This window comes from Anomalospiza imberbis, chromosome 26 (genome assembly GCF_031753505.1).
Source record: "Anomalospiza imberbis isolate Cuckoo-Finch-1a 21T00152 chromosome 26, ASM3175350v1, whole genome shotgun sequence".
In the NCBI taxonomy this organism is placed as follows: Eukaryota; Metazoa; Chordata; class Aves; order Passeriformes; family Viduidae; genus Anomalospiza; species Anomalospiza imberbis.
Window position 1 is genome coordinate 5,114,588 of NC_089706.1, and position 67,431 is coordinate 5,182,018.

Genomic DNA, 67,431 nt, shown 5'->3' on the forward strand with positions numbered 1-67,431 from the left:
GAGAGGGAGGTGAGGAAGAGCAGAGCCAGATCCATTCCAGAAAAAGGGCTGGGGAAGGGGTAGGGCTGATCAGAGTTGGTTCCATTCCAGAAAAAGCTTGGGAATGGGAGAAGGAAGAATAGAGTTGGCTCCATCACAAAAAAAGGGCTAGGGAAGGGGAGGGATATGAAAATGATCAAACCTGGATCCTTCCCATAAAGGGCTGGGAAAGGAGAACAGGGATGAGGAAGAGCAGAGTTGGCTCCATCCCCAAAAAAGGGCTGAGGAACAAGGAAAAGGAGGGGCATGATCAGAAACAACCCCATCCCTAAAAGAAGGGGCTGGGGTAGGGGATAAGGATTTCCAGAACCAGTGCAATCCCCAAAAAAAGGGCTGGGGAAAGGAGAAGGGGATGAAGAAAAGAAGAGCCAGCTCCATTCCCAAAAAAAAAAAAAAAAGGCTGGGGAAGAGGCTGGAGATAAGGATGAGCAGAGTCAGTGCAATCCCAAAAAAAAAAACCAGCTGGGGATGAGGATGAGGATGAACAGAACTGGCTCCATCCCCCCAAAAAGGGCTGGGAGGGGGATAAGGATGATCAGAGCTGGCTCCATCCTGCTTTGCAGGGTCATGGGTTGTAGGTCCCCCTGGTTTTGCCATCAAGTCCTGGAAATCCTAGGAGTGGGGGATGGAAAGATGGACTGGGAGCAGTGGGGAGGGGGAAGTCTGGGGTCCCATTAGCCCAGGGACACAGTCACATCCCTGTGCTGAGCTCCCATGGGATTCAGTCCCATCCCACAGCAGGGTGGCCTCAGACAGACAATTCCCACCCTTGCACTTGGAGTGATGAATACAGATTCCCAAATCCTCCACCTGAGCTAAAGGGAATAATTTTATTTCTCTCCTGTTGCAATCCACCTGCCCAGCCTCACTGGATGGGAATATCCCAAGGCACACTCTGCTGCTCCCAGCCTTTTAGCTCATCCTAAAACTTTATTTAGGGTTTATCACCCTAATTAGGGTTTATCATCCTAAATCTTGCAGTAATTCTGAGCAGCAGCAGGAATTCCATCCTCTCTCCCCACTTTCCAAGCAGCTCCCAGCCACTTGCTCTGGCACTTTGCTTTTCAGGGAACCTCTGGTGCTTCCCTTATCCTTGAATATTAACAAAAAAGCAGGAAAAAGCTACAAAAAGGAACCAAAACAATAAAAAAAAAAAACCCTCAAGCAGGTTCCCTGCAGGCAGGAGGCACCAGAAGGTGACAATTGGAAGGGGGGAGGGAGGGGATGCTCCATCTTCGTCACCACGGAGGAAGGCAAAGGGAGGAGGTGACACATGTCCCTGAACCCCGAGTTTCTCCCGTGTTGCCGTAAAATTGCTCCTCTAAGCCCTTCCCTGGGTGTGTTTAACTCCCTGTTCTCTCTCCCTCCCTCCCAGAAGAAGAAACATTCGCATCTCACCGTTCTGCTGAGCAGAGCCAAAGGAAGAACCACCCCACCACACGTCACTCGCTCCCACTTTTTCTATGACATGCCCAAATCCGCCTCCTTCCAAACCCAAACCTGGAAGGGGCTGAAGCTCAACTTCCTGCTCCCTTTCATGGCCATTTCCTCTTTTTTTCCAAGGAAGAACCCCTGTTCTCAGCGTTTTACAGGAGGTTTGACACCAGAGAGCACAGCAGGAATAGGAATATTGAGGGAATTTGGGAGGTAGATAGACATGGCCCCCTTGCCTGTCCCTCTGCAGCCCATTCCTGCCCTTGGATCGAAGCTGGATTAATCCAGGATGGAATTTCGGGGGAAGGCGGAGGCTGTGTTACCTCCAAGTCACTCCTGGGAACCAACCTCAGCCCTTGGGCAGGACAAATCAGGGGTTTGTGGGGTTGTTTTGGGCCCTAAATGGAGGGAATTTCTCAGACAGAGTGGCTGGGGAAGGGAATCCCAACTCCAGCCCAACAATGGGCTGGATAAAGAGGAAATGGTTACTTGAAAGATTTTCATTCTGCTACTTAAAGCTGCATTTGCTCTGTCTGTTTGTAAATAATCCATAGATGAGCCCTGTATCCATCCTCTCCCTGTTTCCTGCAGAGATCTCCCATCCAGCTTCATTTAACTGTAGGAAAACACAATAAAGGAATACGCATGACGTGGATGTTCTTCCTTTCTCCCGCTTCCACTTTGCTTCATTCCTGTGTCCCAGAGCTTGGATCAAGGGATATTTTACCTGCTTTGCACCCATTCTGGGGGTGTATGGATCTCTGGATCTCACCTGGATCACCCCATGGCCACTGCTGGGCTCCTGGGGGGGTGGGATGGGGGTCACCATGCCAAAAAACTTCCTGGCCAGCGCCTCTGGATAAGATGAAGCTCCTGGATGAGTTTAAAAGATGGGTTATCCCATGGCTGGAAGGGAATTGTCAAGCAGACACAGCTCCAGACAGCCTGGAAAAGATTCCAGAACAGGCAATCTCCCTCAGGGCTTCCCCTGCCAGCATGCACCAGCCTCCCTGAGGAGTTTATCCTGGATTTCTAAGCAAGTGTTCTGAGAACAGTCCCACCTCCATCCCACAGAAATGCCCAGAGCAGAATTCCCATGGGGGTCACAGCAGCCAGTGAGATTTGGGCTACAAATAAGCAGTAATTATCCATCAGCCAATAATCCCACGGGCAATGGGATTCCTGGCATGTTCCAACTGTGCCAGCACGACTCACATCTTTGGGAGCAGCACAACACCACCAGTGGTGGGTGATAAAGCACGAAGAACCTCCCTGTCCAGATAATTCCACCCAATTCCCATCAAAGCTCTTCCTTTCCTTCTCCAGCAAAGCACAAAAAAAAAAAAAAAAATCCTGGAAAAAGGAAGAATAAAGTGGAGAAAAGGCTACAATCTTTACTCACCATTTTAATACTGCCAACAAGTCTAACAGATCCAACTGTACACATGACAAACTGGGAGGAGTATGGGTGCAACCATGGATCAGCAAAGGAATGTAGGACTGGTTAGGGATGGCACTAGAGGGAAACAGGGATTTGGCACCACACAGACAAAGTAAAGGCATGCTCAGGGCTGGGCAGGGAGGGCCATGGGAAAGGCAGCACAGAATAATCCACCGTTTTTATCCCAAGAAATGCACAGGAACCAGTGGTTTGGGAGCTGGGAAGCAGCAGTTTTTCCCCCAGCGAGGGCTCAGCTCCTCTCCCCACCAAGCTAGGATTATGCTGAGCACAAATCCCTTCCCATACTGGCATAAGACTGGGCTCAAGCCCCCAACAGAACCTAAACCCTCCTGCTGCAGGAGCCTTTCCCAAAGCCTGGGGGGAGCAGGATGATAACAAATCACACATGGAAAAAAAGCCGAAGCTCTAAGGATCCCGTAGTAGCTGCAGAAATATTAAATCCTGGCCATAGCAAGTGTTAAAAACAAGGAATTCCTGCTAAGAGGAATATTTTCTGCAGGATCTGCTCACATGTGCATAGTTAAGTGATTTTTTTTTTGTTGCTTTTTTAATTATTATTATTTTTAAAACAAGGTTTGCAAATAAAGTTTAGTAAAGTTATAGTTTTCTCAATGGAAAAAAAAATAACCTTAAAAACAGACTAGTGGTGGCTTGTTAACCAAAGGAAGAGAGAAAGCTACATATCCAAGGTCTGGAATCCAGCTGGAATCCACCGCACATCCCGGAGATCACGCCGTCCAACGATGCCAGGAGGATCTACTCCCACTACGTGGCTTCACTGTGCCCTAATTCCACATCCCACAGCAATAAAAGGTCCCTAAGACAGAAGATTGTGCTAAAGAATTCCAGGATTCCACATGTTCTCTGCTCCTGGGTCATGCTCGTCGCTGTCCCCACGAGGCAGCAAGAGGCTGGGGCTCACCAGGCAGAAACACTGGGAAGGAAACCAGGAATGTAGAAGGGAGCAGAGAGAGCTGTTCCCAGCGGGACAGCCGGAGCTGGATTTACCTCTCAGTAGAGCCCACATTCCTTGAGGTTGTTTTTGATGATGACGTCGGTGACGGCGTCGAAGACGAACTGGACGTTCTTGGTGTCGGTGGCGCAGGTGAAGTGGGTGTAGATCTCCTTGGTGTCCTTCCTCCGGTTCAGATCCTCAAACTGGCACTGGATGTAGGCAGCTGCCTCCTCGTACGTGTTGGAGCCTGGAAAGGAGAAGATCCCTGGCTTTGCCCACCGGCTCACGGGAGCTTTTAAGTCCATATTAAGCTGCTTGCAACCATCTGCCTTATCCAGCTACAAATCCAAATCCACCATTAACTCCTTCTGGGAGACCTGAAGTCTATTCTCTGGGCAGTGACCCTGGACACGGGATCCAGGGATTGCTATGTGCTGGGATAGCCAGGCTTCACAAAGAGTAACAAATCATGGGAGTCATGGGCTGGAAGGGATCTTCAATCCCATCTTGTTCCACCCCCTGCCAGGAATAGGGACACCTTGCACTACACCTGGTTGCTCCAAGCCCTGTCCAGCCTAGCCTCCAGCACTTCCAGGGACAGGGAATCCACAGCTTCTCTGGGAATCACAGAAATCAATAGGTTTGAAAAGATTTGAAGGATTTTTTAAACATGTAAATGCTTTGAGCAGTGTCCAGGTAAAACCCTCCACCTGTGTGGAATCACAGCAGGGATGGGTTCTGGAACAATCCACACTGAACATGGATACTCCAGGGTGGACAGGAGCCAGAACAAGATGTGGTTAAGTTCCACAGCCTCTAAAATTGAATTTCAATGGAATTATTGTCCCAGTTAGGTGTGGAAACGGGGAAGTGACCTTGATTTGTGGGAGTGCAACATTTTATTCCAGCATTTTGGCAAAGGTTGTTCCAAACCACAGCTCTTCCATGAAAACAAGCCAACTGAACAGGCCAGAACTGTCTGGGAGGCACGGGGAAGGAATTGGGGGAAAAGTTTGTAACTGATTCTGGTTGAGCAAGGCTCTGACTCACTCATTGCTGGCCCAGTGACACAGATGATCCCATGATGCCAGTGATCCCAGCCTACCTGTGTACTCTGGGTAGCAGATCGTTAGTGGGCTCTTCTTAATCTTCTCCTCAAACAGGTCTTTCTTGTTCAGGAAGAGGATGATGGAGGTGTCTGTGAACCATTTGTTGTTACAGATGCTGTCAAAGAGTTTCATACTCTCATGCATCCGGTTCTGGAAAAGGAAATCCAACGGGGGAGACGTTAGGGAAGGGTGGGATAGGGGACAGAGGCTCTGCTGCACGGGCCAGACTCAAAATTGAGGTGTCACTGCCACATCCTCACTGCCATTGCCCCAGGAGGAGCACAGGGGGACAAGTCACCTCTTCCTGTTCTTTCCTGGACTCACATGTAGAGAACAAGGCATGACAACAACCCCAGGCACCTCCCAGCAACCAGGAAGGTGAAAACCTCATGGATGGGGTTGCATTTATCACTTTGTGGGGGCAAGATTCCACTGGCTTAGCCAAAGAGTGCTCGTCCTTGCAGGTCTCAGACAATTTAACAGGAGGAGTATGCCGGGAACATTCCAGCATGGTGCAGGATGCAGCTAGGATGCTCCCAGCTCCCTTCCATGCAGCCATAAATCCCACAACACGCACCATCTCCTCGTCCTCAGCCAACACCAGGTCGTAGTCACTCAGGGCCACGCAGAAAATGATGGCTGTCACCCCCTCGAAGCAGTGGATCCACTTCTTCCGCTCCGAGCGCTGCCCTCCCACGTCGAACATCCTGGCAGAGACAGGAGAAGTGGCTCAGGAGCTGGGCACACCCCTCCTGCCTGGCCCCCGTGGTGCTCCCGGGGATGGAGAGGCTGAGCAGGGGTTGGGAACACGCAGGGTTTCAGGAGCTTCCCTCAGGAGAGGGGGTTTTAAAATTCCCTTCTTGGGAGAGGGGATTTTAAATCAGTATTCTCTATTTTCTTTCAAGCTAGGGTGGATCGAGCTTGCAGCAACCTGGGCTAGTGGAAAGTGTCCCTGCCTGTCTGGTTCCAGGTGTCCCTGGATGAGATTTAATATCCCTTCCAAGCCAAACCATTCCATGAGTTTGGTTTTCAGCAGGAAGAACTGGAAGTCACCATCCAGAGCTCTGCTGATTTTGTTCTCTTTCCTACTTCCTTAGCAACAACTCATTTGCTTAACTGGACTGCAAACACTTTCTCACAGCACCTCCACGGAAATGGATTATTGGGAACACACTACCTTTAAGCTCCTGCTGGGATGCAGGAGGAGATTAAGGGGGTTAAGAAATAATTTCCTTTATTAAAAATAATCTGAGGTACTGGAGGTTAAAGGCTGAGCAGTTGCTTATGGAATTTCTGTATAAATTGAATTCATTTCTAATTAAATAGGAATTTGTGCCACAGGTAGTTCCAGCCCCCCTGCTCATCCAAATATTTTGACAAGAGCCCAGGATTGGGATTTAATTAAATCAAGTTAATATCTGAGTTATTAAGTCATAGATATTGATTTTTTTCCCAGAGCAGACAAGGAGCTGTCCCGGGGGGATTTAATGATCCCAAACTAACTCCCATCTTCTATTTAACCCTCTGGTCTAGAAGGAAAGAGGGAAATCTGTGAGAATCCAGGATCTTTCCATGGCTTGGATCATTTGCCATTAGCACAGAGAGATTCATGAAGGAAGAGCATCCCTGATAACTCAGCTCATCCCAATTCCAGTCACTGTGGCTTCCCCATCCCATTATTAATGTCTGAGATGGAATATCACAGCAGAGCTGGCAGCACCAGGATTTCTGATGGATTAATGCTTCCCTTTGTGGAGCAAATCCCTCTGGGACAGCACCTCATGTGTCTGGGGCCCTGCACATGATCAATGGCTCTGGGTGGGATCAGGAAGGAGCGTGGAGATGATTAAAGAACACATTGGAGATGCTAATCCTGATCCATCACCACAGGAAGACAAGTTATTCCCTGGATGGACCAGAAGCTGCATAAATAAATTGATGACGCTGAGTATTTTAGCATTTTTGTTTAAAATGTTCTTGAATTGCACAGCTGGAAGCCAAAATGCTCTTCTCCCAAAAACTGTGCAAAAGTTTCCTTCTCCAGAGGAGACCACGGAGATGCTCCAATGACTGGAGCCCCTCTGCTGCGGATCCAGGAGAGCTGGGAAGGAGAAGGCTCCAGAGAGACCTGAGAGTCCCTTACTGTGCCTAAAGGGGCCCCATGAGAGCTGGGGAGGGATCTGGGACAAGGGCCGGGAGGGACAGAACAAGCTGAATGGCTTCCCACTGCCAGAGGGCAGGAATGGATGAGAAGAAAATCCTTCCCTGTGAGGGTGCTGAGTCCCTGCACAGGGTGCTCAGAGCAGCTGTGGCTGCTCCATCCCTGGAAGTGTCCAAGGCCAGGTTGGATGGGTTGTGGAGCCACCTGGCATAGTTGAAGGTGTCCCTGCCCATGGCAGGGGGGTGGGACTGAATGGGATTTAAGGTCCCATCCAAACCAAACCAATCTGGGATCCTGTTAAAACCCTTGGATTTTAGAAGCACCACTTGGATTTTGCTGCAACTCCATCAAAGCGTTTCACAGCCCATTTGTAAATAAGCAAACACACAATGTTTAGGAAGAGGAGCAGGAAAGAGGCCAAACCATTGGCACAGACAGAGGGAAGGGGGCTGAGCCACAGGCACTGCACTGTCCTACACCCTCCAGCACAGGAATGCTGTGGGGCTCCAGCTGTTTGTCAGGAGCACACGTGGGATCTGAAGCAAGGAATTCCTAAGCAGCAGGAAGGGGAGCTACAGGGATCTGAGGTGAGGCACAAGGGATGCAGCCTCAGCCTACAGAGGCAGCGGGAGCCACTCTGAGGTTAGAGGAAGCTCGTTAGTGACATGTAAAGGGACACTGCCAGGAGCAGGCTGGATCCACAGCCTGGCAGGGACTGGATCAGCAGAGGGGACAGGGAAGTCCCAGCCCCTGCAGTGCCAGGCACAGGCTGGCAATTCCCAGGGGAACACATGGAGCACACCATGCATCCCGGAGCCACAGCCTGGCTACGGACACAGCTTGGTTCCTCTGCTCCGAGGAAAGGGTTAAACTCAAACTCAAACTCCAGTCAGTGTCCTTTTAGTATTATTTTTGGGATTGGATCCTGGAAACGAGCAGTCAGTACCTGTGTCTGCGATTCCAACATAAAAGCAGCTGAAAAGAACAGAAGGCAAATCAAAGTCAAACTGGTCTCTCCAGTGAGCGATGCCAGCGGAGAGGGATAACGGAGGGAAGGAGGACAGTTAAACCAGGAGCAAGTGTGGGATGTGCCCCCAGTGCAGGGCACGGGCAGAGCCCTTCACTCACTTGAAATACAGGTCCTTGAAGGTGAAGTGAGTCTCCACGATTCCTGTAGTTTTCACTCTGGTCCGCAGCACATCCTGCTGAGTCGGAATGTAGGTCGGCTGGGATATTCTATCCAAGTCATTTAGGTAACTAAACCAGAAGAGACAACACAAGAGGCTTTTTTTAGTCGGCTGCCTTACCATGAATCTTTTATAAACTGCAGAACAAAGCGCAGAATTTATTTATCTCCCTCACACAGCACAGCCCTGGAAGCAAACAACCCCCTGGGGCTGTCTTGAGGGATGTTTTGGGGGTTTGGGGATTTTAACCCCTCCCTGGATGACCTTGGAGGTAGTGCTGGTGGAGCTGAGCTGGCTGGGGAGGGTAGGGAGGGAATGCAGAGCCGTGCCAGGGCTGGATCTCCCAGGGCAATCCACAGTCAAGGTCTCTCGCTTCAAAGCACAAGGCAATAAATCCAAGGGTTTCCTGTTAAAGGGCAGGGATGCATCAAAGGAGCTGGGAGGGATGGATGAAGCCTTAAAAACCATCCCAAACCAGGCACATCCAGTCACCTCCTTCTCCAACAAGCTGACTCGGAGAACACAGCCCTGGAAGAAGCCACATCCTTGCAGAAATTCTCCCATCAAGACCTCAACTAATTCCAGCCCATTCCTTTTGGAGTTCAGCTCTCAGGCACATCAGCACAAGGTCCAGATAACTCCCAGCAGGATCAGAAATCCCACTCCAGCCAGCAACACCTCTGAGCTCGTCTTCCCTCCTGCCCTCACAAAGATAAGATGGATCCCACAGCTCTGCTGGGATGGCACAGGCTGTGCTCCTTCTTGGGAGCAGGTTTTAATCACCCCAGCCCTGTGTCACTGGGAGGGTTCAGGGGCACAGGGGCTCTATTGGGTGTAATAAACCCTCCCAAATCACACATTATTATCACAGATCCACTGTCAGCCAGAAATTGCTTCTCCCCATGTGCCTGGAAGCTGTGCTAGGAACCCCAGCAACACATCCCTCCTCCAACAGCTCCAGCATCGCCCTGGCCAGGACTTGCAGAGCCCTGCCCTGTTTCCAAACTCCAGGTTCCAGTGATCTGCCACAACTTGCCCAGTGCCACGGGGCTTTTCCCACAGTGCTAGGATCTGAGAGTGGATTTAGTCCAGGAAGAGCCAGTCCTGTCATCCCTCTCCCAACTCCAGAAGGATGGCAGGTTTGTTAGCTGCTGTGTGACCAGTGCTGGGCCTGGCTTCAATTTCAGTTTAGTACAACATGATTTGGAAAGTATTTACCTTCCTCAGCTTCTACCAAGTAATATTTCTGCTGAGGCACTAACATGCCCAGATTGTTTTTCCTCCTCTCTCTCCTACCAGGGTAAGTTTAGCTGAGACACAATGTATCAGAAGCCAGTGGGGAATGCTAAGAACTGACCCAGCAGCTCCTCAAAGCCTGGCTTTGATACAGGTCACACCACTGGTATGATAAACCATGGAATTGTTTGGGCTGAGAAGTCCCTTAAGATAGACTCCCACTCTTATCCCAGCACTGCCAAGCCCAAGCTGAAGCTGTAAAGCACCTGCTCCCAACAGCCAGTTGGAATTTTGGGTACTGAAAGTGGTACAATTCCTAATTAAAGCTTTGGGAGCAACCAGGGAGGAGGAAACGGAGCTGGCAAACAAACTCAATCGGGGAATAAAGCATATCAGATTCAGTGGTGCTGCCTGAAACAATAAACTGTGCCAGACTAATTCCAGGGAGACCTAAAGGGCAAATCCCATGGAAATATAAGCAGTTGGAAAACCCAACAAAGGGGATTTCTGGGAAACCCTGGCAGTCCTGCCAAGTGTGGGCAGAGGAAGCAGCTGTGCCCTCCCAAAAATCCAGGCTGTGGAGCCCAGCTAGTGCCACTTGTATTTCAGACTAAGTGGAACTTGGAAAGGATACCCCAAAAAGCTGGAAAAACAGAGTCTGAATCTCTTTGTTCCCAGTGGCTCCTGGCCCCAACTGCCACAGTCAGAGACACCCCTCACAAACAGCTTTGAGAGCAAACACTGACCTTGCTGTGTCTCCCCTGATCCCATGCACTTCCAATCCCTTCCCACCACCTCCTTCACCTCCACTAGGCTGAGGCTGCATCCCTCCTTCCCCACCTGGGATCCCTGTGTTTACAGAGCCAACAACTCCTCATCCTTCAACACCACAAGCTTCCAAAAAGCCAACTTGGGTTTGTTTTCCTTCTATTTCCATGCTTAAAATGAGGCCCTAAGTACCAAAAAAGTGCTGCTCAAACCTACAGTGTCACTCGTTTGTCCTGCTGACTCTCCAAGCATTCCTATGACATCCTGTGCCAGGCTGGCACAAGGCCAGCGTGTGCAGAGATCACTGAATTCCAGAATTCCAGGATGGTTTGGGTGGGAAGATGTGGGAAATGGATTTATAGAGAATTCTTAAAGCCTGACAGAAGGCTAACATAGTATGCATCTGTAAGTAAATTTTGAGATAAGAAATGTTAACTTAGAAATGCCATGGAACAAAATAAACATTGTTGAGAGAGAAATGGAACTAGAAATAAGTTTCAAAGGATGGTTTTGTAAATAAGATTTAGATATTTTTGAGAAATAAAATTATAAAAGATACATTGTAGTAGGACTTACAATGGATAATTTTAAATTATTGGTTTTAAGGTATTCACAGTATTTTATGGCTAAAGCTGATAAGCTAAAAATGTGTCTAATGTATTGTAATTAGGAAATAGTTGGTTTCTGATGGTAATGGTGTGAATTGTAACATCTGTATTGTCTCACCCTTCAAATGAGACTGAAAATGGAATAGAAGTTTTTAAAACATCTCTCAGTTGCCCCATCTCTGGGTCAGAAAAGGGCTTAACCCCACAGGAAGAGACCGTAAAGCTCATCTCATCCCACCCCCTGCCATGGCAGGGACACCTTCCACTATCCCAGGTTGCTCCAAGCCCCATCCAACCTGGCCTTGGATGCTCCCAGGGATGGGGCAGCCACAGCTGCTCTGGGCACCTGTGCCAGGGCCTCCCCACCCTCACAGCCAAGAATTCCTTCTCAGTATCCCATGTAACCCTGCCCTCTGGCAGTGGGAAGCCATTCCCCTTGTCCTGTCACTCCAGGCCCTTGTCCAAAGCCCCCTTCCAGCTCTAGGTACTTGAAGGAGATCTAAGGTCTCCTTTAGATCTCTTCTCCAGGCTGTACATTCCCAGCTCTCTGATCACACTGTATTGGGAATTCCAGTGTGATCAGGAAACATGCCAGTCCTTTCTCATCCCACACCCAGACAGCTCCAGGGACAGCAGGACAGGGATGCTGGGAAATGAACAAGAAAGGTAACAGAGCTCCCCTCCTCATCCTGCTCACAGCAGCCTTGCAATGGTGATTTTCCTTCCAATTCACTCCTTTTGGTGCTGAGAAGAAGGATTTCAAAGCCACAAATGGCTCTGAGAGTCCTCAAGGGGGGAGGGAGGAAGAGGAGGATGGGAAAAAGAGGAAAGGAGGAAAAGAGGGGAGTGGAAAAAAGCAGTGGAAGAGGAGGGGAGGAAAAAAAAAGAGGGAGGGGAAAAAAGGAGAGGAGAAAAGGAGGAGAAGGAAAAACCTCACTTAGAAATAATCTAGGTTTTATCCAGCATCATGTCAGGGAATTCAGGCCAGAACTGGCATTTGGGAAGAGGAGATGTGCAGGACTAGAGGAAGGTTGATCAGGAACTGTGCTAATTGCCTATGAGACTGCAGATAATTACCTACAGCTTCCACAGGCTGGGATCTGCCTGAAATCCAGGAGAGGTATGAAAACTAGGAACAAAAACACTTTAAAGCATTATGTGCTTGGTGACATTTCCATGTATCCTAAAAATCTGGAGACGTGTGAAATGGAAATATCCTTCACATTCACTCTGCCACACCCCAAACAGGGGTTTAGAGTGGATATTGGGAAGGAATTCCTATCTGTGAGTGTGGGGAAGCCCTGGAATGGAATGCCCAGAGAAGCTGTGACTGCCCCATCCCTGGAAGTGTCCAAAGCTAGGATGGACCAGGCTTGGAGCAACCTGGGGTAGTGGAAGGTATCCCTGCCCATGGCAGGGGGTGGAAACAAGATGAGCTTTAAAAAGATCCATTAATTCTGGGATTCCATGAGTCTGAAGCCCCTCTGCTCTGGAGCCAGGCTGAGAGAGCTGGGAATGTTCAGCCTGGAGAAGAGAAGGCTCCAGGGATGGAGACCTCAGAGCCCCTTCCAGAGCCTAAAGGAGCTGCAGAAGGACTTTGGACAAAAGCATGGAGGGACAGGACCAGAGGGAATAGCTTCCCACTGCCAGAGGGCAGGGATAGATGGGATATTGGGAAGGAATTGTTCCCTGTGAGGGTGGGGAGGCCCTGGCACAGGGTGCCCAGAGCAGCTGTGGCTGCCTCATCCCTGAAAGTTTCCAAGGCCAGGCTGGACAGGGCTTGGGAAGGTGTGGAAGGTGTCCCTGCCCATGGAATCAGATGGGATTTAAGTTCCCTTCCCCAAGGGTGCACAGAGGTCCCAATGCTTCTTCATAGCCCCAGCTGGAGGCAAGAGCTGGGAGCCACAGATTCCTTGCTCACATCAGAAGGTAAGACAAATAGGAAGTTGCAAAAAGGCAAGTTAAAAAAATAAATGTTTGCAACATTCCACAAAACCCAGGGTAACTGCAGGGGGCTTTAGCAGATGGTGCTGGGAAAAGCACTGAGCATTTCCACATCAACAGCTTGGACCAGGAGCTACTCAAGTAGCTCCTTTTTCTTTAAAAAGAAAAAAAAAGAAAAAAACATGGAAAACACTATGATTCCAGGAGAGATTGCTTGGATTAGTGTTATCCTCCACCTCCTCTCCTCCCATACCATCTCCAGCCTGCCAGGGCAGTGCCCTGACAGGCAGGATCTCTGCCTGCACAAAGGAGAAGTGCTCAGTGATGCAGGAAACAGCAGGAAGGGGAGGTTTTGGAACAATTCCATGCTGAAATGCTCGGCTCTCTGCCACAGCAGCCTTGCTCTTGATGCTACCTGATTTTCATAGGAAGTTACTTGTCTGCTCCTCTCTTCCTCCATTCCATGTGTCTCAGCCCCAGAATCTGATGTGGAGCCAGAACTGGTCTGGAATCACAGCACAAAGCTGGATTTCAGCTGGAAAACCAGCAAATGGGGCACAGATTTAACAGCTGCTCACACTGTGCTGTTTGTAAGAGATAATGAAAGGAACAGGGAAATGAAATTCCCAAGAGAAGTGACACAAAGCCTGTGCCATCTCACCACAAAAAGGGGTGCAGCACATCCATCCTTGGTGATTGGGCACTTGAACAGCTCCCCACGGAATGGTCAGAGCCCCAAGGCTGGCAGAGCTCAAGGAGCATTTGGACAATGCTCTCATCCATGGAAAACAATCCCCCCTAACACAGGGTGGGATTTTGGGATGTCCTGTGCAAGGCCAGGAGTTGGACTTGATGATCCTTGTGGGTTCCTTCCAGCTTAGGATATTCCATGATTCTAAGCATGAACAAGGGAATTAATTGGGGAATACCAGAGATAAGGCAGAGCCATGTGTGGAAGGAGAGGAAAATCCTGGGAATTCTGCAAGTCCTGTGGGAGAACCAGCCCTTTAAAAGGGTGAATTTGTCATGAAGAAATCAACCCACTGCTGGCGTTTCCCAACCGCGGAGCTGCCGAGCTGCAGATGCACCAGAATGTTGGTTTGGTGCAACTTCCTGTGGTTTTGGGACAGGAAGCTGAATTTTCTGGGGCACTTCTCAGGAAATGCCTGGGTGGCTCTTCCCGGTTGTAACATCCCCATCCCAGGCTGTGCCAGCTCCTCACAGCAGCCAGACCTGGACCTGGACGCGGGTGGGTGGCAAATATCCAGGAATTGGAAGAACCCTCCAAAATCCCACCTCTGGAAGGCAGCTGGGTCAAGCAGGTACCACCTACAAAAGCAAGGTAACACCCTCTTTTCCCAGTCTGCTCCATTTCTCCAGCTGCCTTCATCTTCCTCCTCCTCCTCCAAAGCCATCCAGACACACAGCAAGGTTCCTCCTTCAGCTCCATTCTTGCTCTCTGCCCAAGTCCTTAAGCTTTTCTCCTCTTCTTCCCATCTTTCCATTAAATCATTCCTTCCTTTCCCCCTCCTCATCAGTTTCTTTCCTCCCTTGGAACCTGAATTTTCTCCTTTCCTGCTGCAAAGGTATGCACAAATCCAAGAAAACTCCTGTCAGCCCTTCACTTGATCCAAAACCCTGCCAAGGTGCTGCAAATTAAGAAGGATTCTGCCTTATTTTCAAGCTCAAATATGCTCTAAACAGAAAAACCCTGCAGGCAGTGAGCTGTGGTACAGCTAAAACTTCTCCACAAAGTTCTTCCCAACTAATTTTTCCAAGGTTTAAAGCTTAAACTGACAGGAGTTTTCAGCTGGAAATGCTGAAAATCACCTTTCAGAGTGTCAAATATTTGTTGCAGAGAGACCAAGAATTTGAGTTTTAAAAAAAGAGGAAAAAAACAACAACTGTTTTGTTCATCAAAAGAACAGTTTCCCCTTCCTGCACTAACCTGCCCTTGGAAAAAGATGAGGCATTTCATCAAAAATTCCATTAGCAGCCTGTTTATCTACTCAGAACATTCCAGTTGTTCAGCAGCTGTGTTGATTTTAGGACCAGGACAAGAAGATTTTAGAATCAGAACAGTTTAGAGGCAGTGTTGCCTATGAGGTGACAGGCACAGGGACAGGAGAAAAGGGAAAGCTGTAAGGAGAAAATTAGGAATATTGACCTGCCAGGTGAGGGGATCCCATTTTGAAAATTGCTGAATGTCAGGGAAGTGGCAGTTTAAATTTTGAGATTGTTGCTCCCCTTTGCAGGGACAATGGAGGTGACACAGCCAAGCACCTGCCACTTCAACAGAATCCCTGAATCACTGAGCTTGGAAAAGACCTCCAGGATCCAACCCCTGACCTTGTCACCAGGCCAGAACAGAGCACTGAGTGCCACGTCCAGTTGGTCCATGAACACCTCCAGGGATGGGAACTCCACCACATTTCTTGGCAGCCCCTGCCAAGACCTGGCCACGAAGAAATTCCTCCTGATGTCCAACCTGAACCTCCCCTGGCACAGCTTGAGGCTACTTCCCCTCATACTGTCCCTGTTCCCTGAGAGCAGAGCCCGACCCCCCCTGGCTGTCTGTCCCCTCCTGTCAGGAGTTGTGCAGAGCCACAAGGTCCCCCCTGAGCCTCCTTCGCTCCAGGCTGAGCCCCTTTCCCAGCTCCCTCAGCCATTCCTGGTGCTGCAGCCCCTTCCCCAGCTCCATTCCATTCCCTGGACACGCTCCAGCCCCTCAATGTCCTTCTTGTCATGAGAAACTCAAAACTGACCCCAGGGCTGCAGGTGAGGCCTCAGCAGTGCCAAGAACAGAAGGACAATCACTGCCCTGGGCCTGCTGGACACACTGGTCCTGATCCAAGGCAGGTGCCAAAGGTTCTTCCATGAAATGGGCAAATTTGTCAAAAATCACATTTTTCAAAATTAGATTAAATCCCTTGCTGTGAGGGTGGGGAGGCCCTGGCACAGGGTGCCCAGAGGAGCTGTGGCTGCCCCATCCCTGGAAGTGTTTAAGGTCAGATTAGATGGGGCTTGGAGCAGCCTGGGACAGTGGAAGGTGTCCAGGCCCATGGCAGGGGGTGGAATGAGATCTCGAAGGTCCCTTCCAACCCAAACCACTCCAGGATTAAATTCACCAAGCACAAAACAAGGAATGTGGGGTTTTCCCCAATGCTCCACAGAGAGAAGACAAACAGCACTCAATTCCCAGTGTCACCCAGTCAGACCAGTGTAGACAGGACCTTCCCACCCAGTCCTGCCCTGCTCCAGCCACACTGGCCCCTCCTGGACCTCTGTGGCCTCTGGGACAGGAAGCTGAATTTTCTGGGGCCAGGAAAGAGCCCAGGAGCTGGTGTTGGTTCCTTACTAGGATGCAGAATCGTTCAGCTGGTATTCCCTGGATCTGCTGAAGCAGGCCTGCACTCCAGGGTCTCTCCAGAGGCGTTTGATGACTCCAGCCAGCTCAGCCGTCATCATTCCCTCCTCCGCGCTGCCAGCCAGCACGAACAGCTGCCGGGCATCGTCCTGCAGGACAGGAACACATCTCTGGGACATCCACCCACGGACACCTTCCCCACCAACAGCAGCATCTCTGCATTAATTCATCACTGCTCTAATTAATCACAGTCCAGTCCATCCAGCTTTCTCCCAGAAGTCATGGAGTTGTTTACCTCCTGCAGCCAGAAAGGGAATTTCTGGGGAAGAAGCTCCAGGCTGGGAGGTGAGAAGCCCTGATCAGGAATGGCCACAGTGCTTCCATGGGGATCACAGCTCCAAAGGCACTATTCCCACCAAAACCATGGGATTTCAGTAATCTGGTGCAATGTTTCAAGAAAAGGTGGGAATGCTGATGTGCTACTACAGACCAATGAACTGAACTAGAGGTTTTACTTGGAAAACCTCTGTTGGTGTGGCACAGCACTGGGAAAAGGGAAAAAAAGTGAGTTCTGAGAGATGATGGGACCAAAGCTTTGAGGATTTGTCTTTTGCTGCTAGAGCTGTCAGAAGTGAGGGAGACTGATTCCTTAATAAAGCATTTCATCAGGAGATGGGATGGACTGATTGGGATCCGAGCATGAAAAATCCCCCTCAGAAGCCAGAGCAGGATCACACTCTTGTCCAGGTTATCCAGTGGATTAGGACAGGGAACCCCATGCTGCCCTACAGCCCCCTCTGCTTTTATTCCTATCCTGATCAGACCTGTCAGGTCCTTCTGGAACCTGTGAGAGACCTTCCACTATCCCAGCATTCTCCTCCTAACACCAGCTCCTCTTCCCTGGGCCCCAAACCCTGCATGTGCCAAGCTCAGGGTGCTGATCCCAAATCCACCCAATTGAGGTGTTAACAGCCAAATGCAGAGGGACCCCAGTTCTGGATCTCTGTAGGTCACTCCATGGTTCAGCACATTTGGCCTTTTCCTGGGAAAACATGGCAAGGTTTATGCCCTTTGGGATGGTGAAAATACATGGCATTCAGCTCTTGTGAAGCCACCTCAGCATGGGCAAGTAACTGAGAAAGAACCTGGATTCAGCATCTTCCCTGTTCCAGCTTCAAGATCCCAACTCAGCTTCAGCAAGCACCAAGAAAGGTGGAAGAGAATTCTGGGAAGATTTGAAGCAGCAGCTGAATGACAGCCTGGGCGAACATGTGAGTGAAGATGTGCCCTTTGGCCAGGATTTGGAATCATAAATCCAAAATAAATACCATAAATTCAAACTATCTGGGGCTGGATCAATTGCAGCACGAGGCAGAACAGTCACAGTGCAGCCCTGTGCTGACACAATTCCTTTCTCCTGCACATTTGCAGGAGTCCCTAGTTCCCACTCTGTGCCTTTCCCACCACCACAACCATCAAGGCTTCCTGACTTCCAGCTCAAAGTGCTGGACATAAATGCAAGAAACAGGCCAGGGAATGAGAAGAGCTAGAGGGGAGGGAAAAAGCAGGGCCTCAAACCTCCCAAAACTTCAAACTCAAAATTCCCAATAATTCAAATAATTTAGAGAAAGATTTGGGTTTGTTTTTTTTTTTTGAGCATTCAAACTACTAAAGGTTCTTACCCAGAACCTCAGTAAAATACTGATGTTTTGAAATGACAACACACTAAAGTTATGACAGATTTTTTGCTACTTTATCTTGTAAAAAACATATTCTGGCCTGGACTGAAATTCCAGGATTCATTAACAAGTTCATGCTAAGGAAATAAATGCAATACTCACTGCTCTGGCAACTTCCCCAAAGTCTATCTTTAGCCTCCCCATGGCTCTGATGATGGCGATGATGGATTGGATGGTGTTGCTGTACACAACCACTTTATACTGTTTGCATTCCTCCTCTGAGTAGCCATCCTCATGGATAATCCTGGAAGGAAAACAGCTTATTACTCCCACGCCAAACCAGAAGGGCACCACACATTTTTTTATCCCACAAAAACAAAGGTTGCAGCTTGCACTCACTTCATCTGCTTCACAATGGTGCTCTTCCCAGACTCTCCAGCACCTGAAAAGCACAAAAACCATCCAGTTAACCACATGAAACTGAAAGGACAAGCAGGATGTGCTTTTTCCAGTTCCCACAGAGAAGTTGATGGGGTCTGGAGTAGGACATTCCTTGTGCATTACTGCTGGTAGTAGAGTTCCACTGTACTGTCCTGGCACATCCTTCCCAGATTTCATTTCCAGATGCCAACAGTCACCATGAGTTCATTGGCTAAAAAACCCTGGAATTTCTCAATTTCCAGAGGTCACCAAGGGCAGCCAACTGGAAGACAAGTCTGAAGAACTGGGATGAGGATTTATTCAACAGAGCAGCTCCCATCCCTCACCCCAGGCCAAGACAGCCAAAGTGCATCAGCACCATCAGATGCTGCCACTCTTACTGAGCTGGGCAGGAAAAGCCTTGAACAACGAGGTGGGAAGTGACCTCCTGGCACAGGGTGATTCCCAGGTGAAATCTCAGAGTTGCAGGCACATCTGCATCCCAACAGCCTTTCTTCAAGGGATGTCAAGAATACCTGGCTTTCAAACCTCTGCAGAGCTGGGGGGGCAGTTATCCCTGGGGGTGGGTCAGTTACCCCTTGAAGAAGAGGCAGTTATCCCTTGAAGAAAGGGCAATTATCCTGGGGAGATAAATTACTCATTGAAACAGGGTCAGTTATTCCTGACTGCAAAAGCCAGCAGCTTTTTCCTATTTTTTTTTTTTTGTCCCAGATCCCAGAGCACTCCCCAACCGTGTCCATCCTGCATGGCTCAGGGCAGTGGACACCAGGGATTGCAAAGCATCAGTTCTCCTGGTTTATGGAGCTTAGCAGAGCTGCCCCACATGACTGTCCCAGCCAGGAACATGTCAAAGGCAGCACAGTGTTCCAAAGTCAGCAGAACTCCAGGACTTCACCTTGTGTGGCAGCAGGAGCTCAGCTCAGCTGGCTCTGCCATTGCCTGAGGGCTCCTTGGCCTCAAGACTCCCTGAGATGCAGAGCTGGGCTGGCTGTAGGCAAGGAATGGTGTTGGGCCTGCTTGGATTTGGACAGATGACTCAGGTGAGCCCGGATGGAATAAATCACCCACATAAGTCCAGGATGATTTGGGTTGGGAGGGTCCTTAAATCCCATCCTGTTTCATCCCCTGCTACAGACAGGGACACCTTCACTATCTCAGTTTTCTCCAAGCCCCATCCAACCTGGCCTTGGATGCATCCAGGGATGGGGCAGCCACAGCTGCTCTGGGCAAACTGGGCCAGGGCCTCTCCACCCTCACAGGGAAGAATCCCTTCCCAATATCCCATTTAACATTGCCCCTTGTCAGTGGGAAGCCATTCCCTGTGTCCTGTTACTCCAGGCCTTTATCTGAAGTTCTTCTCCAGATTTCCTGATGCCCCTTTAGATCTCAGGTCTCCCTGGATCCTTCCCTTCTCCAGGGCGAACATTCCCAGCTCTCCCAGAGCAGCTCAGTGTTTGTGGTCAGGTGTGAAAACATTAACACTCTGTGGACTCAGCACTTCCACCCTGGGAGGATACAAATCCTTTTTATTTCCCACGCCCACCCCCCACATTCCCAGGATCCAAGTGCTGATTTCAAATCTCCGGTGTCCCCAAACAGCCCCGAATGCAGACTGAGAAGGGACTTTTGACATGACCTGTCTGCTTTTGCCTTCTCAGCATCATTTACTGTTGTTTCCTCAGATTATCCCAAAATAATCTCCCACCACAGCCAAGCTGTTCTACCTGTCACCAACCCCATCAGATCCAACCCTGCCAATACAGCGCTAATTCCAATCAGATTCCTTTAACCCCTTCCCTTCCCCCCTCAACCACAAACACTGCCTGGTAGAGCAGAAATTCCCCTCTCCAAGGTTACTCACACCTTACTTCAGAGGGGGAAAGTAGGAACCCACATCCTCTGAACTGTCTCCTCACCAACACAGTATCCCAGACCGGCTCCTCAGCCATGGCCAAGCAGTGAGCTGTTATTCCTAAAGAAGTTTTTCCTGTTGTTCCAGGTTCCCTCTCTCAGGCAAGAGCCACCCAGACAAGGTACCTCATTAACACTCACTGAAAAACATCTCCCCTGCAGCTCCAGCTCTGGAATGGAAGGCTGGAGCTCCTGCTGGGATGGCCCAGGAGACAGGCAATGCCAGGGGAAAAAAGGGATTAACACTGCCCATCTCTAGCTTGACACAGAGGAACAGCTTCCTGCTGACAAAAAGAGGATTAGATGGGATACTGAGAAGAAACTTCATGAGGGTGGTGAGATCATGGTGGCCCCCTCATCCCTGGAAGCAACCAGGTTTATTGGAAGGCGTCTCTGCCCATGGCAGGGAGTGAGATGAGCTTTAAAGTCCCTTCTCACCCAAACAATCCTGGATTCCATTATTCTGGAGCTCCTCTACTCTGGAGCCAGGCTGGGAGAGCTGGTGGTGTCCAGCCTGGAAAAGAGAAGGCTCTGGGGAGCCCTTAGAGCCCCTTCCAGTGCCTAAAGGGGCTCCAGGAGAGATAGAGAGGAACTTTGGACAAGACCTGGAAGGACAGGATGAGGGGCTATGACTTCCCACTGCCAGAGGGCAGGGTTAGGTGGGATATTGGGAAGAAATTATTCCCTGTGATTGTAGCAAGCCCCTGGCACAGGGTGCCCAGAGCAGCTGTGGTTGCCCCATCCGTGGAAGTGTCCAAGGCCAGGCTGGACAGAGCTTGGAGCAACCTGGGCTGGTAGAAGGTGTCCCTGCCATGGCAGGGGTGTGGAATGCAATCCCTGGAAGGTCCTCTTACTCCACTCCAGACAATCATTCCCATTTTACTCTTCCTTTCTGGACCTAGTTTCAACATCTCTAGGTCTCACTCCTGTCCTTTGATGTTTCTCTAAATACTTGCAGATGTTCACACCAGACAAGCTGCTATTCCTCTTTTCCCAAGCCACTGGAAAGGGTTTGCCTGAAGGGATTCATACTGGACTAACTCAGCAGCTTTCATCCTGCACTCTTCATTCCCACCTCTGGGGACTTCCATGTGGTGTTGATACCCAGCGTGGCTGAATCCTTCAGTAGGGGAATAAGAAATGGGAATCTGAAAGCTCCTAAAACACTTCTTCAACCTACAGCAAACTGATGCTCCACACTAGAAATTCACATCAAGAGTGGATAGAGTTACACTGGAATTCTTACAGATTCCTCAGGCAAAGCCTTCAACTCTGGGACCTTAGGCAGGGACTAGACAGGGAGCCAGGAAGACCTCAAAGATCATGAGATGTGAGAGTGGATTCAAACCCATGGAAATCAGGGTGTTTGTGGGACATTTCTGCCTGTGTAAGGAGAAGCAAATGTTTTTCTTCTGCTCCCATGAGCACAGCCAGACAGGGATCACGTCCTGCCACAAGAAACCAGGGCTGAGCTCAGCGTGAATGTCGTAACCCCATGGAAAAACTGCTTCAGAAGCCTTAACTTCACTTTTCCCAAAATAGCAGCAAGGAACCTCTTCACCCACCCTGGACACAAAGAGCAGCTCATCTGTTACAGGGATTGTCCCACCCCATGGACACATTGGGCAAGAATTCCACAATGTCCCTGTCCTCAATGCATCTTTCCACAAGCGTTCAGCTATTCCCTCTGGAAACCAGATGGAGGCAGGAGGCATAATAGCTTCTGAAAACCCCCACACCTCACCCAGCAACATGCCAGACCACACCTGTGATATCCCAATAACATCCCAAACCGTCCAAGTAATATCCCAAAAACATCCCAGTAACACCACAAGTTCTTAGGGAAAAGCTCAGCATGTAATTGCTGGAATTCCATCTCCAAGGGTGGCAATCCCTGTACCCATTCCTACAGCCAGATTCCTTCTCCCTCTGGAGCAGGAGCAAACTGGAGCAGCTTTCCAGGTCTATCAGCGCTGGCCCTGGGAAAGCAAAGTATACACAGGGGGGAAATTATCATCCAACCACTTCCCCCAAGAAAGCCAGAGGATTTCCTGGAGCAGCAGATGGGAAGCAACTTGGCATAGCCATGTGCTGGAGATTATAGGGAAAAGAGCAACAAAACACAGCTTGGACTGGGAATTCCAAGAGAGGAATTCTACCCAACCCTAGATTTTTGCTTTAAAAATTCTCCAAGGAGGTAGGTCAGACTCCCTACATCTTCCAGATACAATTGTCTAGTTTCCTGTTCCAGAAGGTCCTAAAAATCCTGTTTGCACTGGTATTTTTCCCCAAAGTTGTATCAAAACTGCATTAAATTGTACGTCAGGAAAGGAATTCCACACACATAATTAAGGGGAAAAGCCCTGGATCATCTGCAAGTTTCTGAAGAGAAACCAGGTCACTGCTGAAACAAATCCTTCCAGGGACTGAACAGGGATGCACCAGAAAATCCATTAAAGTACAAGTGAGGAAGATAAAACTGAAGGGCCCGACACAGGCATGTGGCTTGGACCTCCAGCAACAGCCAGTTCAGAAACTCTGCAGGGATTTGGCAGAAACTCCACTAGCCCACTCCTGAAGTGCTGCAGCCCTTGGTGAGCTCCCAGATCCAGGGGTATTTCTCAGTAGTTCCAAGATCTCCTGATAAACAGCTCAGGAATAACCCCACTTGAAGCTCCAGGGCTGAGTTGGGAATGTGACACAGACCTGGGAATGTGACAGGACCCTCCACATGAGGAGCAGGCTGGAAGCAATGCCGGATCATCTGGCTGTGGTTACAGTTCCCAAATCCCAAACGGAACCAGCTCCCCTCAGACAGGCTGAAAGAGGCCCAAACAACAGCTCAACCAAGCTGGGAGGAGTCCAGGTCCAAAAATACCCAATGGCTTGAGAGCCACTGGAAGCATGAAACATGAGCAGTTCAGATTACCTTAAATCCCAATGGGTATCTCCCTGATAAACATATTTTCTTTATTTAACACTCATCCCACACAACAAGGAACATGGACACCTCCCCTTACCCACCAACATCCCCCTCAGCTTTCCACAGCACTGCATTCCTGAATTGTATTCCATGAGGAATATCTCCCCAAGAGCCTCCAGCATCCCATGGGCCTCTGTAGCCACAGCTGGGGAAAGCTGAAGCATCAAATCCTCATCCTCTTCATCACTTCCCTCCTTCCAACCACACTGCGTGGAATCCCAACACCCTGACCATCCTAGCGCTGCCGTCCCTGATAGGACAGATCCCATATTCCCTTGTTGAGGTTTTTTAATTTCAGTGGACACTTAGAAAATTCTTGGATACCACAGAATCACATACAGCAAGAGAACTGCACTGGGAATAAGGAGAAAGGGAAAAACACCTGAGGAAGGAACAGTAGTGTTGTACCACCAGGCTTGAAAAAAACAGTATTGTTGGAAAAGTCAACAGGAACCAGGAGAGATTAGGCTGGCACTTGTAGTTCCACAAGAATGATGAGAAAAACAATATATTCAAATAAAACAGGGCACATGGGCTGGCTACAGCCTGACTGCAGAGGGAACAGGAGCCACATTGGCACAGGATAAACCACTTGAGGTTGTCACTGCCTCCAGAGGAGAAAAAAGTGAAGGCTTAGGTAAGGAATGGCATATTGAAAACAGGAGCAACACTAACCCTGGGATCACACCAGTGAAATTCCAAGCACTGCTGGGCCTGCTGGAGCACATGGGCTGAAGATGACGTGGCTTATCCCACCAAAAGGTACCTGGGAGTTGCACAGGAAGAGCAGCAGCCCTGATGGAAGATTTAGAATCATAGAAGGAATCCTGGAATGGTTTGGGCTGGAAAGGATCTTAAATCCCATCCCATTCCACAACCTGCCGTGGGCAGGGACACCTTCCACTGTTCCAGGTTGCTCCAAGCCCCACCCAGCCTGGCCTTGGACACTGCCAGGGATGGAGGGGCAGCCCCAGCTGCTCTGGGCACCCTGTGCCAGGGCCTCCCCACCCTCACAGGGAACAATTCCTTCCCAATATCCCATCTACCCCGCCTTCTGGCAGTGGGAAGCCGTTCCCTCTCATCCTGGCACTCCAGGCCCTTGTCCAAAGTCCCTCTCCGGATCTCCTCGAGCCTAAAGGCACAGTAAGGGGCTCTAAGATCCCCCTGGAGCCTTCTCTTCTCCAGGCAGAGCATTCCCAGCTCTCCCAGGCTGCTTCCAGGACAGAGGAGTTTTCCTTTTTGCTTTGAAACTATTGGAGCCTCAACCCTGTTTTAATTAAACAATTACTTTATAGCTCAGAAACATCCCATGACCACTCAGAAGGTAGAAGTATCTCCAGGAATTCTCCAGCATTCCTGGGAAACATCAGGCTGGAGGAAGCTGCCCCTGTCCCTTACCCCAGACCTGAGTGACCACTGATGGTTCGGAGAAATTCCTTAAGGAGTTGCTGAAATAGCCACAAACCAGCAGCAAACACTCCTCTGCTGCCGCACCCCTGGAAGTGTTTCAGGCCAGGCTGGACAGGGCTTGGGGCAACCTGGTGTAGTGGAAGATACCTCTGCCCATGGCAGGGGATGGAATGGGGGAGAAGCTTTAAAATTCCTTCCAGCCCAAATCATCCTGGGATTCTACAAGCACAGACCTCAGATTTGAATTTGTTTTCACAGCTCTTTGATCTCCCCCAGGAGTGTTTTGAAGGAATTATGGCTGCTGTTGACCAGTGTGGCTGGAGACCCCCATGGAGAGGCCTCGTGTGGCTCTTGGCTGAACATCAAACCACCATCTCCAGCCTCCTGGGCACCCACGGCTCCTCATCCACACACACAGAGGATTACAGAATCATGGAATGCTTGGGGTTGGGAGGGGCTGTAAAGCTCTTCCCATTCCACACCTGCCATGGGCAGGGACACCTTCCACTATGCCAGGTTGCTCTGAGCCCTGTCCAACCTGGCCTTGGAAACTTCCAGGGGTAGAGACCTCAGAGCCCCTTCCAGAGCCTAAATGGGCTGCAGGGGAGCTGGAGAGGGACTTTGGACAGGTGTTGGAGGGACAGGACAAGGGGGAATGACTTCCCACTGCCAGAGGGCAGGGATGGATGGGATATTGGGAAGGAATTCTCCCTGTGAGGGTGGGCAGGCCCTGGCACAGGGTGCCCAGAGAAGCTGTGGCTGCCCCATCCCTGGAAGTGTCCAAGGCCAGGCTGGACAGGGACTGCAGCAGCCTGGGCTAGTGGAAGTGTCCCTGGCCACTGAGATGAGGTGAGCCTTAATGTCCATTCCAACTCAATCCATTTCAGGATTTCATGATAAATGGATGTGCTTGGAGATATGGGATAAAAAGGCCAAGTCTGGTGTCTCTGGATCCAAGTCTGGGCAGTGACAGCAAAGAAACAGCCAAGCAAGGCCTGTAAAACAGGAGCTGGATGGTAAAGCAACAGATAACCTGGAAAGAGAGGGAGCAGTAGGAAGACCTGGGCTTGGAAAAGATATTTCTTGGTTTTCCTGATTATTAAGAGTCACCTTGTGCTGGGCTCATTTTTAAAAGTCAAACACCCTCTGAATTTCCTGCAGGAACAACAATCCTGAGCTGTTCCAAACATGCAGCCAGGCTCTCCCTGCCCAGCAGCTCCTGCTGAGGGATAAGCTCATTCCCCAAACACCAGGAGCTTGCAGGGATGGAGACCCCAAATCACCGAGCTCCAGGAGGCCAACCTCGTGTCCCAGCATTTGGTGTTTGTTTCTAAAGCTGACCCAGGCAGCAGCACCCCGGTAACCAGAGAAGGTTAAAGGATGCACTGAAGTGACCAAACACCAACTGGGAAAACATGAAACAAGAGCCAGGCATCGGATCCCCAGGAACAAAGGAGACAGCACAGGGATCACCGCAAAGAGCGTGCTGGAAAAATAATGAGCATCTGTCCCTCATTTCAGCTCCAAACCCCATTTAAGTCATGAATTCCATTTTTCTATCCCACTTCTGCAGGGAACAAGTGCTGCATCCCAGGAGGTGCAGGCACAGCTCTGCTCACTCCAAACTTCCAGAAGATTAGATCCATGATCTAATTAAAAAATTCCTCTTTACAGCTCCCTCTGCTCTTCCAAGAAAAGTTATTTCAATGCTCTGCCTCAGAATTTAATGAAACTTGAATCATATCCAGAGGGCTCTTGGAGCATAGATGGAATCACAATTCCCCAACCAAGCTGTCTGCTGGAAATTGTCCATCCCCAAAGCCCAGTGCTGGGCATGGACACTCACCCATGTGTCCTGACACAAGTACATGATGTACACATGACACAGGGGACAGAAGAATTCCCAACCCACAGCTGGAAAATGGCATTGTGCAGAAAAGACGGCATCTGACCCCGGTGAAACAAATTCTCTTTTCCAGGAGATTAAATAAATCATGGCTCATTCCTGAAAAACTCGAGGGGCTCAGGTACTCTGGAGATAAGGAGCATTTTGCCTGCCCTGCACCCGGTTTTGGTAGGAAAAGGGCAGAAGAGAAAATCAAGGGAAAGGTACACAGAGACCCAAGTGAAAGGTGGGAGAACATGCAGTTCCCACAACTGAGGACAGGGAAATTCCAGCCTCCAGTGCAACTGAGGAAAGACCTCCATGGAGCTCAAAGCCCAAAGAAGAGCTGCATCTTCTAAGAGATCTGACCTGCTGTCAAATGAATTATAATCATGGAATTGTTAAGGTTGGAAAAGCCCTCTGAGATTGAGTCCAACCATATCCCAGCACTGCCATGTCCACCACTAATCCACATCCCAGGTACCATATCCACATCTTTTTTGAGCATTTCCAGGGATGGAGACTCCTCCACTGCCCTGGGCAGCCCATGCCAGGGCTGGACAACCTTTATCAGGAAGAAATTTTCCCTGATATCCAACCTAAACCTTCCCTGCAATCTAGCCTGAACCAGGTCCTTGTGAACTGTGTGAGGAGAGTCCTCCCATGGCCACAAGCCACCAGGAACATCCAGCAGACCCAGATACCTTCAAGATTAGAGAAACAACAGCTCCCTGCAGCTTCCCCAGCAGGATTCCTACAGCAGGTCCCACAAGGAAGGACACTTGGAGCAGCAGCCACTGCTGGGACAACATCTGGAGACCAACACCCCATCACAGAGCTTCGTATCACCATTCCAAGGGCATCCAGTAGCTCCAGAGCCGAGGAGCAACCAAGTCTGACCCCCAGATGGATCCTCTGGAATAGGGATCCAAGGCACAGCTGCTGAGCTCTGAGAAAAGCCACTTCAATTAACAACATAATTAACTGCAGCACCAGCTCTGCCTGGGTTTGCATCCCCAGAAAACACTTTCCTACCTTAAACCAAAACACAACCGAAACAGTGCTGAGGAAGCCTTGGGGAATTCATGAAAGAAAAAAGGTTGGAAAAATCAGTGTCAGGAAAAAGCTGAGGGCTCCTGGAGTAGTGGAGGAGAGTGAATTATGCAAATTAAGGTTATTTTAAAACAAACTTATGGTTTTAATTGCTTTTGCATTAATTAGCAGTACCACTTCAACGTAATTACACAGCATATGCAAACGCAGGGAAGCTGGCCAGGCTGGATAACAGGGGTGTTTTGGGCAAAAACAGTCCAACGTTGGTGCATCCACAGAGCCAGAGCCACAAAACCACCATTTACACAGGGATTTGGGAATGGGACAGCTCTGGAATCCAGCTTCACCACTCAGGGTCAAACAGACCCCTGAGACACAGCCCAGAACAACATACCAGACCTTTGAAAAGACACTGCAAGCAGAGTGAAGCATCTGGGTTAGCTCCTACCCAACCAGGAAGAGCTCCAGCACCCTCCTCTATTCGGCTGGAAAAATCTGCCAGGTTTCCCCACCAGCAGAAGCCTGTGTGTGCCTGCTGAGGAGCCTTTTCCTGGGGGCAAATGGGAGGAGAAAAATGGGACTGAGGGCTCCTGGGCCATTTCCAGCTCGCTCCCAGCTTCCCTGGAGCTTCAGCTGCTGTTCCAGAGAGTGAATCCACTGTTGCCACCACTCCAACCACGCCAGTGCCAATGCCAGCAGAGCTGCTGGTGGCATTCCAACATGGAACAATAATTACATCCCACAGGGTCGCAACAACCAGGGTCAGTCATTATTTAATACTCAGGTTTCATTTGTTTTATAAAATATCCCCAGAACTTAGAATTGCTCAACAAACTTCAGAGTTGTGAAAGGGAAACACAACAGAGGGACTTGAAATCCCTGAGGAGAAGCTCCAGGATTAACTTTATCCCAGCAATTCTGCAGTTATCCAGGTGCTTGGGCCACTTCCTCCAGCATCCAAACCTTCTCCCAGGTGGAAGGTGCTGAAAAAAGTCAAGCTAAAGCTCTCAGAAGAAGGGAACACAACTGGAATTCTCTCTCCTTCCTCCCTTGCTCAAGAGAAGATAAGGGTTATGGAGGAGAGAAAGGAAAACACACCCAAAGCCTGATTTGGGGATTTCTGACTTCCTGTCCTCTCCCAGATCTCCTGATTTTTGGGGTATTTGACTTCCTTTCCTCTTCTCAGATCTTCCACTTTTGGCTGTCTTTTTACTTCCTCTTTTCTCCCCAGATCTCCCCATTTTCTTTACCTTCCTCTCTCCTCTTCCTAAACCTCCTGATTTCAGGTGTATGTTACTTCCTCTCCTCTCCCACATATCTCCTGATTTTCATGTGTATTTGATTCCTCTTCCAAATCTCCCAATTTGGGCTGTATTTCACTTCTCCTCTCCCAAATTTCACTGTATTTGCTTTTTCTCCCTCTTCTCATCCAGCCCTCCAGATTCTGGGTCCATCCCTGCCTCCCCAGCCTCCGCACACCTCAGCTGGGAAGGATCCAGCTCCCTCTCCACAGGCACAGCCCTTTCCCTGCTCATCACAACTCTGCCGATCTCAAATTGGGGCAGCTCTTTTAATGGAGCTGGGAAAGATGTGTGGAGTCCAAACTTCAGGAAAAATCCATTCTTTTTTCACCAACCCTCTCTGAGAGGGACAGAAACCACTCAGGGAATGACATGAGACCCTGCAGATCCAGACAGTTTATGTGGGATAAAAAACCCTTCCTCAAACCATGGAAAAATCTTCATGGACTTTTCCATCGGCTTCTAGTGCCTCAGTGAAAGGATGGTCCCACTGCAGATAACTTCTCCAGGGAATCCCCTGCTCTGCTTTATCAAGAAGGATGTGTGTGGGGAGATTCCAACATTTCCTGGTATTCCCAGGAATCACCACACTCAGCTTTAAAACCAGGAAATATCTGAGAGAGATTTGCAAGTTACAGCCAGGTGCAAACCTGACCCGGGATCAGGTAGATCGAGAGGTAGGTGCAGATCAACATTACAATTACTCCTAAAAAGCTCCTCACCTGCAGACACACCAGGAAGTGCAGGATTTTTCCTGCCATCCAAAGCCAACAGCGACCCAAAATCAGCTGCTGCTCTGAGTTCTAAAGCCTCACCTGGTTTTTAACACATTCCAACTGATGACTGTACGATTTTTGGGATACTCCCCCCATTCCATGTTTGCTGATAAGACCAATCTCAGCCTCGAAGCCCTCGGTGCTTTGGAAAGAATGTCATACAAAAATAAGGGGAAAGAATTATTCCATTCCAGGCAATGTGCAAGTGTTGCTTATTAACACCAAAACAAACACCTGAGAACAAAGGATTCTCCTGACACACAGCCAAGAGCATTTCCATGGACACACCAAGTACAAAGCTCGGAGCAGCTCCTGCAGGGAGTGAAGAAAAAGGGCTAAATGGGAAAGAAAAAGGATTCCTGGAGCAGGCTGGCTCCTTCACACATCCTGCTCTAACAGGACCCACTCAGTGCTGCTGTTCAGATCCTCACAGACTCCATCTGTCTCCTCCGAGACAGAAAAATCAGGATAACCAAAAATATATACTCAGACCTTGAAAAGAGAAATCAGCATGAGCAGATGGTTCATCAGCCCTGAGTGGTGCTTGTAAAATTGTGAGGATTTGAACAAAACTCCCAAATCCTACACTAGTTTGGGTTAGAAGCTCTTCCCAGTCCATCCCCTGCCATGGGCAGGGACACGTCCCACTATCCCAGGCTGCTCCAAGCCATGTCCAACCTGGCCTTGGGCACTTCCAGGGATGGGGCAGCCACAGCTGCTCTGGGCACCGTGTGCCAGGGCCTGCCCACCCTCACAAGGAGGGATTTCTCCCCAGTATCCAATTTCTCCCCAGTATCTCATCTCAATCTGCTCCCCCAGCCTTCAGGGAGGGCAGCTCGTGCCTCCTCTGAGCTCCCACCGTCACTTCCAAGAACCCCAAAACACAGACCAAACACAGCAAAACTCTGCTGAAGGGAATCTGCCACCCCTCCTCAAGGGAAATCCTTTTTACCCCCTGCTCCCTGAGCGGGGATTTCATTCCAGCCCCAGCATTCCCTCCCTTCCGTGCCGGGACCCGCGGGATGAGCCGCGCCTCTCCCAGGCTTGGCCCAGTCCCACCCGGGAGGGAGCACGGGGAATTCCATCGGGACACGGAGGGGACATTCCATCGGGAAAAGCCCACGGGCCGCATCCCGGCACAGCCCAGAACACCCTGGCCCCCACTAGGATGGGATAAGCCGTGCCCTCTCCCTCGGAAGGGGACCAGGGGACCCTCAGGACCCTCCTCAGCGCCCGGGGATCCCTCGGGATCCCTCGGGACTTTCTGAGCCCTCCCAAGGATCCCTCGGGACCTCCTCAGCCCATCCAGGGATTCCCCCCACTTCTCCATTCCCAAACTCCTTCCTGAGGGCGGAGGGCCCCCTTCGCCTCCCCAAAATCCCTCCGGAGCGCGGAAAGCCCCATTCCGCTCTCCCCCCCGGCCCCTCCTCACCGAGCAGCAGCAGCTTCACCTCCTTGGCCGCCTTCTCGCCGTCTTCCCGCAGGTTGCGGTCGATCATTTTACTCCTCTCCACCGCCGCCTTATCCTCGGCGCTCAGCGTGCACCCCATGGCGGCGGCGGGGGCGGCCGGGCGGCCGAGGGCGGAGGGGCCGGGGCCGGGATTGGGATCGGGGCCGGGACCGGGATCGGGATCGGGATCGGGGCCGCAGCTGCCTCGGCCCGGGCGGCTCCTGAGGCGGCGCCGGATTTCCGGTCCTGGCCGCAGGGCACGCCGGGAAGTGAAGTCCTGCGAGCTGACAGTGCGAGCACTTCCGCCTCGGTAGAGCGGGGCATGATGGGAGGAGACGGCGTTTTCCGCCACGTTGGAGCGGAGTATGATGGGGGGGAAAGCGCTTTACTTCCGCCTCGATAGAGCGAGACATGATGGGAAATACTCTACTTCCGGGCTCTGTTCGGCGGGCATGATGGGAGTTGTAGTCCTGCTGGGGGCGGGTAGAGTCCGCGGCGGCCGCAGACCCCCAGGCCTCCCTCGTGAAGGGGGCCCAGGCTCCGCACCCCCAGAGGGCCGGGCCTCGGCTCCGCGGCTGCGGGGCGGGCTCGGGGCAATGGGAGCTGGTCTCCGGGACTGAGAAGGGGTCTCAGAGCCATGGGGGGGATGGAGGGGACCCCTCCGCAGGCAGCTCTCCCTCCCCGCCGCTCCCTGGCTGTAGAGGGACCACCCCTCCTGGGGAGACCCCAAACACGAGCCCCCCACTCTTGTCCCTGGCCCATCACTGTGCCCCCAGCTGCTGCCCCCCAGCCGCGGTGGTGCCACGGGACCCCCGATCCCCGCGGTGGCGGCCGTGCTGACCCCCCACCTCATCAGCCCAGCGAGGGTGGTGGGACCTCCCCCGTCACCTGCGATGGCAGCAACGGGGACCCCCCGCTCCCGATGAGCGCGGTGGGACCCGCAATCCCCCACGGCAATGAGGACCCCACAGACATCAGCAAGAGTCGTAGGACCCTCAATCCCCCGCTGTGGTGACAGAGACCCCCCCCAAACCTCAACGAGTGCTGTGGGACCCCCAGTCCCCCACAGCAGTGAGAATCACTCCCACTCCAGCAAGTGCCATGAGACCCCCAACTCTCCATGGCTGCAGCAAGGATCCCCCCACCCCACCACCCCAGTGGGCCTTGTGGGCCCCCCAATTCCCTGTGGCTGCAGTGAGGACCCCCCACCCTCCATGGCAGCGTGGTACTCCCAGCCCAGTAAGCACTGTGGGACCTCCAACCCTCCACGGCGGTGACAAAACCCCCCTCAACAAGTCACTGTGACCATCTCTCCCCTCACAGCCACGTTTACCCCAAACGCCCCCAAACGCTACAGCCCCGCTTTGGCAGAGCCCGCCACGGGCACGAACACCCCGCTCCCCCCACCCCACTCCATCGCCTCGGCCGCCTCCTCCTCGATCTGCCCCGGGATGCGGAAATCCACGGGGGGCAGGTCCCGCTCGCGGCTGGGGGGCTCTGGTGGGCGGCCAGTGCTCTGGAGGAACTGTAGGAAGTTCTCCTCGATGGAGCCCTCACGGCTCGGCAGCCGCAGGTCCTCCTCCGGGGGCTGCTTGAAGAAGCAGGTGAGGAGCCGGCCGAGCTCCCCGCGGATCTGCCGGTTGAGGCAGCCGTAGAAGAAGGGGTTGGAGGTGAAGCAGCAGAACCCCAGCCAGGTGACCACAGTCTCAGCCGCCGGCCCGGCCAAGGGCCGAGTGCTTAGTGCCGTGTACAGCTGGAAGGAGAAGTAGGGCAACCAGCAGAAGAGGAACTGGCCACCCACGGCCAGCAGCACGGCGGCCGCCTTGCCGCCGCCAAACATCCTCTGTGGGGTGGTCCGAGGAGCCCCCGAGGTGGTGACCATGGTGGAGCGGCTGCTGAGCGACGCCGAACGCCGGCGCGGCGTCTCCATCCAGGTGGGTGGCGGGCCATGGTGCATGGCTGCCACCCGAGCCACCTTGAACATGCCGCAGTAGACCACGACGATGATGAGGAGCGGCAGGACGAAGTAGAACGCGGCGAAGAAGACCACAAAGACCTTGCAGGATGGCCCACGGCTCCACTGCAAGGAGCAGCCGTGAGCGCCGGGCGCTGGTGGGCGGTCGGGGGACAGCCAGCCCAGCACAGGCACCAGCGAGGTGGCCACAGCCTTGAGCCACACGCCGGCCAGCACTCCGGCCACCAGCCCCGCGGTCATGCGCACCTCGTAGCGCAGCGGGTGCACCACGTAGTAGTAGCGCTCCACGTTGACAGTGGAGATGGAGAGGATGCACATGGAGGTGAGGCACACGCTGAGGAACAGGTACACGCGGCACACGGCCTCGCCCAGCCCCGGGCTCTCGAACACGGCCGAACCCGACAGCATCTCCAGCGGCATCAGCGTGAGGGCAGCCAGGAAATCCACCAGGCACAGGTGGAACACAAAGACGAACTTGCGGAGCGCCGGCGTCTTGGCGATGACCGTCATGACGGCGGCATTGCCCACGATGGCCGTGAGGTCCAGCAGCACCATGAAGAACAGCCCCACAGACTTGGAGGCCGTGTCCTTGGGCTTGGCCTCGGCAGTGCTGTTGGGGGGCCGGGACCCCCCTCTAGAGCCATTCCAGCCCCACGGGGAGGGCAGGAAGGGCTCCATCCTGTGCCGCCGGCCTGGCGGCGAGCGCGGCGCAGCCGGGCATCGCCAGAGGGTCACATCCTTGGTGGTCCGTGGGTGGGGGGGCTGCTTGGGGGGTGGCACTCAGAGTACCCAAAGGTGCCCCCCAGCCCCGCTCATGTCCCCGCTGCTCAGCCAGGGGGTACCTGGGGGAGGTGGAGCTGTCACTGGAGGGGGCAGGACCCTGGAGGACCCCGGGGCGCTGAGCTGGACCCCCAGTTGCAGCCCCCAGGTAGCTGGGGGGAGGTGGAGCTGTCAGAAAAGGGGGAGAGATTCTGAAGGGACCCCTGAGAGCTGAGCAGGACCCCCAGTTGCAGCCCTCCCCAGTACCTGGGGTGAAGGTGGAGCTGTCATGGGGGGAAACCCTGGGGGGAGCCCTGACAGCTGAGGAGGGTCACAGGTCACCTCTGGCAGCCATGGCAGAGGTCACAGCTGTGCTGGGGGGAATGTGGAGATGTCATGAGAGGACACAACCCTGGGGGGACCCCTGAGAGCTGAGCTGGACTCACACCTGCATCCCACAGGTACCTGGGGGCAGGTGGAGCTGTCAGAAGAGAGGGGAAACCCTGAGGGGACCCCTGAAATCCATGGTGGGATCACAGCTGACCCTTCAGTGACACAGGGTGGGTCTCAGCCCAGTTGTGACCCCCGTCCACAGCCCCCAGGCACCTGGGGGAAGGTAGAGCTGCCAAAAGGGACAGAAAGTTTTGGGGGATACCTGAGATCCCAGGCAGGGTTCAGCACAGATGTGACCCCCCCTCACATAATCCCCATCACCCCCTATCCATCTCCACAACCCCCTACATCATATCCCTTCCCAACCAAAAGCCTTGTTCCCCCAAAAATGAGCAGTTCTGGGGTAAACCCCCCTAATTCCAACGTTTCAACCCAAAACACCCCAGTGGAGCCCTTCACCCAGAGTGTGGGGACCACACGGGGGGGACGGGATGGGTGGGGGGTCCTGAGAAGGAGGGAAGGGGAGGGCCCAGCACGCCCAAGTCCTGGGTTCACCCCTTGTGCTTGGAGGCCTTGTGTGACCCCCCCCACCCCGAGCTCCCACCCCCTCCATGGGGACATAAGGGGGATGTGGGGGCTACCCCGGATCCCCCGGGTGTTCCCACGGAGGCGGGGGTCCCCACCCCTGCCCCCCGAGGGAGGGATGCTGACGGAATGGGGGTGCAGCCGCGGCTCCCCCCTCCCCTTCTCACTGCCCATTTCCCTTGCCCAGAGCCCCGGAGCGATGTCACCGCTTGGGGACCCCCTCCCACCCCCGGGGGAGTCTCCCCCACCTCGCCGGTATCTCCCCACCTTCCCAGGCCGTGGCCCCGGCGGGGCTGCTCGGCCGCGGCACCTACCCTGGGGGTCTGCATGGAGCCGGCCTGAGGCCGCGGGTCCCCGCTCCGGCCGGGGGAGGGGTCGGGGCTGGGGGGTGTCCCCGGGGTGGCGGGGGATGCTCGGGGCTGGAGCCACTGCGGCGAGGGTTGCTCCGCACCGCCCGGCTGCTGGGTCCTAGTGCCGCCCGCCTCGCCTCGGTACCCCGGGAACGGCCCCCCGAGCCCCGCAGCTGCGGGCCCCGCAGTGGGGTGCTCGCTGCCGCCCGAAGCCTGGCTGTGCCCCCCCAGTGGACAGCGGAAGGTGGGACAACCCCGGGTGCTGCCCCGCGTGTTGCTCCGTGCCTCAGTTTCCCCGTTTGCCTCCCGAAAGCGATGAGGAGGGCGTGGGGCAGTGGCTGAGGGGGAGAAGCCCCTCGTGGAAGGGAAAGGGGGAGCTCGGGGGGTGTAGAGCGGAGGTGATCTGGGGGGGGAGAGGTGAGAAGGGGGGATGGGGTGCAGATTGGCAGTGGGGGGCACAGGGTGGGGTTGGGGGTGCGGAGGGTGCCGGGGGGCCGCTCAGAAGGGCCGCAGAGCCCCCCCAGCTCTGCCTACCCCTACCCCAGCGCCCTTTCCCTTGTTCCCGGTTCAGAAATGGAGCAAACGGGATGGGGTCAGTGTCCCTCCCCACCACGCCATGCCCCGTGCCTCAGTTTCCCCAGGACATGGCCATTCCCTTCCACGAAGGGGTGCCAGTCTTTTCCGTCCCTCCAAAATCCTGCTCGAGCTGCGAACTTTCCCCCTGCAGTGCCCCGGCCCCCATCCCAAGGGTGCCCGGGTGGGGTGCGTGGCCACCAGATCCCATTCCCGGGGTGGGGGGTGACAAGTGATCCGTGGGTGACGCGTGTCCCTGCGCGTCACGTGTCCATTGCCAGGCTACGGGCTCCCAAAAATAAATCCACCCAAACCAGATTAGAAACGCCCGACCTCGAATGAACCAGCCCCGGCATTCCGGGGCCGGCGGGCGGCTCCCGGTGGGACCCCGGGCACCGGGAACAGGATTCCCGGTGAGCAGGAACACGGCGGATCCACGGGGCTCCATCCTGCCCGGGCTCCGGCCCCTGTGGCAGAAGTAGAGCACGGGAGTGAGTCCTGGTCCACAGAGTGGGGAGACAGACAGAACCTCCCTTTTCCTGGGAGCCCCCGTGGGCACCCTCCACTTGTGTGGAACACCTGAGGACACCCCGCCGCGGCAGACACCTCGCTCTGGTACCCCTGGTATCCCTGACACTGCTGGCAGCCCACACCCCAGTTCCCAAGCACCCCACTATCCCAGCCCCTGGCATCCCAGTACCATTATTTTGGCACCCCAGCACCCCAATCCTCAAGCATCCCCCTATCCCAGCACCTTGGGACCCCAGTACCCTAACATCCTGGCATCCCAGTGCTCAATACCTTGGCACCCCAATACCTCAATACCTCAGCACCCCGGCATCCCAGTCCCCACACTGCATCACGCTGGTACCCCAGTATCCCAGTGCCCTGGCACCCCAGCGCCTCAGCACCCCGGCACCCCAGCAACCAAACATCCCAGTGTCCCTGAGCAGTGGAACCCCAGTACTTCAGTGTCCTGGCACCCCACTATCTCAGCATCCTGGCAGCCCACACCCCAGTTCCCAGGCACCCCACTATCCCAGCTCCTGGCATCCCAGTACCCATTATTTTGGCACCCCAGCACCTCAGTCCCCAAGCACCCCTCTATCCCAGCACCTTGGGCTCCCAGCACCTCAGCATCCCTTCATCCCAGTACCCAGTACCTTGGCACCCGGTACCCAGCGGCCTGGCACTCCAGGATATCAGCACCATGGCATCCTAAGACTGCTGACACCCCAACATCCTGCTACCCCAGCACCCTATTATCCCAGGACCCTGGCACCTCAGCAATCCAACACCCCAGTGCCCCAGGCCAGTGGTACCTCTGTGTCCTGGCACCCCAGAACCCCAGCACTCTGGTCCCCCAAGTACCTCAACATTCTGGCACCCCAGCACCCCAATACTCCAAGCTATCCATCCCCCAGCACCCCTGCACCCCAGCCCCTGGCACCCCAGTGCCCCAATACCCTGGGCTACTCATCCCCCAGCACCCCAATACCTCAGTAGCCAAATCCTTCAGTACCTTGGTACCCCCAGCACCCGATGTCATGGCAGCACCAAGACACCTCAGCACCCCAACACCCCAATACCAGCGTCCCAGTACCCACCCCTGGCACCGCAGTACCCCGTCCCTGTCCCCTCTGGAGAGCCCCTGCCAGACATGCAGGTAAGCACGTTCTCATGTGTGTGTGTCTGTGTGTTTGCACACCTGGGTACACGCTGGTGTCATGTGTGCCTGCCTGGGGGTCACACACATCTGGCAGATACATCTGTGTGTGCACACACGTGTGAGGGAGGGCACACACACGTCCCTGGGCTGTGAACACGTGTGTTTCTGTGTGTCTGTGTGTGTCTGTGTGCCTGTGTTGACACATGTGTGAGGGGCACACACACGTCCCTGGGCTGTGCATATGTGTGTATGTGTGTGTCTGTGTGTGTGTGTGCTGACACATGTGTGAGGGGCACACACATGTCCCTGGGCTGTGCACGTATGTGTGTCTGTGCGTCTGTGTGTGTCTGTGTGTGTGTTGACACATGTGTGAGAGGCACACACACGTCCCTGGGCTGTGCATATGTGTGTATGTGTGTGTGTGTGTGTGCTGACACACGTGTGAGAGGGGGCACACACACGTCCCTGGGCTGTGCACACGTCTCTGTGTGTGTGTCTGTGTGTCTGTGTGTCTGTGTGTTTGCACACCTGGGTACATGCTGGTGTCATGTGTGCCTGCCTGGGGGTCACACACATCTGGCAGATACATCTGTGTGTGCACACACGTGTGAGGGAGGGCACACACATGTCCCTGGGCTGTGCACACGTGTGTGTCTGTGTGTGTGTCTGTGTGTGTCTGTGTGTGTGTGTGCTGACACATGTGTGAGGGGCACACACACGTCCCTGGGCTGTGCACACGTGTGTGTCTGTGTGTCTGTGTGTGTCTGTGTGTCTGTGTGTGTCTGTGTGTCTGTGCTGACACATGTGTGAGGGGCACACACACGTCCCTGGGCTGTGCATATGTGTGTATGTGTGTGTGTGTGTGTGTGCTGACACACGTGTGAGGGAGGGCACACACACGTCCCTGGGCTGTGCACACGTGTGTGTGGCTGTGTGTCTGTGTGTGTGTGTGTGTCTGTGCTGACACACATGTGAGGGAGGGCACACACACGTCCCTGGGCTGTGCACACGTGTGTGTCTGTGTGTCTGTGGGTGTGTCTGTGTGTGTGTGCTGACACACATGTGAGGGAGGGCACACACACGTCCCTGGGCTGTGCACACCTGTGTGTCTGTGCGTCTGTGTGTCTGTGTGTGTGTGCTGACACACGTGTGAGGGGGGGCACACACATGTCCCTGGGCTGTGCACACGTGTGTGTCTGTGTGTCTGTGTGTGTCTGTGTGTGTCTGTGTGTCTGTGTGTGTCTGTGTGTGTGCTGACACACGTGTGAGGGGGGGCACACACATGTCCCTGGGCTGTGCACACGTGTGTGTCTGTGTGTCTGTGTGTGTCTGTGTGTGTCTGTGTGTCTGTGTGTGTCTGTGTGTGTGCTGACACACGTGTGAGGGAGGGCACACACACGTCCCTGGGCTGTGCACACGTGTGTGTGTCTGTGTGTCTGTGCGTCTGTGTGTGTGTGCTGACACACGTGTGAGGGGGGTCACACACATGTCCCTGGGCTGTGCACACGTGTGTGTCTGTGCGTCTGAGTGTCTGTGTGTGTGTGCTGACACACGTGTGCGCCCATGATGTACCGCATGCAGCCGGGACCCTTCCTGCTGTCCCCTGGGACACCCGGGGCCCCCCAAGGACACCCAAAGCCCAGCGCCGGCCTGGGGATGTCGGGGTGTGGGTGGGGCCGGCTGTCAGGAGGGGTGTGGGCAGTGGGTTCTGGCAGGGATTAACTCCTGGATTAAAACTGGGAAAATAAGGACGATCCAAGGACAAAATTCCCTGTCTGACTAAGGGGGGCATCCAGCCGAGGGGGGAAGTTAGGGTGAAGGGAACAGGGTGAGGGGCACCTTGAGGACATCCTGTTCTGTGTTCCAGGGGTTCCTTTTAATCCCTGCCCCCCTTTGCAATAAAAAGCTGCATCATCCCAGCATGGTTTGTTCCAGCTCTTTTCCCTCTAATTTTGGACCCAAAATCCGGCACGAATGTTTGGATCTAAAAATACTACTGGGAAGCAGAGCCACCAGTGGGGGGTGCGGGGCTCCCCACTGCTGGGCTGTGACCCAGGAGTCACCCAGGAGTGCCCCTCGGGGGGCCCGGGGCAGGGGAGCCCCCTCTGTCCAAGGGCTGGTGTGCGTGGGGCTGTGGGACGGGGTCAGGACTTCGGGGGGATGGGGACCATGGGGCTGTGCCTTCAGGAGTGGGGATGAGAGTGGGATGGGGCTGGGAGTGTAGGGGGGGCTGGGGCTGACACGGGATGGCGTGGGGATGGAGATGGGGATAGGACAGGGATGAGGACGGGGTTAGGAATGGAATAGAGGTGATGGGGATGAGGACAGGGATGGGAATGAGGATGGGGATGGGGATGAGAGCCGTGATAGGATTGGATTGGACTGGATGAAATGGAAATGGGGATGAGAACATGAATGGGATGGGATGGGATTGGATGGGATGGGATGAAATGGAAATGGGGGTGAGAACATGAATGGGATGGGATGGGATGGGATGGGATGGGATGGGATGGGATGGGATGGGATTGGATGGGATGAAATGGAAATGGGGATGAGAACATGAATGGGATGGGATGGGATTGGATGGGATGGGATGAAATGGAAATGGGGATGAGAACATGAATGGGATGGGATGGGATTGGATGGGGATGGGGACAGAGGACAGGGATGAGAATGAGGATGGGGAGAGGATGGGAATGGGAGATGGGGACGAGGATGAGGACAGGGATGGAAGTGGGATAATGGGGATAGAGGACAGAGATGGAAATGAGGATGGGGATAGGGGAGAGACAAGTGTGAGGATAGAGATGGGGGATAGGGACAGGGATGGGATTGGGATGATGGAGAAGAGGACAGGGATAGGGATGAGGATAAGGATGAGGACAGGGATACAGGATAGGGATGGGAATAAAGAGGGGCATGAAGATGGGGGTGGGGAAGAAGCTGGGAGGGAGAGTGGGATGAGGATAAAGATGGGATGGGGATAGGAACGGAGATGGGGAGGGGCGTGGAGAGGGGAGTGGGGACGGGCTGGGACAGGAATGAGGATGGGGTCGGACGTAGGGCTGGGGCTGGGGAGGGAAATGAGCACGGGGCCAGGGCTGGGACGGGAGATGGGGCCGGGGTGGGACACGGGACCGGGCTGGGGTCGGACCCGGGCCGGGGCCGGGGTAGAGGATGGAGCCGGGGCTGGGGTCGGACATGGGGCCGGGCTGGGGTGGGCACGGACCGGTGCCGGTGCCGGTGCCGGTGCCGGGGCCGGGGCCGGGGCCGGGGCCGGTGCCGGTGCCGGTGCCGGGGCCGGTGCCGGGGCCGGTGCCGGTGCCGGTGCCGGGGCCGGGGCCGGTGCCGGGGCCGGGGCCGGTGCCGGGGCCGGGGCCGGGGCCGGGGCCGGGCCGGGGCCGGGCGGGTTAAGCCGCGCGCTGCCGCCATTGGCGGAGCGCAGCGCGGCCGCAGCCAATGGGGACGGGCCGTGCGCACCGGGCCTGCCCCAGACCCCGTCCCGGGGCGGATCGGGGCGGTGCAGCCGCCTTCGGGTCGGGTCGGAACCGTTCGGCTGCATTCGGGCCGGGCTCGGCTCTGCTCGGCTGAGCTCGGCGAGGATCGGCCGCGTTCGGGCCGGGCTCGGCTCTGCTCGGCTGAGCTCGGCGAGGTTCGGCCCGGCCCGGTTCGGCCTGCTTGGTTCGGAGCGGCCCGCTCGGCTTCCTTCGGCCTCGCTCGGCTTCAGCTCGTCTCTGTTCGGCTTCTCTCGGTTCGGTTCGGCTCCGCTTGACTCTCTTCGGTTCGGTTCGTCTGGGCCCGGCCCTGCCCGGTCGCCGCCGCACCGGGCCCGGTAACGCTCCGACCCCATTCCCGGTCCAGGCCCGAGGCCAGCCCCGGTAACGCCCGGGGAGGAAGGGGGGAGGGAGGGAGCGAGCATCCTCCGCCGCTCTGTCCGCAGCACGGCCGGGACCGGGGGCGATATCCTGGCCGGGGGGGCAGGCAGGAGCCCCGGGCCAGGCGTGCCCCGGGTGGGCCGTGACAGTGGGGACATGTCGTGACAGTGGAGACAGAGCCGCCCCGCACCGTGCCCTGGTGGGCAGTGACCCAGGGACACCCTGTGACACCAGGACCGAACCCCACAAGCCGTGACGCTGAGGGAGCACCGGGGCACAAAGCCATTCCATGTCGTGACACCGGGGGACCACAGCTACCCCAGGCAGTGACACTGGGTGCACACCAGGGCACTTGATGACAGCGCGGTGACACCGAGCACCCCGCACCGTGGCACCAGGTGAGCAGCCAGATCGGCAGGTGCTGTGACACCAGGGGCACCCTGCGCCTGGCATGTGCTGTCACACTGCGTGACCAAACCACCCTGTGCCGTGACTCCTGGGTGAGCCTGAGCCTGGCACGTGCTGTGACACTGGCAGACCAAAGCCAGCCTGGACTGTGACAAGCGATCAACCAGCCTGGCACCTGCCACTGGGTGACCAAAGCCACCTTGGACTGTGATACCAAGTGACCAAGCCTCTGCACCATGACAGCTGGTGAACCCTCAACCTGGCGCTTGCCGTGACACCGTGTGACTGAAAGCCACCCTGTGCTGTGACACTGGGTGACCAAGCCACTCCACATCGTGACACCATGTGACTGAAGCCCCCCCCCAACTCTCCACGCTGCGTTGTCCCCGTCATGCCACCACCCTGTCCCCCCTGCGTGGCCATGCGTGTCCCCACGGTGCCGCTGTCCCTGCTGCTGGCGCTGTCCCTGCTGTCCCCCTGGGGGTCTGCGGGAGGGAGCTGCCCCCCGCGCTGTGTCTGCGCCTCCAACCTGCTGAGCTGCTCGCAGGCCAACCTGAGCGTGGTGCCGGCGCCGCTGCCGCGCTTCACCGCCGTGCTGGACTTGAGCCACAACAACGTGACGCGGTTGCGCGCGGACTGGGCGCCGGCGCGGCTGCCGCACCTGCACGCGCTGCTGCTGAGCCACAACGGGCTGGCCTTCGTGTCCACCGAGGCCTTCGCCCACGTGCCGCGCCTGCGCCACCTCGACCTGTCCTCCAACCGCCTGCGGACGCTGGACGAGAACCTGTTCAGCGACCTGGGCGAGCTGGAGGTGCTGCTGCTGTACAACAACGAGATCGCCACGGTGGATCGCACGGCCTTCGAGAACCTGGGCCGGCTGCGTAAGCTCTACCTGGGACAGAACCGCATCGCCCGCTTCCCGCTGGAGCTGCTCCGGGAGGGCACCCGGCTGCCGCAGCTGGCGCTGCTGGACCTGTCGGCCAACCGGCTGCGGGCCGTGCCCGCGGGCGAGCTGCAGGCGCTGCCCGCCTGGCTGCGCGACCGCCTCTACCTGCACAACAACCCCCTGGCCTGCGACTGCCTGCTCTTCCAGCTGCTGGACCGCGGCCGCCGCCGCCACCTCAGCGCCGTGGAGGATTTCCAGGATGAGCTGCGCTGCCTCCTGCCCGGAGCGACCGCTCACGTCAAGATCCTGGAGCTGGCGGGCAAGCCGCCTCTCAACTGCAGCAAGGCACGGGAGGCCGTGCTGGAGGCGCACCTCGGGGACAGCGTGACGCTGGGCTGTGACAGCCGGTGGCAGGGCGTGCGCAGCCGGCACTGGGTGACTCCGGGCGGGGAGAGGGTGCTGGGGGACGGGGGCAACGGCAGCGTGGTCCTGCTGGCCAACGGCAGCCTTCAGCTGCGGGCGCTGCGCCCTGAGGATGCCGGCACTTACTCCTGCTGGGTGGCCGGACCCCTCCTCAACGAGACCCTCTACGTGGAGCTGCTGGTGCACAACTTCACCCTGCACGGCCCCCACGACACGCTGAACACGGCCTACACCACTCTGGTGGGCTGCATCCTGAGCGTGGTGCTGGTGCTCATCTACCTGTACCTCACCCCGTGCCGCTGCTGCTGCTGCCGTGGCACCGAGAAGCCGCCGGCACCGCGCGACGACAGCATCAACTCCTCGGTGCTGAGCACCACCCCGAACCACGCCGGGGGCACCGGGGAGCCCTGCGCTTCCCACATGGCCTCCAGTGCTGGCACAGGGCAGAACGGCAGGTTCAAGGGCGGGGGGACCCCCCCGCTGCCCGCCCGGCAGGGCCCCAAGGCGCAGAGGAAGGTGTCGGATCCAGACTCGGTGAGTTCCGTCTTCTCCGACACGCCCATCGTGGTGTGAGGGGACACTGTGGGGACAGTCCCCAGGGACGCCCTGTGTCAGCCACTGCAAGCTGTCCCTGGGCAGGAGGGGTAGCCAGACCCCCACTGCTGTGTCCCCAGCTTGGGGGGTCACACCATCACACCCCAGGACTGAGCATCGCTGCTGCCTCCGCCCAAGGTCACTGGCACCATGGGACAGTGAGGGACAAAGATGTGACACACACTTTGGGGACAGTCTCCCACCGTGACCTGTCCCTGGGCAGGAGAGTTGGCCGCACCCCCACCACCATGGTCCCAGCTTTTGGGGGTCCCATGACCAACCCCCAGGACTGAGCATCATCCCACACCCCCACTGAGATCACAAAGGGACCGTGAGGGACACACGGGTGTGAGGAGACACACCATGGGGACAGTCCACCAGGGCACCCTGTGTTCCTACTGCTGCTGTGACCTGTTCCCCATGGACATGCCATGGGCAGAAGGGGTGGCTGGACCCCATCTGCCATGTCCCCAACTTGGGGGGCAACACCATTGCCCCCAGAACGGAGCATCACTGCTGGCCCCACCGAGGTCACTGCGCAACCACAAGGGACAAGGATGTGACACCATGGGGCAGTCCCCCAGTGTCACCTGCCACCAGGCAGGAAGGGTGGCCAGACACCCACCAGCATGTCCCAGCTTTTGGGGGTCCCACCGTCACCCCCCAGGACTGAGCATCATCCCTGAGATCACTGAGGGACTGCGAGGGACAAAGGTGAGAGGGTGTCACACCATGGGGAGTCCCAGGGACATCCTGTGTCCCCACTGCCACTGCAAGCTGTCCCCAGGCTGGACCCCCATCACCGTGTCCCCAGCTTTTGGGGTTCCCACCATCACCCCTCAGGACTGAGCATCATCCCTGGCCCTGCCAAGGTCACCGGAGGACTGCAGTGAGCAAGGGTGGGAGGGGACACGCCAAGGGGACAATCTCCTGCTGTGACCCGTCCCTGGGCAGGAGGGATGACCAGACTCCCACCACCGTGTCCCTCGTTTTTGGGGGGGTCCCACCATTGCCCCTCAGGACTGGGCATCGCTGCTGTGGTCACCACAGGACCACAGGGACAAGTCTCAGTGAGGACAGCGTGGCCACCAACTGCAGGGCATCAGCCCCACCAGGCACTGGAGGACTGAGGGACAGTGGCAGTGGCAGCCATGAGCCCCCCCAGGAGCGGCAGCGCCGGGCAGAACCCCCTCCCTGCAGCCCTGGCCCCCCCATTCCCCCTGCCCCCCTTGGCATGTGCATGGCCAAGCATGAGTCCCCCGGGGAGCATGTGCCACCCCCATGGGGACACCGGGGGTGTGTCAACCCCCTGGGGAACCCCCAACACCTCCTGACCCACCCTGCAACCCACAGCTGCAAACAGAGCCCCGTCCCCCACAGGGGGTGGGACCCGGGGGCTCCTGCACCCCAAAAAGGGGGTGCCCCCCTCCCATGGGTGTCCCCCTGCCAGCCCAGCCTGTGTCTCCCGTGCCCCCACCCCGGACGTTCCACCCCCCTGCACCGGGCAATGCCCACCGATGCCTTGGCCAAAATAAATGTGTTTCCCTCGTACCTGTGCAACCTTCACCCGCTTTTGGGGGGCTCCCAGGGGTGTCCCCTTGCTGCGGTGGGGGTGGGTTGGGGACAGGGTGACACTTGCTGGGGGACCCCCCGGGGTGAGGCTGGGTGGGGGGCCCTGCTGCCCTGCCTGCCCCCATCTGGGGTGCAGGGGGGTGAGGTGGGGGGTCACCCCGGTCACCCCAGTGTGCCCATCCCAGTGTCCCTCTGACCCCGACACGCTGTGCTGGGAGGGGGTTCTGGGCACCCCTCTATGGCCAGCCCTGTGCTCACCCCAGCACCCCAGTGACCCGACTGACACCCCTAGCGCCTCAATGACCCTTATGGTGCCCCGCCTGTCCCCCCAGCACCCCAAAGACTCCCTATGGTCCCCAGTACCTGTCCTTTAACCCCCCCAGCACCCTAATAACCCTCCATGGTCCCCAGGACCTACCTGCTGTACTGAGGCCACCCCCAAGCAATTCACTGATCTCCCCACCCCCTTAATGACCCCACTGTTCCCCTAAGTCCCCAAAGACCCTCTATGGTCCCCTGTACCCTCCTAGCACCCCAATGAACCCCACCTGTCTCCCGAGCACCCCAAAAACCTCCTGTGGTCCCCAGTATGCCGCCATCCAGTGACTTCACTGAGCCTCCCAGCACCCCAATGACCCCATTTACCACCACCCAGCACCCCAGCCAACTCCCAGAATCTCAGTGACCCCATTGACCATCTCCCAGCCCCCCAAAGACCCTTATGGGGCCCTGCCCACCCTGCAGCACCCCGAAGACCCCCTCTAGTCCCCAGGAAGCCCCCCAGCACCCCAATGGTGCCCTCAGCCTCCCAGAGACCCTTATGAACCCCTGCCCAGCTCCACAGCCCCCCCAGCACCCCAAAGACCTCCTTTGCTCCTCAGTAACCCTCCACAGCCCCCCCAAACGAGCCCCCCAGTACCCCACTGGCCCCTCAACACTCTTAACTCCAGTGACCCCTTCCAGCTCCCCAGTGACACTCCCCCAGCCCCACAATAACTCCCCACGGTCCCCAGTATCCCCCTGCCCCTTTGAGCCCCCCCATCCCCCTAACCCACAGACCCCCAGCACCCTCTTTCCCCCATCCCCCACTACACAACTCTTTTTTTTTTCTCTTTGTTTTTTTTGTTTTTTTTTTTTACAAAAAGAACAAAAACAGCAACAACCTTTTCTTATAAATATCCGCGGCCGACGGGGCCCCGGGAGGTCCGGGGGGGGGTCCCCAGTGCCGCCCCCCCTCCCGAGGCTGATTTAGCAGCAAGAGAACAGAACTGAGAGTTTTGAGGTATTTTCTGGAAGTTTGGGATTTTTCCTTCGTGTTTCCTTGGGATGTTTTTTTCCCCCTTCATCGGTTTTCTGGCGTTTCCCGGTGGGGAGGACACAGGGGGGCCCCCGGTGACCCCTCCGTTAATGGGCTTTGGACTGCAGGGGGGACAGGGGACGAGTCAGCCCTGGGGGGCAACCCTGGGGACAGGGGACCCGCGGGGACTCTCCACAGGCTTAGGGGATCCCCACGGTGTCCCCGGGGTTGGGGAGGCGGACACCCCCTCAGGGTGTCCCCCACCAGGCCAGGATGTCCCGGTGCTTTTCCCCCTCCGGACCATGGTGTCCCCCCCAGCACGGGGCATCCCTCAGGGCACAGTGACCCCAGTCCCAGTGTTCCCAGTCCCAGCGTTCCCACTGACCCTCAGGAGGGGTCCCCCCTGCTTCACCACCCACCCCACCCCCCAGCCCTACCTTCAGGGCGCTCCTCTTCTCCTCGAATCCCAGGGGCGTCCCCGGCTTCTTCCTGCGGATGGAGCCCCCCGAGCCGGAGCTCCCGGAGCCGGGGGGGGCCGGGGGACCGGGCAGGGGGGGCGCGGCTTTGGCCTTCAGGGTTCGGCAATAGGTGGCCGCGTTCTTGCGCTTCTTCACCTCATCCTCGGAGAGCCCCCGGGGGGGCCCCCCCAGCCCGTGCAGCGGCGGCGTTTGGGGGTCCAGGGCAGCGGGGGGGGCACGGCAGGGCTGGCCGGGGGGCACTCGGCGCACCCGCGGGGTCCCGTTGAGGATGGCGATGGAGGGCGAAGCCGGGGGGGCGAGTTTCGTCTTGCCGGGGGGAGCCAAGCCCTGATTTTTGCCCTTGGCGCTGTCCCCCAAACAGGTCCGTTTGTAGGGGGGGCTGCCGGCCGTGAGGGGGGGCTGCCAGGGCCGGGGCTCCGCGTCCATCCCGCCGGGCGCCTCCCGTGCCCGGGGCGATTTGCTGGCCTTGCTGGGGGGCAGTTTGCTGAAGGAGGGTGAGGGGGTGTTGGCGGGGAGGGGAGAGGTGATGGACTGCGTGCCCCCTCCCCCGCACTCGGGCTGGCTGCAGGCGGCCGCCGCCGGGGGGGACCCCACGGTGTAGGTGAGGCTGGTGGGGACCCGGCACCCCCCGGCCGCCGAGAGGGTCCGGAGGGGCGGCGAAGGGGCTGCAGGGCCGTAAAGGGGAGCAGCGGGGCTGGGAGGGGCTGCGGGGAGGTGAAGAGGGGGGACGACGGCTGGAGGGATCTTCCTGTGGGAAGGGAGGGGGCGGGTGAGATGGGGAATCCTCAAAACTCCCGCTCCCAACCACATCCCTCTGCTTCATCCTCTCCAAATCCCCATTCCATCCCTCCAGCCCCACCCTGTCCTCCCCAGTTCAGGTGTGGAAAGGTGAGATGGGACCTCTCCAAATCGCCATTCCCATCCCTCCAGCCCCACCCTGTCCTCCCCAGTTCAGGTGTGGAAAGGTGAGATGGGACCTCTCCAAATCGCCATTCCATCCCTCCAGCCCCACCCTGTCCTCCCCAGTTCAGGTGTGGAAAGGTGAGATGGGACCTCTCCAAATCCCCATTCCCATCCCTCCAGCCCCACCTTGTCCTCCCCAGTTCAAGTGTGGAAAGGTGAGATGGGACCCCCCACAAATCCTCCCTCCCACCCCTGCATCCCCACCTTGTCGCCCCGAGTTTGGATGGGAGGGGGTGAAACAGGTCATCCCCCCAAATCTCCATTACACCCCAATTCAGGTGAGGAGGGGGTGAACAGAACCCGCCCCTCCAATCTCTGCTCTCAGTCCTGCATCCCCACCTGATCTTTCCCAGTTTGGGTGAGAAGGCGATGAAATGGGACCACTCAAATCCCCACTCCCATCTTTGTCCCCCACAGTTCTTCCTGATTCAGGTAGGGAGGGGATCCCAAATCCCTGCTCCCATCCCTCCATCCCCACCTTATCCTCATCAGTTTGGATCAGAGTGGGGTGAAATGAGACCCCCTCCAGCTTCCCACTCGCATCCCTGCACCCCCACCTTACCCCGCTCACTTTGAATGGGGGGCGGGTGCAACAAGACCCCCCCAAATCCCCAATCCCTTCCTCCCCCCCAATCCCAACACCATGCTGGGACCCCAAACCCGAGGCCTTGTCCCCTGGGCCCCCCTCACCTCCACCTGTGCGCGCTGAGGTGCTGCTCCAGCATGGAGCCCAGCGCGGCGCAGAACCGGTCCAGCCGTCGGTCAAACACGTAACAGCCCGGGGTCACCAGGCGGCTCCCGAAGGTGCAGAACTGGGGGGGCACCGTGCCAGGGTCACTGCAGCCCCCCCACACCCCCACCTCAACCACCCACCCAGCACAGAGCCGGGGAAAGGACACGTGGATGGGTCGCTGGTGGAGCTGGGGGTCCCTGCCCCACTCTGGGGTCTCACATGGGTGGGTCGCTGGTGGAGCTGGGGGTCCCTGCCCCACTCTGGGGTCCCCTCACTCACCGCCTGAGGCCGTGGTGGGCGCACTGGGGTCCGGGGGGGCTCCTCGCCCCCCTCCTCCTCGCTCTCCTCGCTGGACACGCGGCTGCCCGCCTTGGGCAGGGGGAGGGGGAAGCCTCCCATGCTCCCCTCCCCAGAGGTGGCCGGAGCATCCTCAGGGTCACTGGCAGAGGAAAGTCGGGCCCTGCATCGGAGAGGAAGTTTTGGGGTGCTCCATAATTGGGGAGTCACTGTGAGACAATACCCTCCCCACAAATCCCCACTTCTAATCCCTACAATGTGCTCCCCAATTCAGGTGGGGAGAGATCAGACCCCCCCCAAAATCCCTGCTTCCATCCACCTCCCCTCCCAGTTCAGGTGCAGAGGGGCTGAGACAGGACCCCCCAATTCTGCGCTCACATTCCTGCTTCCATCCACCTCCCCTCCCAGTTCAGGTGCAGAGGGGCTGAGACAGGACCCCCCAATTCTGCGCTCACATTCCTGCTGCCCTGCCACACCCCCCAGTGCAGGTGGGAAAAGGTGAGATGGGACCCCAAAAACCCAGCTCCCAGCCACATCCTCCCTTAAATTCAGCTGGGGAGGGGGTGAGACAGGACTCCCCAAATCCCTGCTCCCATCCACATCCCCCCAATTTCAGCCGGTGACACGGGACCCCACAAATCACTGCTCCAAACCACATCCCCCCAGTTTCAGCTGGTGACATGGGACCCCACAAATCACTGCTCCAAACCACATCCCCCCAGTTTCAGCTGGTGACATGGGACCCCACAAATCACTGCTCCAAACCACATCCCCCCAGTTCAGCTGGTGACATGGGACCCCACAAATCACTGCTCCAAACCACATCCCCCCAGTTCAGCTGGGGAGGGGGTGAGATGGACCCCCCCAAACCCCCACTCCCATTCCTGCCCTTTCAATGCATCCCCCCCAGTTCAGGTGGGGAAAGGTGAGAGGAGACCCCCTCCCACATCCATGGGGTACTCACCTGGGGGGATGCAAGCAGTGGGACAGCCTGGCTCGGCAGGGAGGGGTACTGGGGGGCTGCAGCAGTGAGGGGGTGTCCTGCAGGGCAGGGTGCAGTGGGTCCTTCTCAGGGGGGCTCCTGTCTTTCGGGGGGTCCCCTCGGCGGGTGCTGGCCTTGAGCTCGGCCACCAGCACATCGAAATCCTTGGCCCGACCCTGCACCTCCCGGCGCTGGTGAACCGAGTGGATCTGGGTGACAGCAGGGAGGGGCTCAGGATCCCCCAAAACACCCAGGCTGGGATATTGGGGTGTCCCCTCCCCGTTTCCCACTACCTTGCAGGTCAGCAGGCGGGTGCAGAGCTTGTTGGTGTCGGGGTTCCGCACCCCACACTGCCGGTTCAGGTCACACTCCTTACCTGGGGGGACATGGAGGCAGAGGGTGCTGGGGAGTGCTGGGGGGGCACCCCAACACCCCCCACCAGGGCTGGGCATGGAACACCCACTCCTCAGAGCAGCTCTGAGTGGGGGACACAGCCCCCTCCGCCCCTGAGAAGTTTTGAAGGGGTAGGGGGGGTCACCATGTGCTGCTCCCTCCCCTTTTTGCTCCTCTGAAGGGTGAGCCCCCCCACCTTTTTTTGCTGCTTCCCTGGAGTGACCCCCCCATTTTCATCTGGGTCCTGCTAATGGCCTTGCTGTCCCCTGGGAGGGTCTGTGGGCACAGCAGCAATTGGCTCTGGTATTTTGGGGGCAGGAGGGCACATGTTTGACTCCTGTATTTTGGGGAATATATGTCTAAATCCCATCTTTGGGGGGGGGCACACATCCAAACTCCATATTTTGGGGTGGCACACACATTTGACACACATATTTTGGGGTGATACACAATTGACCCCCACATTTGGGAGGGGCATGTGTTATACCCCCATATTTTGGGAGGGACAACACATTTGGCCCCCATATTTTGGGGGGGATATGTGTCCAGCCTCCATATTTTGGGGTGACACATGTCCAACCCCTGTATTTCAGGGTGACACATGCCCAACCCCCATATTTTTTTGGGGGGACATGTGTTCAACCCCCACATTTTCAGAGGATACACATTTGACCCCCGTATTTTAGAGGGACACACGTTTCACCCACATATTTTGGGGAGAACATGTGTTTAACCCCTATATCTTCGGGACCATGCATTTAACACCCATATTTTGGGGTGACACATGTGACCCCCATATTTTGGAGGTATACACATCCAAACCCCATATTTTTGGGGCGACATATATTCAACCCCTCTATTCTGGGGGACACGTATTCAACCCCCATATTTTGGGGGGGAATGCACATTTGACCCCCATATTTTTGGGCGTCACATATCCAATTCTCACGTTTTTTGTGGGGGACACAAGTTCAATCCCCATATGGGGGACACGTTTGACCCCCACTTTTGGAGGAGCACGTGCGAATTTGGGGATCCATCCTCAGCTCCCGCTCTTGCTGTGGCCATTCCTTGGGAGCAGTCAAGTGGGGGCCCTAAACCTACAGAATGACCAGAACTGGGGGGAGGGCAGGGACCCCCCCAACAACCCTCCAGTGGGGAGGGGGATGCCACTCCCCTGGTACCTACCCCACTGCTAGACCTGGCCACCGGAATTCCGGCACCAGGAAGTCCCGCTGGGATCATCCGCCCCCACCCATGGCCGGCAAGGAAAGGGGGGACTCACGCGCCAGCTTCCTGTGGGACCTGGGGGGCGGTTTGGGGGCCCCCACATCCTTGTCCCCCGGAGCAGGGATGCTCTCCGGCATGGCCGAATCCCCCCCGACCCCGGCGGGCACCGGGGGCTCTTTGGGTACCGCGGCAGCCGCGGGTTTCCCCAGGGATTCCTTGGAGTTGGTGGGGACGGCTTTGGGGGGCACCTTGATCCCGTGCCCGTCCGGTTTGGGAATGCTGGGAATCTTCTCCAGGTTCACCACGGGCACAAACAAGCTGTGGAGAGAGTTTTGGGGAGGAGGGGTGGCATCAAAGTGACCCCACAAGGGCATCAGGGTCGCCCGTCCCAGCGCTCACCAGAGGTTGTTATCCTTGTCCGTGTGCTCGGGGAGGGGCTGGGCTCTCCCACGGGCACCAGGGTGCTTCTCCTGCAGGGCTTTGGCCATTCCGGGGGTCCTGCCAGGCACCGGCTGCCCGTTCACGGCGACGTGGCACGCGGTGGCACGGGCATAGAGCTTGCTGAGCGGGCCGTGCCGGCGTTCTGCCAGGAGGGATGGGATGGGATGGGATGGGATGGGATGGGATGGGATGGGATGGGATGGGATGGGATGGGATGAAATGAAATGGGATAACCCCACGGTTAGCCCACACCAGAGCTCCCACTGCTGCGAGCCCCCTCCCTGCCTCTAGGCTGTACCCCCACAACCAGCCCTGCTGGCATTCCCGGTGCTGTTCCCAGCACCATGGGGTGGAATAGCCATTCCCCAAATTCCTTGGCTCACCACAGTGCTTCTGGAAGGCCTGGGGTTTCACCACCTGGCTGCAGTGGTTGCAGACCACGAGGTAGAACTCGTCGTGCGCAGGGCAGTGCCCGAAGATGTCCATGTCTGTGGGGAGAGCTCAGTAAGCTGGCACACACCTGGTGCTGCTGGAAGCACTGCAGACAAGGATCCCAGCTCGATGGCTCACACAGCCCCGAAATGCTGGGTTTCACCCCACAGAGGAGCTCACCTTCCTTAATCAGGGTCATGGTGTCCAGTTTCTTGCTGCCACTCTTCCCATTCTCCTCCAGCTCTGACCCTGATCCTGCCAGAGACAAAATCCTGTCAGTGGCTGGCACACGGACGGTCCCGGTGCTCCCACACAGGGCTGGTCCTGGCATTCCTGCTCCTGGAACAATTAAACCAGACAAAATTAGACCAGAGAGACAGATCATCCTGTGAGTGGCATCGCCCTGTGGTGTGTCACCATCTCCAGGGTCCCCATCCTGACAGCCCAGTGCCAGCAGGATGTTCCTGGGGACATCCCAGTATGGGATATGACACCCCTGGGACGTATTTGCCCTGGGATGGATCATCCCTGAGGACACCCTGGTGCTGGGATGGGACACCCTTGGGGACAGCCCCATCCTAGATGGGGTGTAACATCCCTGAGGACACGCCAGTGTGGCACATGACAGCCCTGGCAACACCCTGGTCCCAGGATGTGACACCCTGGGGTCAGCCTGGTTCCCACAGAGCCGTGGCTCCACTGGCTGTGCCTGGGCTCTGTTCTGGGGGCACTGGTGGCCACTGAGCCAGTGGTGATGGTGACCTGGCCAACTGTGCCAAACTGGGTGCCCAGTCCATCCCCAGTCCTATCAGGCCATGCCATACTGGGCACCCAGTTCCATCCAGCTGTGCCATACTGGGTAACCAGTCCTGCCTGCCTGGCCATGCCATACTGGGTAGCCAGTGCCATCTAGCTGTGCCATACTGGGCACCCAGACCCATTCAGATGCACCATCACTGGTGCCCAGTTTGGGGCAGCCAATCCCACTGCTGAGAGCCCACTGGGACACTCCCAAGCTCCCAGTAAGGAGCACCTGGCTCCCAGTGTGCCCTGCCCAGTTCCCAGTGCAGGATATCCCAGTGCCCAGCATGTGATGCCCAGTCCCCCACCTGGAGCTCCCAGTACCTCCTGCCTGGTCTGGGGTAATGGTGGCAACTAATTCCCAGTCCAGGCTCTCCAGTTGCTGCTCTGCTCCCACCAGTGTCCACTGCAGCTGGGACACTTGGAATCCAGGAAGGGGCACCCAATAGCTGGCTCCCCATAACAGGCACAGGGTTCCCAGTGGGCAGACTGGGCTGCCTGGTGCCAGATCGGTGCCCGGTGCTGGGTGCCCAGTTCCTAGTGCAGAGATCCTGCTGCCCAATTCCTGAATCCCAGTGCCCAGTGTGGCTGCCTAGTGCCCAGTTCCCAGTGCAAGCACAGGGTGCCCAGTTCCTGGTGCCCAGTGTCCACTGCAGTTTGCACAACTTTTGTAGGATGCCCCATTCCATTTCTCAGTGCTGGGTCTCCAGTACAGGATGCCCTGTTCCCAGTGCCAAATGCCCAGTGCTGAGTGCCCAGTTCCTGGTACCCAGGTGCCATGCCTGGCTGTGCAGTGCCAGGTATCCAGTCCTGACTCCTGGTGCCAGATGCCTGGTGCTGGATGCCACATTCCCAGAGCAGGAAGTGTCTATTCCCAGTTCCCAGTGCTCAGTGCTGGGTGCCCAGTTCTCAGTACTGGGTGCCAGGTCTGGATGCCCAGTGTAAGGTTCCCAGTACCCAGTTCCTGGTGCCAAGTACCCATTGCAGGATATCCTATTCCCACTGTCTGGTGCCCAGGGCTGGGTGCCCCATTCCTGTTTCTGCATGTTCTGGTGCAGGATGCCACATTCTCAGTGCGTGGTCACCAGTGCTGGGTGCCCAGTCCCCAGTACTGGCTGTCAGGTCTGGATGCCCAGGTCTGAGTACCAGGATCCCAGTGCAGGGTGCCCGTTCCCAGTACCAGGATCCCAGAGCAGGGTGCCCATTCCCAGCACCAGGATCCCAGTGCAGGGTGCCCATTCCCAGTGTCTGGTTCCCAGTGCAGGGTGCCCATTCCCAGTACCAGGATCCCAGTGCAGGGTGCCCATTCCCAGTACCAGGATCCCAGTGCAGGGTGCCCTGTTCCCAGTACCAGGATCCCAGTGCAGGGTGCCCTGTTCCCAGTACCAGGATCCCAGTGCAGGGTGCCCGTTCCCAATGTCTGGTTCCTAGTGCAGGGTGCCCATTCCCAGCACCAGGATCCCAGGGCAGGGTGCCCATTCCCAGTGTCTGGTTCCCAGTGCAGGGTGCCCATTCCCAGTACCAAGATCCCAGAGCAGGGTGCCCATTTCCAGTACCAGGATCCCAGTGCATGGTGCCCATTCCCAGTACCAGGATCCCAGTGCAGGGTGCCCTGTTCCCAGTGTCTGGTTCCCAGTGCAGGGTGCCCATTCCCAGTACCAGGATCCCAGTGCAGGGTGCCCATTCCCAGTACCAGGATCCCAGTGCAGGGTGCCCTGTTCCCAGTGTCTGGTTCCCAGTGCAGGGTGCCCATTCCCAGTACCAGGATCCCAGTGCAGGGTGCCCTGTTCCCAGTGTCTCGTTCCCAGTGCAGGGTTCCCATTCCCAGTACCAGGATCCCAGTGCAGGGTGCCCATTCCCAGTACCAGGATCCCAGTGCAGGTTGCCCATTCCCAGTACCAGGATCCCAGGGCAGGGTGCCCATTCCCAGTACCAGGATCCCAGGGCAGGGTGCCCCATTTCCCAGTGTCTGGTTCCCGGTGCAGGGTGCCAGGTCTGGCTGCCCTGTTCCCAGTGCCAGGTGCTAGTACAGGATGCTTCATTCCAGGTGTCCAGTTCCCAGTGCCAGGGAACATCCTAGGGCATGCCAGGACAACCTGCACCAGAAACTGGGCACTGGGAATCCTACCCTGGGCATCCAGACCCGGCACCCTCTGCTGTGCGCCCAGCTCCCGGTACTGGATGCCAGGTCTCGGTGCCCAGAACAGGGTTCCCAGTGCCCTGTTTCCCACTGTCCAGTGCAGGATGCCCCGTTCCCGGTGCCCCGTTCCCAGAGCAGAACGAGCCGTTCCCGCTGCTCTCGGTTCCCAGCGCCCGGTGGAGGATGCTCCGTTCGCGGTTCCCAGCGCGGGATGCCCCGTTCCCAGTGCCCGGTGCAGGATGCCCTGCTGCCGGTTCCCTGTGCCGGACTCCCCTCTCCCGGTGCCGTTGCCCGCCCGCCGCGCGGCGGCGCTCGGACCGGGGGTCGGCGGGCGCGGCCCCGGTCGCGAAGCCCCCCCCGCCGCCGCCGCCCTCACCGGTGTCGGCGGGCGGCCCGGCCCGCTCCAGCCAGGCGCTCCAGCTCTGCCCCGCGAACTCGTCCAGGCCGGGCACCGGCCGCCGCTCCGCCGCCATCGCCGCCGCCGCCGCCGCGGCACCGCCGCCCCCCCCGCGCCGCCCCCGCCCCGCGCATGCGCCGCGCGCCCCGCCCGCCCCGCGGCACCACGGGCACGGTAGTCCCGGAGCGACCCCCGCCCGGCCCCTGCCCCGGAGCCCGCACCGGCACGGGGCACCCGCTGTCCCCACACTGAGCTGGGGACAGCCGTCATGTCGCGCTGGCCTGGGGGTCCCGAGTGATCCCTCGGGATCAGGAAGCTCGGGTAGCAGGCTGGGGTCTCCTGTTATCCCTGTACGGGGATGGGGGTACCCGCTGTCGCTACAGCAGGTTAGGGGCACGCGGTATCCCTATACTCGGCTGGGGTTCCCTGTTGTCCCCATACCGGACCCAGAACTCCAGTTATTCCTATAAGGGGCTGGGGTCCGGTGTAGTTACTTCTGTACTGGGCTGTGAGCTCAGTGTATTGCCATACAAGGCTGAGGTTCCAGGTTATTCCTGTGCGGGGCTGGGGATCCCCGTTATGCCTATACCAGCCTAGGAGCCCCGATTATCCTTCCACTGGTCTGGGGCTCCCTATTAACCCTGTATGGAGCTGGGACTCCCTGCCATTATTCCCATACCAGGCTGGGGTTCCAGGTGATGCCTATACTCCAGTGGTGCTTCCAATATTATCCCAATACCGGACTGGGGCTCCTGATTATCCTTTTACTGGTCTGGGGCCCCCTGTGACCTGTCTGGGACCCTCCATTAGCCCAGTACTGATCTGAGGTCCACAGTTCACCCTATACCAGAGATGGGGACCGGTTTATCCCTGTACGGGGCAGGGGTCGCGCCCCACCCGGGAGTGTGGCACCGAGGCAGACACCAGGAGCCCCAGTTCACAGCTGGTACCCAGGACTTTATGCGCCCCACACAGACACGGACCCCCGGGGTGACAGAGCCCCCGACAGCAAGCGGGACCCCCGGGGTTCCGTGTCCCCCTTCAGCATCCGAACCCCCGGCGGCTCCGTCCCCGGGGACAGCAACACCTCGTCCCCGGGCTGGCGGCCGGCGCGAGGTCCCGGGGGCCGGGCGGGATCCCCGGGCTGGGTCGCCCCCGGGGCTACTGCTTGTCGATGGCGCCTTGCTCGGCCGCGCTGTCGCGGGGCGCGGGCGGCCGCAGCCACGGCGTCTCCCGCAGCACGAACCAGCAGTTCCCGGCCCACAGCAAGAAGTTGAGGAACCCGAAGAGCTGCAGGAGAGGAAAGGGGAGAGGGGAGAGGACAGAGAAGAAGGGAGAGGGTCCCACAGGGCAGCCTTGGGGGAGCATAGCACCCCACACACCCTGTGCGCCCCATGTACCCTGCACATCGTGTGTGCCCTGTGCACCCCACACACCCCATAATTCCCGTACATCCCACGCACCCCACTGCGCTCCAGGCACCCCATGAGCCCCATGTGTAACCCACGTCCTGTGCCCCACGCACCCCATACTCCCCAGCCATGCACCCCAGGCACCCTATGCACCCCATGCGCCCCACATGTGCCATGCAACCTGTGCACCCCATGGACCCTGTATGCCCCATACGCCTCATGCACCCCATGTACACCGTGCCACCCCCATGCCAGATGCACCCCATGCACCCCACTTCACCCCATGAGCCCCATATACCTCAGGCACCTCGTATGCCCTGCGCCCCCACGCACATCACGCATCCCATACATCCCAAACACCAATGCCAGGGACTGCATCACCCCCACCCACCCCATCCTGGCACTCCCTGACGGCTGGGGGGATGCGGGGGGGATCCCACATCCCGTGGGACCGAGGCGGGTGGCTGTGGAGTGTTTTCACCCGCATTTCCCTGCGTGTGCCCATATTTTCATCTGCGTGCCCACACTCCCACTGCCCTCTCCTGGCTGAGCTCAGGAATCTGGCACACGTGTGTGAGCGCACAGCTGTGCGTGAGCACTGGGCACCTGTGGTGTGCTCCCACGGCCACGTGTGCTGTCCCGTGAACACGCGTGTGCACTGCTGTGCCTTCGTGTGCCCAGGTTCGCAGCAGGTCCCGCCCAGGTTTGCGTGTGTGTGCACATGTGCTGCTCAGCTCTGCTTGAAGCCCCTAAACTGTGCTCCCAATGAAAAAAATACACCTATTCGGCTGTGTGTGCCCGTGTGTGTGCCCCTGTGTGTGTGTGTGTGCCCATGTGTGTGCCCATGTGCCCATGTGTGTGCCCGTGTGTGTGTCTGTGTGTGTGTGCCCATGTGTGTGCCCGTGTGTGTGTCTGTGTGTGTGTGCCCATGTGTGTGCCCGTGTGTGTCTGTGTGTGTGCCTGTGTCTGTGTGTGCCCATGTGTGTGCCCATGTGTGTGTGCCCATGTGTGTGCCCGTGTGCCCGTGTGTGTGCCTGTGTGTGTGTGTCCATGGGCATGTGCCCCTGTGTGTGCCCGTGTGCCCATGTGTGTGCCCATGTGTGTGCCCCTATGTGTGCCCGTGTGTGTGTGTCCATGGGCATGTGCCCATGTGTGTGCCCGTGTGTATGCCCATGTGTGTGCCCATGTGTGCCCATGTGTGTGCCCATGTGTGTGCCCCTATGTGTGCCCGTGTGTGTGTGTCCATGGGCATGTGCCCATGTGTGTGCCCGTGTGTATGCCCATGTGTGTGCCCATGTGTGCCCATGTGTGTGCCCATGTGTGTGCCCCTGTGTGCCCATGTGTGTGCCTGTGTGTGTGCCCCTGTGTGTGCCCCTGTGTTTGCCCCATGTGTGCACCCCTGTGTGCCCATGTGTGTGTGTGTGCCCCTGTGTGCGCCCATGTGTGCCCATTTGTGTGCCTGTGTGTGTCCGTGTGTGTCCATGTGTGTGCCCCTGTGTGCCCATGTGTGTGCCTGTGTGTGTGTGCCCCTGTGTGCCTGTGTGTGTGCCTGTGTGTGTGCCCCTGTGTGCCTGTGTGTGTGCCTGTGTGTGTGCCCATGTGTGTGCCTGTGTGTGTCCGTGTGTGTCCATGTGTGTGCCCCTGTGTGCCCATGTGTGTGCCTGTGTGTGTGTGCCCCTGTGTGCCCATGTGTGTGCCTGTGTGTGTGTGCCCCTGTGTGCCTGTGTGTGTGCCTGTGTGTGTGCCCCTGTGTGCCTGTGTGTGTGCCTGTGTGTGTGCCCATGTGTGTGCCTGTGTGTGTCCGTGTGTGTCTGTGTGTGTGCCCCTGTGTGCCCATGTGTGTGCCCCTGTGTGTGCCCCTGTGTGCCCATGTGTGTGCCTGTGTGTGTGTGTGCCCCTGTGTGTGCCTGTGTGTGTGTGTGCCCCTGTGTGCCCATGTGTGTGCCCCTGTGTGTGCCCCTGTGTGCCCATGTGTGTGCCTGTGTGTGTGCCCGTGTGTGTGCCCGCGTGGCCCTCACCACCGAGATGTTGGCCAGCCCCATGGCCGGCGTGGTGCCGGCGTTGCAGACCACCCCATCGCCCTGGCAGACCCCCATGGCAGAGATGAGGGTGGAGGGGCGCGTGGCTGCCTTCACGTCGCTCAGCCCCTTGCCCCATGCCGCCGCTGCCACCAGCCAGAAGAAGGCAAAGCAGACGGTGACGCAGAAATCCTGCCAGGATGAGAGCCCGGGATCAGCTGCCATCCTGGCACGCCGCTGGATTCACGTGTCCCGGGGGATGAGCCTGCCTTACTGTGAAGGGGAGCTTCGTGTTTTCGGTGTACAGGGAATGGAAGCGGAGGTAGAGCACCAGAGCAGCCATGGAGTAGAGGAAGGAGAAGACCCCCAGGGTCACGAAAAACTCGGCGGGAGCGGAGAAATCACCAACGAGGTACAGGGTGCGAGATTCTGATTCATCCTCACAATTCGGCATCCCAAATGGAATCTGGTATAACCTGGGATAGAGGGAGGGGGTGTCAGGGGGCTGGGAATGGAGAGGGTGTGGGGGTAGGTGGTATAACCACGCTGGGGTGGTCCCCTGGGAACGGAGATGATAACAGGGATGGCTACAATAACCAGGCTGGGGTGGTCCCCTGAGATGGGAAGGTTTGATGGTGATGGCTACAATAACCAGGCTGGGGTGGTCCCCTGGGATGGGAAGGTTTGATGGTGATGGCTACAATAACCAGGCTGGGGTGGTCCCCTGGGATGGAGGGCACAGATCCACTGCCATAACCTGAATTCCTTTCCAGGATCTAGTGTCCTGGCATGGGGCCGGTGGCAGAGGAAAGGGGTTAGAACTGTGACTCTCATCTGGCCCAACTCCATCATTGCCTTCCCAGATAAATCAGCATTCCCGTGGTCTTCCCCGAGTACTGAGAACTTCCCTCCTTCCACACCCCGGTCTTCTGTGATTAACAAGAATCGCCCTGGGTGGTGTCAGGAACTGACAGGGATGCCAAGGGATGTCCCATGGGGTCAGGGTGAGCAGGGTGAACAGGCTCCCATGGGGTCAGGGTGAAGAGGGTCCCCATCTGAACACGGCACCACACAGACCATGGCTGTGGTCCCACGGAGGCCCTGCCAGCAGGAAGGGAGTCTAACCCCAGCCCAGCAGCCCTGGGGGGTGTCAGGGACCAGCACCCCCTCACCTGAAGGGGTACCCGAACTGGATGCTGATGGCTGTCATCCCTCCGCTGTCACATTTCACTGTGGCTCCGGTCTCGCCGCTGAAGGAGCCGCAGGAGCCGAAGGCGAAGATGGCAAAGAGCTGCAGGAGAGGGCAATGGGTCGGGGGGGTTGAGGCCCTGGGGGCCCTTTCATCCTTGGGGGGCAAGCTGCATCCCCTGGCACTGAGTAATGGGCAAGCTGCCACCCCCCAGATGTTGGCCTTTGGTGCCTCCCTCCAACACTGGGATTTGAGGATGGGGGTCATGTTTTGGGGGGGTGGGGACACCAAGGCCAAACCCACCCCGATCCCCCCTTAATTTTGGGCAGGGTACTGAGTACCAGAGTGGGTTTCCAGAGAGCTGGGAGCATCCCCATGGTGGGACCCCCAGAGTTGTCCCCTCTCCAGGAGCCAGCACTGCCCTCCCTTGTCTTTGGAGTCACGCCGCCCTCATCTCTTGGATGAGGGTGCCGGGAAAACACCATTCTCAAAGTGTCTTCCCACAACTCCTCCTGGCTGAGCTCCCAGCTTCCCGGGTGAAATGGGGGATCGAAGGCAGGCCTGACGCTGCAGGGATGGGCAGCCCCATGGGTGGCACTAAGGGTTTAAGCAGGGGTGTCAGTGGATCCTCCAGGGATTTTCTCCACGTTTTTGTTTTTGGGCTGTCTTTGCATGTGGGGTCTGATCCCATATTGTGGCCTCAATGGCAAGGGGAGCCTAGAGCCTCCGTGGGTGGGATTATGCAAACGAAGGAGCTGCAGGACTGGGGGAAAGCCCCTCATTCTGGCTTCTCCTGGTGGGAGATGCCCAAAGAGGGCTGAGTCCCCCCTGTACCTCAGTTTCCCCCAGGAGCCCCCCAGCCCTGGCGAGGCCAAGCTGCAGAAATGCCACCCTGAAATCCAATCTCACAGGGAGCCATTCATGGCACGGCCAGGACAGGACAGAGCCGCGGGCACTTGGCAGCCCCCCGTCCCCAGCGTCCCCCTTCCTGGGGCTCACTGACCCTCAGCCCCTCTCCCCACCCACCCCCCCACCCACCCACGCACGCAGCGCCCCCTGAGCCCGTGGGAATGGCGGGGACCTGACACCCCGATGTCACTGTCCCCTTTGGCACGGCTGGGCAGAGCCACCTGCTCAAGGTCACCGGGGAGGGCCAGAGAGGGGCTCGTGGCCTGAGCCCAGGCGTCCGTGTGGCCCTGCTCCCCTCCTCCCCCGGAGCCCCAAAACGCAGCCCCCACCCCCGCTGCTGATGGGGTGCAGGAAGCTCCGGAGGGGCAGGGGGGGCTCTGGGATACCTTCGTTCTGGGGGGGCTTCGGGAAAGCAACGGAACCCCCCAGATCTGGGGGGACTCCGGTCCTTGGGGAGCAGCACCAGCAGTGCTGGGGAGGGGGCTGTGATGTGGGTCTGGGATCGGGCCCGGGTCAGGGGGACACACCGGGGTCACTCACCCATTCCAGCACCTTGATAAAGCCCAGGGGCTCCTGGAGGCGGCCCCAGCGCAGCCCACGAAGGACACGGTCCTGCAGGAGAGAGCGGCGGGAGCCAGGGAGCACCGGGACGGCACCGGGACTTGCCCCGGGGTCTGCTCCGGGGAACCAAGGGGGCTACCCGGGGCATGGGGCGCTGCACCGTGGGCTACCCCGGGTTGCCACAACGGGATTGCCCCGGGCAGGGGGCTGCAAAGGGGCCTGCTCCGGGCTGGGGGTTGCCTCGGTGGAGAGGGGTCTACGGAAAACTGGGGGGACTGCCCCGGAGAACCGGAGGGGCCGCACCGGGGAACCGGGGAGCTGCCCCGGGGAAACGGAGGGGTTGCAACGGGATTGCCCCGGGCAGGAGGCTGCCCTGGGGGACCGGGGAAACGGCATGGGCCACGGCACCAGAACAGCGGAGGGCTGTACCGCGACACCGGGGCGCTGCACCGCAGGTCGCAGCGGCGGCTACAACGGGACACTGTGGGCTTCTCCGGAGGTCGGCACGGGAACACCATGGACTGCTCCGGGGATCGCCTCCGGGACACCGGAGGGACACCGGGAGTTGCCCCGGGCAACAGCGCCGGGACACCGAGGGGCTGCACCGGGAGCCTGCCGCGGTCACCGGGAGGGGGGGACGCACCGGAGCCCTACCTGGAGCCGGGGCGCTTTATCACCGGCCGCGGGGGCGCCGGGCTCCGACATGGCCGGGCCGGGGGCGGTCGGTGCTGCCTCCGCCGCCCGCTGGGACGGCTCCGCTGGCGGAGCCGCCACCGGGCACCCCACCGCCCCCGGGGCGGGCAGCCCCGCCCCGCCCCCGGCAGCGCCCCTGGGCCGGCCCCGGGCCCCCCGGGACAGCCCCCCGGCCCGGTCCGCCCCCCGGCCCTGCGGCCAGCGCGGGACGCGCAGCGCCCCCCGGGGAGGGTCCGTCCGTCCATCGGCTCCGCCGATCCCCCGGGAGCCGGGAGCGCTGCAACGAGGCGGGAATTCCGCCGGGGGCCGCTAACAGGGCCGGCAAGGAGGCTGACGGCGTCGCACCGTGCACTGGGCGTTGTGGTGCCGGTATGGCCCCGGGGGCCCGGGGCATACACCCCCTCCCGGTATCTCCTCCCGGTATTCCCCTCCGTGCAGCCCGCCCCGGAGCCCCTTCCCGACACCGCCTCCCGTAGCTTCTTCCCGGTGCCCCCTTCTCGGTGTGCCATCGCTGGCACCGCCTCCCCGGTCCCCCTTTCCCGGTACCCCCTTCCCGAGTCCCCATTCCTGGGAGCCCCTCCCGGCACCGCGCCGTGCCCGCCGCAGGCCCCGCCCCCTGCTGCTTTGGCCACGCCCCGGTGTAGCAGCCACGCCCTCTCCATAGCCACGCCCCTCCCCCGGCGCGCTCTGGCTCCGCCCCCACCGCGCAGACCACGCCTCCACACACCACCCTAGCGATATGACCACGCCCCCGACGCTCCGGCCCCGCCCCAACCCTTGACCACGCCCATCTCCCCTCTCCCCCAATCCCGGCCCCGCTCCTCCCCTGTGCGCTGGTCCCGCCCTCCCCGCTCTCCCATTGGCCGGGCCGCAGGGCCGCTGTCCAATGGGCGCGCGGCGCGGGCGGAAGTGCCGCTCGGGGCCGGAAGCGGCGTTGCAGCCCCCGGTGAGGCCGCGGCGCTCCCGGTGCCCCCGAAGCCTCGCGCCGCCCCGGCAGCTCCGGAGTCCCCGGGCCCCGCCGGAACCCCCGGCCCCAACGCCGCCATGTTCCTCACGCGCTCCGAGTACGACCGGTGAGTGCCCGCCCGCGCCGCGGCTGAGTCACGGGCCTGCTCCCGGCGCGGCCCGAGCGGTCCGGGGCGCACCGGCCGGCGGCTCCCGCACCGCGATCGCACCGGGAGCTGCCAGGATGGCACGGACCCGAGGGCGGGGGCAGCTCGTGGTGCGTGGGGATGGGGCACCCGGGGAAAGGAGCGGGAGCAGCGGAGCTGCGGAAGGGGCTGGGGCACCGGGAGCGGCTGAGGGAGCTGGGAAGGGGCTCAGCCTGGAGCGAAGGAGGCTCAGGGGGGACCTTGTGGCTCTCCTGACAGGAGCGGGCAGCCGGGGGGGTCGGGCTCTGCTCCCAGGGAACAGGGACAGGAGGAGAGGGAACGGCCTCAGGCTGGGCCAGGGGAGGTTTAGTTTGGATGTTGGGGTTTTTTTTCATGGAAGGCGCTATCCAGCCCTGACACAGGCTGCCTGAGGCAGTGGTGCTGTCCTCATCCCTGGAAGGGCTCAAAAGCCACGTGGAGGTGGCACTCGGGGACAGGGGGGAGCGGTGGCCTTGGCAGGGCTGGGGGAAGGGCTGGACTCGTGAACTCAAAGGACTTTTCCAATCTCAAGGATTCCAGGATTCCATGGTAAAACAGGACCTTTCTGACTCCTGGTGCTCCCTTTGGATTCCCAGGTGTGCTGGGACACCCCACGGGTGCCTTTCCTTGAGCTCCTGCCACGAGCATGCTGAAGCTGTGGGCGTGCTGTGCGGAGGGGACGCGTCCCTGCCGCCCCACCTGCTCACCTGTGCCCAGCTGGCCTCACCCTTGAGCAAGGACTTGCATTCCCTTGGTTCCCTGCCCTTCTCACTGTGCGTTGTCCTTGCAGGGGTGTGAACACGTTCTCTCCAGAGGGGAGGCTCTTCCAGGTGGAATATGCCATCGAGGCCATAAAGGTACTTTTAAAAGGTTCCAAACTGTCACTTCTGGGGCTCCTTCAAACCCTCAGGACTAATCCAGGCTGTGTGTGCTTCCTCCAGCCAGACATCCCACAGCTCTGCTTTTTATGGGGCAGGAAGGACCAAAAGCCATTGATCTCCCCAGAGCTGAGTGGAATGTTCCCTCCCCTGTCCTACCAAGTGATTTATCCCCAAACAAAATGCAGTCCAAAGCTGTTTATCCCCACATCAAACCTAAACCACTTCTTAGGTGGATTTAAATGTGAAGCTGAAGGTTGTTATGAGCAAATCCACCTTTGGAGGGCCAAATGGCCTTTGGGGATTAGATATCCTTAACTGATGAATATCCTTAATTGATAACTATTCCTGTCAGTTACATTGATAGAATGTGGGTGCTGATTGGCAGTGAGTTTAAATTTGCAAGAAACAGGTCAAGTGATGAAGGGAACAAGCTCTGAGGTGTTTGAACTGGGGAGACAGGTCCTGACTTCATCTTCCCTGTGTTCCTTTAGCTCCTTGGAGCACTAAATAGAGGAATAAAGTAATAATATAACAGAAAAAGTAATAAAATGATCGAGGACTTGGGAATTAAAGCTCCCAGGAGGATGTTGGTGGCCACGTTGACTTGATAAATTAAAATAAATCTCCTGCCATACCTGTGGCTGTAGGTGCAGCTTTCCAGGGAATCTTGGGGTTAAAATTAAACCCCGTGGCTTGAAGTGGATGTTGGGAGTGAGCATTCCACACTGCAGCTGAGACAGTTCTGCCAGGAAATTGTGAGGTGTGGAAGAGCTGTGAGTGCTGGGAGCAGGGTGGGATCAAGGTGGGATGAAGGTAACTGGTGGTGGGATCAAGGCTGGATGGAGTTTAGGAGTTGGTGGGGTTAAGGTAGGACCAGTGTGGGGGTTGGTGGGATGGAACAGGATTGAGGTAAGGGCTGGTGAGATCCAGGGAAGCACTGGTAGGATCACGGTGGCATCGAGGCAGCTCTTGGTGTGCCCAAGGTAGGATCAAAGTAGGGGCTGTTGGCATCAAGGCAGGGATTTGTGGGATCAAGGTGAGAGTTGGTGCAGGTGAGGCGGGATCCAGGCAGGGCCTGATGGGATTAAGGTGGGATCACGGCAGGATCCAGACAAGGGCTGCCAGGACCCTCTAGGATCTGTCCCTGTGCTTGTGGCCCTGGTGACACTGAGGTGTCCAGCAGTCCCAGGGTGGAATTTGCTGCCTGGAACTCTGGGGAGAAAAGGAGCTTATGGAAAGCCAAGCCAGAGCTGCAGTGGGATTTGTACTGATGTGGGGAATTCTCTCACCCTTAAAGGTTTAAAAGAGTGTAAAACTCTCTTTTCCCTCTGGCAGAGGAGAATTCCCAGGGCGTTTTACACTCACCAGGCTCCACAAACTGCTGTTGCTTGAAGGATGTGCAGCTGGGGAAGGGGCTGGAGCACCAGGAGTGCCTGAGGGAGCTGGGAAAGGGGCTCAGCCTGGAGAAAAGGAGGCTCAGGGGGAACCTTCTGGGACCCACTGGGTTCTCAGGGGAATCACATGGATTTGACCTTCCCCACTTCCTTCTTCAGGGAATAAGCTTGCAAATGCACCATGTGAACCCAGAGTGGGTTTGTGTGCGGGTGACACAATTGAATCCAACCCAACACAACTGCAAATAAGTCAGAATTAGCACTGCTGCTTGTGTGAGCTGGAGCCTGTGGTGGTGTTTTGCAGCTTGGCTCCACAGCCATTGGGATCCAGACCTCAGAGGGAGTTTGCCTGGCTGTGGAGAAGAGGATCACATCTCCCCTGATGGAGCCCAGCAGCATTGAGAAGATTGTGGAGATCGACTCCCACATTGGTATGGCCCTGGGGGTCCCCTCTGCATCAGATCACCCCTAAAACTGTCAATTATTTATGATAAGAGTCCGTGCCCTGGCAGTTTGGGAAGTTGTGTGTTGGGATGAGCCCTCCCTGCAGGCAGTGCCGGGAGCAGGAGGGCTCATCCCTCCCAGTGCACACCAGCTCCTGGTCACTGGTTTTCCAGGCTCAAGCCAGCAGAACATAACTCCAGGAAGCAGAAAGAGGCAGCTGAAGCACTGCTCCCTGCCTCAGTAACCTTCCTTGTGAAAGCTCATCCCAAATTTAGCTCTGGGAGGGCAGGGAATTATGGTGGGCCTGACTTCTCCAGGATCACTGATGCCACCCTGGAGCCATGAGTGGCCCACAATGGGTTCACAACCAAATATGTCACCCTGAAGGGCAGGAAACCTCCAAAATTCCCGTGTTGCTGCTCCATGGGCACGGGAGGAGCTCCAAGAGTCCAATTTCCTCCTCCCAGGAGCTTGTGATGCAGTCCCCTCTTCCCAGAGTGGAATCTGTGCTGGGGGCTCCTGCAGCATCTGCTGCCTGTGGGGCAGCCAGGGCCCCTTCCCATCAGGTTGTTCTGGAACAAATCTGGTTCAATCCCACGGAATCCTCGAGGCTGGAAAAGCCCTCTAAGACCATCGAGTCCAACCATACCAAGGCCACCACTAATCCGTGTCCCAAAGTGCCACAGCCACACTTTTTGAACCCTTCCAGGGATGGGGACTCCACCACTGTTACAGGACAGCCTGTGCCAGGGCCTGACCATGCTTTGCATGAAAAAAATGTGTGTAATATCTGACCTGACCCTCCCCTGGCCCAGCCTGAGGCTGTTCCCTCTCCTGTCCCTGTTCCCTGGCAGCAGAGCCCGACCCCCCCAGGCTGTCCCCTCCTGTCAGGAGCTGTGCACAGCCACAAGGTCCCCCCTGAGCCTCCTTCGCTCCAGGCTGAGTCCCTTTCCCAGCTCCCTCAGCCCCTCCTGGGGCTGCAGCCCCTTCCCCA

At 57.4% G+C, this 67,431-nt stretch overlaps 6 protein-coding genes across 12 annotated transcripts in view; 2 read left to right on the top strand and 4 right to left on the bottom strand.

Annotated features, from left to right (window-relative positions):
- Positions 1–2,859: 2,859 nt before the first annotated feature.
- On the bottom strand, positions 2,860–31,407 carry GNAI3 (G protein subunit alpha i3). 2 transcript variants are annotated; one of them, XM_068173035.1, is made up of 9 exons: positions 31,142–31,407; positions 18,349–18,391; positions 18,112–18,253; positions 16,262–16,419; positions 8,289–8,417; positions 5,577–5,706; positions 4,996–5,149; positions 3,944–4,137; positions 2,860–3,752 (listed from the first exon to the last, which is right to left on the bottom strand). In XM_068173035.1, the coding sequence occupies exons 1-8, from the start codon at positions 31,257–31,259 to the stop codon at positions 3,947–3,949; spliced, it is 1,065 nt and encodes a 354-aa protein (XP_068029136.1). In that variant the 5' UTR covers positions 31,260–31,407; the 3' UTR covers positions 2,860–3,752; positions 3,944–3,946. The 2 variants fall into 2 exon arrangements, with proteins under 2 accessions (XP_068029136.1, XP_068029135.1); XM_068173034.1 differs by having other exon boundaries at positions 2,860–3,869; positions 31,142–31,406.
- Positions 31,408–32,231: 824 nt separating this feature from the next.
- Positions 32,232–35,589, bottom strand: GPR61 (G protein-coupled receptor 61). Of its 4 annotated transcripts, XM_068173033.1 has the most exons (3): positions 35,186–35,589; positions 33,381–34,082; positions 32,232–33,239 (listed from the first exon to the last, which is right to left on the bottom strand). In XM_068173033.1, exons 2-3 carry the CDS (start codon positions 33,810–33,812, stop codon positions 32,511–32,513), a joined length of 1,161 nt encoding a protein of 386 aa, XP_068029134.1. In that variant the 5' UTR covers positions 33,813–34,082; positions 35,186–35,589; the 3' UTR covers positions 32,232–32,510. The 4 variants fall into 4 exon arrangements, with proteins under 4 accessions (XP_068029134.1, XP_068029133.1, XP_068029131.1 ...); XM_068173032.1 differs by having other exon boundaries at positions 32,238–33,976; XM_068173030.1 differs by having other exon boundaries at positions 32,238–34,066.
- Positions 35,590–41,013: 5,424 nt separating this feature from the next.
- AMIGO1 (adhesion molecule with Ig like domain 1) lies at positions 41,014–45,199 on the top strand. Its single transcript, XM_068173028.1, has 2 exons — positions 41,014–41,074; positions 41,116–45,199. The coding sequence occupies exon 2, from the start codon at positions 42,138–42,140 to the stop codon at positions 43,626–43,628; it is 1,491 nt and encodes a 496-aa protein (XP_068029129.1). The 5' UTR covers positions 41,014–41,074; positions 41,116–42,137; the 3' UTR covers positions 43,629–45,199.
- A 1,134-nt stretch (positions 45,200–46,333) lies between these two features.
- On the bottom strand, positions 46,334–55,935 carry ATXN7L2 (ataxin 7 like 2). Of its 3 annotated transcripts, none has more exons than XM_068173123.1 (11): positions 55,786–55,931; positions 52,649–52,807; positions 52,420–52,524; positions 51,995–52,178; positions 51,651–51,913; positions 50,266–50,348; positions 49,955–50,181; positions 48,973–49,132; positions 48,651–48,772; positions 46,956–47,745; positions 46,334–46,640 (listed from the first exon to the last, which is right to left on the bottom strand). In XM_068173123.1, the coding sequence occupies exons 1-11, from the start codon at positions 55,880–55,882 to the stop codon at positions 46,626–46,628; spliced, it is 2,205 nt and encodes a 734-aa protein (XP_068029224.1). In that variant the 5' UTR covers positions 55,883–55,931; the 3' UTR covers positions 46,334–46,625. The 3 variants fall into 3 exon arrangements, with proteins under 3 accessions (XP_068029224.1, XP_068029225.1, XP_068029222.1); XM_068173124.1 differs by having other exon boundaries at positions 46,335–46,640; positions 48,973–49,153; positions 52,649–52,723; positions 55,786–55,935; XM_068173121.1 differs by having other exon boundaries at positions 46,335–46,640; positions 48,973–49,153; positions 55,786–55,930.
- An 807-nt stretch (positions 55,936–56,742) lies between these two features.
- SYPL2 (synaptophysin like 2) lies at positions 56,743–62,707 on the bottom strand. Its single transcript, XM_068173127.1, has 6 exons — positions 62,550–62,707; positions 61,875–61,946; positions 60,409–60,527; positions 59,511–59,712; positions 59,237–59,428; positions 56,743–57,096 (listed from the first exon to the last, which is right to left on the bottom strand). Exons 1-6 carry the CDS (start codon positions 62,598–62,600, stop codon positions 56,968–56,970), a joined length of 765 nt encoding a protein of 254 aa, XP_068029228.1. The 5' UTR covers positions 62,601–62,707; the 3' UTR covers positions 56,743–56,967.
- A 793-nt stretch (positions 62,708–63,500) lies between these two features.
- Positions 63,501–67,431, top strand: part of PSMA5 (proteasome 20S subunit alpha 5) — a 9,765-nt gene continuing 5,834 nt past the window's right edge. The window contains exons 1-3 of the mRNA XM_068172983.1: positions 63,501–63,661; positions 64,509–64,575; positions 66,298–66,424. Coding sequence (XP_068029084.1) covers positions 63,633–63,661; positions 64,509–64,575; positions 66,298–66,424 — 223 coding nt within the window. The 5' untranslated portion in view covers positions 63,501–63,632. The remainder of the gene's footprint in view (positions 63,662–64,508; positions 64,576–66,297; positions 66,425–67,431) is intronic.

Bases quoted from the DNA above. Each gene is read 5' to 3' on its own strand.
- SYPL2 (XM_068173127.1), bottom strand. From the start codon at position 62,600: ATGTCGGAGCCCGGCGCCCCCGCGGCCGGTGATAAAGCGCCCCGGCTC. The intron at 60,528-61,874 runs GTGAGTGACCCC...CCTCTCCTGCAG, and splicing joins TTATCAAGGTGCTGGAATGG to CTCTTTGCCATCTTCGCCTT. The intron at 59,429-59,510 runs GTAAGGCAGGCT...TCATCCTGGCAG, and splicing joins ACACGAAGCTCCCCTTCACA to GATTTCTGCGTCACCGTCTG.
- GNAI3 (XM_068173035.1), bottom strand. From the start codon at position 31,259: ATGGGGTGCACGCTGAGCGCCGAGGATAAGGCGGCGGTGGAGAGGAGT. The intron at 8,418-16,261 runs GTAAGGAACCAA...CTTCTGGTTTAG, and splicing joins CTGAACGATTCTGCATCCTA to TTACCTAAATGACTTGGATA. The intron at 5,707-8,288 runs GTGAGTGAAGGG...TGTCTCTGCCAG, and splicing joins TTCAAGGACCTGTATTTCAA to GATGTTCGACGTGGGAGGGC.
- AMIGO1 (XM_068173028.1), top strand. From the start codon at position 42,138: ATGCCACCACCCTGTCCCCCCTGCGTGGCCATGCGTGTCCCCACGGTG.
- GPR61 (XM_068173032.1), bottom strand. From the start codon at position 33,812: ATGGAGCCCTTCCTGCCCTCCCCGTGGGGCTGGAATGGCTCTAGAGGG.
- ATXN7L2 (XM_068173121.1), bottom strand. From the start codon at position 55,882: ATGGCGGCGGAGCGGCGGCCGGTGCCCGGCCTGGACGAGTTCGCGGGG. The intron at 51,914-51,994 runs GTGAGCGCTGGG...CTCTCTCCACAG, and splicing joins GACAAGGATAACAACCTCTG to CTTGTTTGTGCCCGTGGTGA. The intron at 49,154-49,954 runs GTGAGTACCCCA...TCTCCGATGCAG, and splicing joins CACTGCTTGCATCCCCCCAG to GGCCCGACTTTCCTCTGCCA.